The following is a 72089-nucleotide window of genomic DNA, read 5'->3' as shown; positions in this document are numbered from 1 at the left end:
ACTAAGTGTTGGAGAGTATTACATGCAGGGGATATATAAGACTGTAGAGGCCCTTTAAGACTTCCAAAGGGCAGCTGCCCCCCTAGGGAGTGTGGATGGGCACAGCTGACATGAATTGACTCATAGGGCTGGATGCCCAGCTCAGAGACTTCAAAGATTGTTTGCCTTGGTGATTCAAGTTTCTTATGATTGACTTGATGAAAGAAAATAAGCAAATACTGGAGTCTGTTGGTTTAGTTTTGCTGGGTTGCAGTGTTCTGATTTCCAAGCTTTAGGAGACAAATAATGTAAGTATTGCTCCTGATTTAATAGTGGTAGTAGTTCTTTTAGTAGGCTGGTAAGAGGTATGATGCGTGATCAACCTGGTAGTTCACAATACACAATTGTGGGGCTGGAGCTAGATATATGTAGATCACTGATGAAATATGTGTGTAAATATACACTTTGTCTGGTGTGGTGATGTGTCTGACATTGACAGAGGGGAGCTAGGGGTAACTTTTGATGTTGCTTCCATGAGAGGTGAGCTCTGGGTTCTCCATTCAGCCTTTCCTGTCTTAGCAGTGCAAAGCAGAAGGGTTCTCACAGGCTATTCTGGCAGCTCAGATTCCCTGGGGTGTCCAAACTCTATAGGTAGCCTTCTGCTGTCAGAAGCCCAGAGCTGGGGTGTGTAATGAAATCCTTTAGTGGCCTGTCTCCTAGACTAAGCTAGAGTCCAACTCCCTGAGTGAGGTGTCACCCATTATAAGGGGAGAGAAAGTAATCACTAGATACCGAGATCTGTCTCAGGTTTTGATGCTTCTGACCTTAAGGTGTGATATTGAGTCTGTGTGATGCATGTTCCACCTGGAATCAGGTTTCAGTAGCATATGTAAGGTCTTTTCTTTTTTCATAGCCTAAAGACTCCAGGCTATGCTCAGTCTGTTCAGATGCTGTTTTCTGTCAGAGGCCCACAGCCTGTGTTTCATCCAGAATGACTACAGAACACTTTAGGTACACAAAGGCTGTTCACCATCTTCTTGCTGAACTGTATCTTAACCAATCAGCAAATCACATGGCAAGATCTGGTGGGAAGTAAACTGTGCCCTGTGCCTCATTTAATCTGCAAAGGGAATAGACACAAACAGGATGTAATTATCTCAAGTGGAAGCTGGCCAGAGCATAGGGCTGTAACCCCTCCCTGTTACTCCATGTTACTTCTGAGAGAAGGGGAGAGTGTGCTGGCAACTGCAGTTCCTCAGTTCAGAAAGGAGACTGCAGTGTGTGTTGTTCACCTGCTGACTTCAAACAGAAGAGCACAGATACAAAGGCTACTGGGGAGACGGGTGCACATGTACTTCAAATGAAACACTTGGTTGCCATAACTCTTCATCCACACAGACTGGAAGAGTTGCTGAATTCTCATTGCAGGGGTCATAACTGTAGGTGTCGCCAGGAAATTTGGTGCAGCAGCCTTAAAGCATACAAAAATACAGTAAATTAGAAAAGCAGTACCTCCAACTGAGGTACAGTCCACAATGAGGCTGTCTGAACAGGAACTGATATTCCTAATGATTTGTGACAGAAGATGAAAATACTGAGTTTATATTGTTAAAGCTGCAGTACTGAGGACTTCTGCTTCAATTCACGGTAATGCTTCCTTGCCATCAAATTAAACCGGCTTCTTGGCACTGCTCAATGGTGTCCCCCAACCTCAGCCTTTCTTCTGAGGCTTCAGCTTTATTCTGAGCTGAGGCAGAGCTTGTGGCTGTGCTGATTTCCTTCTTTCACAAGAGAACTGATCTTCTGTTGTGCTTGCAGACAGCAAGAAGTTGGTTACTAGAGGGGAAGATCAACATCAGGGAGGAATCAAGTTGGAAGAAACATTTCTGTCTAGGAAAATAATGTTAGAGATTAATCCAATTGATAGTAGTCCTGTTCAGGAAACATTTGAACACTTTCTTTCCTGACCAGAACTTTGAAGAGTTGAGTATTGGTGCCCTTAGTCTATATTGAGGTCTGTAAATAAGAGGATGATTGTCAAATATAATTGCTTTATGGTTGCTTTAAAATTTCATCTAAAACACTTTTTTAGGAAAATGCAACTATAACCAAGTTACTTTTTTTCCTAGAAAAACAAAGTATTTGATCAGTGACTTGTACAGGATTTGGGTTAGGTGTCCAAGGTACCTATCTTGTTTGTTGTTGTTACTCTGAGAACACTTCTATTCCATTATTTGTGCCATCCATGTGAGTAAATTCACAGCTTTTGCAATCCTGTTTGCTTTAGGGAGGCAAAACAGGAGGCACCCTTCTGTTGATCCTGCTTTTTGAAAGGCTGGTGCTTGGTGGCCTGCTGTAAAGATGGTACTTCTGAGCCTTTCTAAGTGCACTTCATTATACCTTGATAGCTGGATCCTACTTCTGGTACAAGCTGAGGTAGGAAATTGAAAAATGGGGGAGTAGGGACAGCAGTCACTGGAAAAGAACACACAAAAGATAAGACAGTCTGTGCTCATCACAGAGCTGTGCTTACACTGAGTGGAGACATTTTTATCTCAAGCTGGCAATGATTTCTGCTTCTTTGATCTACCAATGTACAGTTGAAGGAACTGTAACAAGAGAGGCTTCAAAACTGGAGGAATATTAATGTGGTATTTTCTAAAGTACCTTAAAGTTATCTGAGAGATGTGATCAGACAGTCTGTAGCATGGAAGGGAAAAGGGCTAGAAAATAGTGGACAGCTAACAAGCACTTTGTGTGGAAAAAAAAAAGGACAGAGAGGAGGAACTTCCCAAGGAGGGGGGCAGGAAGGAGGGAAAGACAGTGAAATGTTTGGCTTGGTTGGCAACAAATGAGTGGGGTGGAGGCCAAGACTTTTTAAAGGTCTGGCTTATAAATCTGTAAAGCACTGCCACAAAGCACAGCACTGTAATAGACACATAAGTGTTTTGCCAAAAGTATCTTAAAATTTTCTTAAAAGAAATTTTTAAGCCTTTCTGTATTCCCTTAGCCATTGCCTATTACCTACACTGCTGTGCACTGCAGTTCATCCCTCTACCATGCTCATGTCTTCTCTTCTTGCTTCTCCCCTTTAAATGTCATAGAAGCCCACAGAAAGAGTCTGACAAGTTCAGCTCACCAGCCTTTTAAAAGTGGGATGGGGGAGGTTACTAGTGTCTGAAGTGTGGGCTGTTCGAAGGGGCTGGTGGCACGTGGATGTAATGTTAAGGAGTGTTGTTTCTGTAAAGGATAGAAGGCATCAACTCAGGCCTGGAAGGCAAGAAGCAAGCAAGTAAGATAAATGAAGGACAAGTTCTATCATTTTGCTTCTTTCAGTTCAGTGCCTAGCACACTAATTTCACCACACAAAATACAAGCAGTGGCAAGTACCCCAGGAACTAAGGAAAAAGAGGAACAGGGATGTTTTCTTTTAGAAGTGGTTTTCATGTGAAATTCCAAGGGTGAAGTGCATTTTTAGCTACTTATTGGCTTTACAAATATGCTATATGAAATCCACTTGAATTTTCTGTAAGATTTCATTTAAGTTTACATACAGATTTTTATACTGTTCTCCTATTTAATTAGTGGAATTGTTTGGGGAAATGTAACCTTTAAGTACTCCACAGTTTTGGGGAAAGACTGAAATAGAAAAGGAAATACACAGTTGTGTAGCTGTAGACCTGTGTAGGTCAGAGACTTTCAACACTTATAACATCAAGCACAGAAAGCCTTCCACTTAAGAGTGATGCAAAAGCAGTGACAGCTCATTTCAGAAACACTGCAGACTTCTTCAGGTCAAGCCAGGATGTCCCTCCTGTAAGGTAAGAAGTAGGATCAAGAGGCATTTCAAAGAGGCTTGTCCTCCTCCATACTGATCAGGAAAATGTAGAACCTTTGGAAGCCAATTTACAAAAGTGGAATGGCTGGAGTTGTTCAAGGATGACACTCACTGAAATGGTGCACACCTATAGCTGCTTCATGGGAGCTGGGAGTACACACACTGGCATCACTTTGAGTGAAAAACTGATTACTCAGTCACTTTGCTCTTCTCTTTGTGTCCTCACAGTAAGTTTGTACTTACGATCACTGCATTTAGGCACCCTGGTACCACTACAAATTGAATGCCTAAATCCCAAAGGCACCTTTGGAAATTTCCAACTCATAAACCAGAGGATTGTATGAATTCAGCATGTTACCTGCAGAAGTCTGGATCAGCACATCCTTATCCCACGCGCATCCAACTTTCTGCTGGAAATAGCTCTCCTCCTCTATTGTATGCATGTGTATAACCTTTTCCTTAACATCTGTGTTTCTCCTATGTTGAAAAGACATAAGGGAAAAAAAAGTATGTAGCAGGTGAGCTTGTTACCTGATTTTAAAGGCTTATCAACTTCATAACCCACTTGCTCTTCTACAGACTGTTATTTCAGGGTATAAGGGTACTGCTCTGATGAAGCTCCAAGTCAGCAAGGCACTCCAGTGAAAGTCTTTATGTCTTAAACTCCTCAGGTATATTCATACAGTGTAACAGGAGGAGAGAGGAGAAAAATCTCAGGGATTTTAAAGCAGAGCTGCTTGAGAAGTGAGGACTTACATTTGTTGTTTTGTTTTTAACAAAGGCAGTTTTCAGATACACATGGGTTCCCTTGTTCTGTTTCCAAGCTTAACTGGACTTCCCTTTTTTCAGGTGTGGCAACCTGTGAACCAGACAAAATAAAAGTGCTTAGAGTTACCTGCATAGGCAGCCTTCCTGCCTGAACAAACATTAACCAACCCAAAACATGGTCTTAACCCTGTGAAACTGTCACGACTTGCTTTCAGTCTTCACTGAGACAAGAACTCAGGATGAAGTACTGCCTGGCCTTTCCCCCATTCCCTACTCAGGCTATTTGGTAAAAGGACAGTACTAGGCAAAGACTCTACTTTCCTTTGGTCTTTTTTCCATTCCCTATTTCTTCCCTTATTATCACAAAGCCATATTCTCTAGCACTGAAGGAAGACATTCCTACAAAATTACTGTGGTAAGTGGAAATTTTGTAAGTAACCTAAATAGGTGACCACAGACATTATTTAGGGAGAACCCTGGAGGTTTGGGGAGGGAGGAGAGGGAAAGCTGGAATTTATTTTGTTGTTTTACTGCTGCTGTATCCCTAAGTTTAGTGGTTGGAAAGCTAAAGTAACATGCTGAAGGAAACAGGTTCCTGGTGTCTCTCTTCTTCAAATTCATGCCGGTCTCTCACAGACAAATGCTTAGCAGTAATGTCCTAGGCATAAACAAACCCAGGTGACACAACACTTACTGCCAGAGGTTACAGACTTCTGGTAGCAGAAAAAACCACAAATTTCATCCTGCTTCTTCCTCCATTTACCTTGTAGTTCATATTTCATATCCTGCAGGAAACATGCATTTTCCTGATGAAAAGAACCCTATTCAGATATATCTGGTGCAGCTGAAGTCTGCATTTTGCTACATAAATGCACTCTATAAAGAAACCACACAAGCACCTCCATGCACCCCATGTGTTCCACCAGCCTGAGATTGTGCAGAAGACCAGGACCATTATAGAGGAAAAGAGTAGGCCAGCTAAGCACTTAATGAAGCTGAGATTTGTGGCAATGCTTCATACTAGTTACCCGATTATAGAAACCTGAAACATCAACATTGTGAATTTATGGCCCTGAAACTTTATAAAAAGATTTGTGTTGTATCTCAAGCTCTCCTATTGCTTGCCCTAGCTGCTTCACCTCACTGCTCCTCAGCCTTGAAAATGGAGAACTGCCTTCTTCATAAATCATTCAGTTATGTCTGTACTAGCAACCTCAACAGGTTCAGTGCCTGTCCTCTGACTCCAAGCGCCAGTGATGCTGACCAGCTTTTATCCATGTGGCAGCACTCTCCTTCTCTCCTGAAACAAGTCTCCATGCTCTCTACTGGGAATGGTTTCTGGCTTCTGCCTGGGCATTGCCTGAAGAGCACCAGCTGCATGGACCAAAGCCATCCAAAGCAGCATGCTATCAGCATGAACAGTCACTCATCAGTCACCACTTGTGCCCTCTTTAGCTCATTATTTTCTATCATAGTTATTAAAAAAAAGGGAAGCGTTCTTCGTATTTTCTAATTAAAGAGAATAAAGTTATGAAAATTATTTCTTTGAATACACACATGGACAGCAGACTACGGAGTACTGAGGGGATGCAATTAACAAGTCCTTCCAAAAATGTGCAACGTCTCAATCTGCATTTTAGGAGGTTTTAGACCATGATTTTAGGAACAACTAAAAATCCCCAAAGTAGCCATGCCTGGCAGCCTAACTCTTACTTACTGGGGACTGCAAAATAAACTCTGGAGGCAATGTTATGTTCTGAAAGAGTCACTGTCAAATTAAAACCAATAGAAAACACACTTGCATTTCAAACCTATTTGTCTCCTGGTGTTGTATGTCACACAAACTGCAAAACAGATGCTATTAGAAATATTTTCTTCTTTTGCCTGGTGTGCTGGCAATCTTCAGGGCTATTCTGGTGGATCTTCCGCACAGCAACAGGAAGGAGAAAACATTTTTGAAAGTGTGATTGTAAAACCACAAAATACTGGCTTGGGAACTTGGTCACTTGTCCTTGAAGCTGTCCTTATTTCAAACCAAAAGTAACCCGACAAACATGTGCTAAACTGTCTAGATTCCCCACCCCTACCACTCACTGTTTCCTCAGCTACAGACAAGCTTAAAATTGTCTTTAAAAACTGTCACTGCTGAATGGGCTACGCTACTGTGGAAATAAAGAAGTTATTCCCTTCTCTATATCCAGAATCCTTAAACCTATTTCCTCATCTCTTTTTCCTGTAAGACAAACAGAACACAGGAAACTTCTGCCCTTCTAACTTCTGGGAGCAGCGCCTGCTCCCCAGTTTGCTTAAGTGTATTGATGTTTGGTGGGGCAGACCATCCTCTCACATAGCCCAGCTGACATGTTCTCTCTGCCCTCTGGCAAGAGTCTCCTCCAGCAAGCCAGTAACATACCCCAAAGCCTGCCTTTCCCTGAGGAACGCAGGCTGCCTTTCTCCACCCTCACAGCTCTTGGCTCACACGCTGCTTTCAGGGGGAGGAAACGAATGCAGCAGCCCCTGTCAGGGCAAGGACTACACTGGGCTCCCCTGGCAGCACACCCCTGTCAGTTCATTGCTGCTCCTTGGGCACCAGGATACTGCTCACCACCGGCAGCACCCTCGCAGGTGTCACAAGCAAGCTGAAATGGAGAAACAGCAGTACTGAACAGATCTAAATGGGAAGAGAGTGGTGTTTTTCTTTTGGTAAAGAGAGTATTTCAAAACAAATTAGTATTTTAGTCAAACACTGGGTTAAGAGTTGTGCCCTTTGCTTAGCCCTTTGCACAACTGTGCAAGGCTGCAGTCTTTAATCACATGTGATGTTCAGGGTGGGCTTTTTCCTGTGGGATTCTGGCATCATTTGGTGAGCAGAACAACCAGTGAGCATTTAGTGACAGTCTGATCAATATTTTGATTTCTTCCTTTTTCTGCCTGTGCTTGTGTGTCCATATACGCCAGATGATGTCCCAACTCTGCTCTGTGCAGAAAATTACTCACTGATGTTGCTCAGGGGCTCAGATGGCAAAGTTACTCCCTAGCATTAATTGCAGATGTTGTTATAAGCCATTTGAAGGTGAGGGGCAAGTTTCCACGCCATCATTACTACTCGAGCGATGCAGGACTCAGAGTGTAGTTATAGGAAAGTTTCCTCCCATAGCAAAGACAGTTGAAGACAATCCAGCAGGGCCATCTTTCGCTGCCCAGTCCCACTCTGGCAGCACAGCTCACTGCCTCCATAGCAGTGCAGATGCAATCATTTATGGGATTGGCCTGTATATCATCTGCACTGCAGGCCCACAAACAGTTTCATTAGTGCCTTTGGGGAGCCAGTAGCTGCCGCACAGAGGCAGGGAGCAGCATATGAGCAGATGTGGCATGAGGAAACAGAGTCTAGCTTTGATATCATAGAAAATGTTCATCTAAATAAACCTTAAGTCTGGTAAAGAATATGAACAAGAAATAGGGTACTTTGGATTCTCAGTCCCAGGCACCTCTAACTTTCATTTCACTTACTTTTACAGAGTATTTAGCATTTTGCTGCACTCACTTTATTGGGACTAGAAGTCTGGTGATCTCAGCTGTAGCTGTGACAGTGCAGATTGGACATATGAGCAACGGAGCACACACCTGCAGTGGCAAGCCTGCTGAAGTTTAAGTTAAGTTGCTGCCCAGCATTCTGTAGTAGCTCTGTTGTGCAGGCAGAGTCTGCTAAGTGGTGTTTAATTACCTTGCCCCCAAGGCCATCCCTTGGACCTCGCTCATGTTCCTCTCTGTATGTGTTCCAGTTTCTGCAAAACTGAAGCAGGAGCCAGCTGGGTAACATCCCCTTCAAGTGCCCAGCTACAATTCATCCCTAGAGCATCATCCACCTCATGCACTGGGGAAGAAAGGCATCCTGGGAAAAAAAACCCACACAATCATGCCATTTAAACCTACAGTGTGATGAATCTGATGAGAAACTTAACATGAGTGGGCAGCATGTGCTTGCAGCCCAGAAAGCCAACAGTATCCCGGGCTGCATCAAGAGGAGAGTGACCAGCAGGGCGAAGGAGGTGATCCTGCCCCTCTACTCTGCTCTCGGGAGACCTCACTTGGAGTATTGTGTACAGTTCTGGCGTCCCCAACATAAAAAGGACATGGAACTGTTGGAACAAGTCCAGAGGAGGGTCACGAGGATGATCAGGGGACTGGAGCACCTCCCATATGAAGATAGGCTGAGAAAGTTGGGGCTGTTGAGCCTGGAGAAGAGAAGGCTGCGTGGAGACCTCATAGCAGCCTTCCAGTATCTGAAGGGGGCCTACAAGGATGCTGGGGAGGGACTCTTCATTAGGGACTGTAGTGACAGGACAAGGGGTAATGGGTTCAAACTGAAACAGGGGAAGTTTAGATTGGATATAAGGAGGAAATTCTTTACTGTGAGAGTGGTGAGGCACTGGAATGGGTTTCCCCAAGGAAGCTGTGAATGCTCCATCCCTGGGGGTGTTCAAGGCCAGGTTGGACAGAGCCTTGGGTGGCATGGTTTAGAGTGAGGTGTCCCAGCCCATGGCAGCAGGGTTGGAACTAGATGATCTTAAGGTCCTTTCCAACCCTAACTATTCTATGATTCTATGAATATATGTAGGAAGAGGTTAATTTGAGCATCATAATTTTGCAGGTTGTATTAATAGCAAAGAGAGGACACTCATTCCATCATGTGAATTCATGTATGTTACTGCATGATCATTAGCAGCCTTGGTGAACACTGTAACTCCACAACGTGTCCTTCTGCCGTTTGAGCTGGAGGATTAAACCTCTGCCAGTGGCAAACTGCCATCTTGTGTATAGATGAGTGGTGCAGGGACTTGATGGTTTCCTGCTGTTATTTGTTGACAGCACAGGAACAGCAAATCGTGGTTGCAGCTCCACATTTCCAGCCCAGCTGGTCTATCAGCAGAGGACATCCTATTCCCCTCAACTCTGCCATAGTGACCAGCCCGTCCACCATTCTGCTTCCTTGCCGTGGTTTTTGGGCAGGATGAGCAGAGGGCAGCACAAGGAAGGAATGAGGCAATGGATCGAGGTGGAGGTGGAAGGCTGTGCAGCTGTGTCAGCCGGCACCCTGAGGGGCAACGGACTCTCCTCCACATTTGCGAGGGGCATGGCAGCTGATGAAGAGTAGTAGCCTTGCTGCTTTTGCCCTTCCCAGCAAAGCTCACATTCCTCAGCTTCAACCCAACGTGTTTCTTCCTCTTTGCCTTTGCTTGTTTTAGGCTCTGGCTTCTTTATCTGCCTCCCCATCCACACCGGATCTCCCCCCCCGACCTCTCCTTTTCTGTTCCACCGACTCCTCCATCCGCCTCAGCTCCTGCCCCGCCAGCCTTCCCTCAGCGCCTTCTCCCCCCTCAAGTACAATCCCTCCTCTTTCAGCCAGGAAGAACGCCCCACCAGCTCGGCCCGCTGCCGCTTTCCTAGGCTGTTAAAAATAAATAAATACAACAAGTGGTGCTCTGACTAAATTTGGACAAATTTCCGTCCACATACACACACAACCAGCGCAGGGCGGCGCGAAAGAGACCCCATGACGGTGCATTTTGGGCTGCCTTCCCTGCGGCCCTCAGAGGGACGGCACGAAGGGGGCGGTGGGCGCGGCGGCGGCTTTCGGCCGCTTTCGTACCCCGCCGCCGACCCCGCCGCGCCCACCGCCCTCCGGTTCCGCTGAGGGGAATGGCGTTCCCCTGGCGGCAGCGGCCGCCCTCCTTCCCGCTGTTGGGAGGCAGAAGTGGGGGGAATGCTGCCGGCCCGGCCTTTTCATCCCACCCGGGGCCCTTTCGGAGGAGCCAGGAGGGAAAAAGTGAGGGAAACGAAGGGCTGATAAGGGCAAATCTTTTGGTTTTCACCCCAGAGGATCCTCTGTTATCCCACACGCAAGATCTGGGGATGGGCTTTGAGAGGGGGGCAGCCGCGAGGGATACCTCAGTGCTTCTGTTTCCAAGCCAGCAGTTTTCTCCATTCCTCCCGGTGATAGCTTGTTTTTCCCAAAGGGAGGCTGGTTTTCCCCAGATTTCCATGTCCCTGAGGAAAATAAGCTGGTGGCTTCCCAGGACTGGCTGGAAAGCTAGGTGCTGGAACTGGAAAGTAGTAGCCAACTACTGCTGTGTCAGGGACAGGGTTTGTGCCCTGTGTCTTAGCCACTTTTGGGATTTAAGGTTTCCGGGACAGCTCTTTCCTGAGCACAGGCCAATACTCCACTCCCAACCACCCAGGTTTTTACTAAAATGCATGTATTTCATGGAACACTCAGTGATCATTATCTCTTCAAAGGTCCCACTGCTCATCATCAGGGGGATAACACAGTCAAATTGGTCTGAAGCAAAAATCACTATTCAAGGATATCTATTTTTTATACATAAGCAGCATTTCAGTCACAAGACCAGAAACTCCAGCAGCACTGTTGATTCTGCACATTGTGCTCACAACTTTGATACTAAAATCTTCCATGAAAATGGAGAACAAAATGTCCTCACAAACACCAGCATTGTTGAAATGATACATGACATCACTTAACGTAAAAAAGTCAAGACCATTTAAAATAGGCATCAACAGTGTCTTGCTAGTGTGTGTAACTGCATACATTATGTCATTTCTTATTCCAGGAAATGTAAAGGAGCCCACTTGTTCAAAAATGATTCATTTGTCCAACCTGGCACCCAGTTTCAAGTGAGTAGTGCAGAAGAGTAACACATCCTACACGTTCCCTGCAAACTTTGTTTAGAAATCAGCTTCAGGAATCTGGGGATGGGCAATGTTCTGCCGCAGCTGAACTATATACACATATTGCCTTGTGCTGGAGCCCACTTGGCTGTGTAATTGTACAAACTTGTTTGATATTTTGCTTATTATGTTGCTGCTAAGAACTCTCACCCAAATTAAATCGTTTCAGAAAGTTGTTTTCCAAGCATGTGTGAAGATTAGAAACCCCTTAAGGTTCCATTTATGGGCTATTAATTATTATTATTAATGTAATACCCTTCTGTGCTAAGTACTTGTGACTGTGTGCTTAAGGAGCTTACTGGATGGGTTCCAAAGCAAGGATGTTGCAAAGCAGGAGAGGAAAGAAAAAGCCTGCTGCTTCTTAAAGGAAGGCAGCTTGTTATGGTAGGGCTCATGGAAGAAGCTGCTGTCTTTAAGCATGGAGAAGGTGGAAAGCACAAGAAGGGACAGGAGGTAGGTTTTGGGTGTGTGCAAAGTCAGTAGGAACAAGAAGTTAAATTCACACTGGTGATTTAAAAGGTGCCAGCAGTTCCCCTGAAGCACCTTACCTTTTAACTGCCCTGATACCTAATAGCATCCACGGGTTTGAAATGAGAGACCAGTTCCCTCCTGAGATGCCTAGTGTCAGCAAACTGAACAGGGTTCTCTCTGAAATAGCTGTAGGAAATGCTAAGGGGGGAGCCACAAGTTAACCCCGAGGGACTTAGGCTCAGATTCTTAAAGGTAATTAGGTACCTTTAAATACAAGTTAGACATCTAAATCTTTGAGGCTCAGAATCTTACTTAACTAACTCTGAACTGGAGGAAGTCTCCTTAACTGATTCACAGCCATGAACCCTTTCCTGGATTTGAATCCTGTTTTGTCTTTCAGAAACTGAGCAGGGCATAGTTTTATTTCGTGGCAATTAGGCTGGCGTGGTGGGGACTCTGATAGTCTCCAGGAAAAAAGAGATAGAAATGTGGGGTGGATGGGAAATGTTATAATCATTTGTCTCTTGGGAAAAAAAAAAACCCAACCAAACCCACAACAATTTGCTTTTGGTCAGCAACAAGGTTTTCCTGATGTAAGAAAGCCAGTAAATGTGAGGAGAGAAAGGCCTGATTTATCATGTAGTGGAGAAGAATCTCAGAATTCTCACATGCCCTTTATTTTGATGAACATCACTCATTTCACAGCTCTATTCCTGTATTGTGGGAATAGAAGAAACTTGCTTTTATTCATCTCAAACGTAAAGAGCCTTGAACTTGCAATCAGAGTAATTTACACCACATGCAGGTATCCTATAGTATTTAAAATTAATTCCTTGAAAAATTTTATGTTCTTTGTTTTGGGCCCCCGGCACATATTGCATTCCACACACAAGTCTTGAGGGGTTCAGAAGGATTCATAGCATACGTTTTCCGAGAAAAAACAGCCATATATTTGCTTCTGTATAATGTTCTGCTTTTAATAAATGAGCTTCTCTCTTTATCTTTCTGTCTCTCTTCTGTCCCTGCTGCCTACTATCATAAAGCTACAGGTTTTAGGAATTTCGACAGTCATTGTTTTGACATTGTTTGGAGTATAATAGTATTTATGAACCCTTTCATGCTGTAATGTTAAGAGATAAATAAAGAAGAGCTAAATTTCAAAACATCAAAGCTCATTTTTGTACAAGTGGGAGAAATTCCTAGTAATAGAAATGTTTCTGTGTTTTAAGATCCAGTGGGGACAGTTTTCTTTCAAGTATCCTGAAGCATTTCCAGCCCACACATTGCAGTTTTGCAACATTGAATGACATACCTGCTAGAAATAAAATGTAACTATGTTTGATTCTTTTAAGTCACTGATGGAGCGAAATTCTGGAAAATTTATTTAATTTTTTGTGTATTTAATAACTTGGAAAGGAGCAAACAGAACAAGCCATCTCTTGAATAATGATGCATTGAACTAATTCACTCTTTTCCACAGAAAAGATGTCAGAGGGAGTCTGAAGCAGACTTCTCTTCCTTGCTGAGCTTCCTGTGGAACATCTGCCAAAAGAGCATGGATCTTTGCACCTCCTGTTCTTGATCTCCACACAGCTATACAGCTCTCACCTTCCTGCCCCTTCCCCCAACTTCCTTCTCTCTTACAAGCCTTTGCACACTTCCACACCTAGCTAGACTACAGCTGCATATTTATACTCACAGGAATGGCATAAGGACCCTAACAGTTACTGGGGATCACATCGAGGCCAGGTTATTACAGCTGAAGCGTTCATGAATGATCACAACTGTAGCAGGAGAACTGTCATATCTGGAGAGCTGTATGGGACAGTCATAAATACTCCCACACAGTAGTTACTGCACAGGGAGTGTTCACTGTGGTGACTGTGCTATAGGGCCTGCTGGAATGGATTCAAGGAATTCAAGGGCTGCTAAAATAGCTTTAGTTCTTGAAGTGTGCTGAACCCCTAGAATCTAAGCAGAAAAAAGAGCTGCCAAATGACCTTAAGTCACTTCTGCATCCTTTCCTCCATCTGTGCCTTTGAGAGGTGATACAGCTCAGCACTCAATGCCTTTTTATCCACATTAGCAGATGTGGTATAAATCTGAAGGGTTTTCATAGCAGGAAGCGGTAGGTGGAGACATCCTAAGAGCTGGAGCAAGGCTAAGACACAGCTGCCAGGGAAACTTGGGTGGGTGGAAGGAGGAGGCAAGAACATGCCTGGCAAGCCTTCTCAGGGATGAGCACTACTGAGTGACAGCAAAGAAGGTAACTGAGTAGCCGTGCCTGGGGTGGGGTTTGTCCAGCGCTCAAGGCCACATGTAGAACACCAGCTCCCTCCATTGTGTCGCAGAGAAGTGAAATGGAAGATGTGTGAATCCCCTCTCTTACTCCTCTCCACCTTTCCCCTGTTTCCAAATAGAAAAGGAAACTTTATGGAATGAGGGCATTTTTTCCTTGAAGCCAAACCAACCTTTTCACTCCTTGCAGTATTCCTTTCACAGTGTTTACTGACTGTACTGTTGTTACCAGCAAAAAAGTCTGAGGAACTCCAGTCTCTGCTGGAGCAGAAAAACATTGCTGTGAACTGAGCCTTCAGCTTAGAGATGGAAAGTGAGTGTCAGATGACATGCATGGAAATTTCAGCAGTGTTGCCTTCTTTATAGGGTCTAACGCTGCTGTAATTTGTTCTTGAAGCCAGTTCTGGGGGAGCATCACTAGAAGGCCTGCTGGCACCTTCCAAGGACTGAATTGGCTGGAGCAGCCAACAGCCCACAAGAGTATGAGGGAGATATGTAGGGTGTAGGCTGGTCAGAGGCCATGCCCTCACTAAATTTGATAGCTTACCAACATCTCAGAGGGAAAAAAATCACTAAAAATTAGGTACTGATTTTATTGGGAGATCTTGCAACAGTAATTGAGAGGTCTGCCTGTGGGCTAAAACAGCTCTCAGAAAGTTGCAAGTAAGAGCTTGATACAAAACACTAGTGTAGGAGAAAAATCTGAAATCCAGACAGGAACTATAGATCTGTGTGTAACTGACATTGTCAGATCTGTCCAAGAGCTCACAAGTAACAGGGAGGTAGAGGTGGCTTTGCTGGATCTGGAAGGCAAGAGCACATCAGCTACAAGCTCAGTGGTGGTGTTTTAAATCCATGTGAGCATAGCAATCTTTGACTTTGATTCCAAGAGGTTCCTACAGCCTGCCACTCAGCAAAAGGCTAGTGGAGGAAAAGCAGATTAGACAGTTGTTGAGACTTCTTTTATTTCCTCCTTTCCTAAATGAGTTACACACATCTGGGTTTGGTCCCTTTGTTCTGGGAGCAGTAACAAATATTTGTCATATGAACATATTCTCTACAGACTTCAGAAAGATAGTTTGTGTTTAAAAAAAATGCTTTTCATTTTGTCTCTACAGACAGGCAGGCTCTCCAAGTACAATTGGAGCAGAGAATATAAAGAAGCTAGGGAAACAAGTCTGCCTTCTGGAACTTGAGACATCATTCCTCTATCATTTTGCAAAAACAAAACTGAAAGCATAGGAACTTCCAAATGCTGAAGTGAATGTGTTCATCTAGGAAACTATACTTCAGTCTCTTCTAGGGGAAATTTATTCATTTAACTTACAGTAGGAAAAGAGGATGATTTCTTTTGTTTAAGGCTCCATGGAGAATTCCTTATTTGGAAACTGTGCACAGTTCCCCCTATTTGGGAGAATCTGTTTGCTGTTTCCTAAGGGTGTGTTCCTAACTGTGAGAACAGCCCAGATTTTAAAGGCAGAGGACTTTCCTCCCACTAGGAATGCAGTCTACCAAGCTGCTCCAGCTGCTTGTTTGTATAACTGAACATTTGTCTTTCATTTGAATATTGAGTTTAGTTATCAGTTTGGAGAATACAGATTGAATGACCATCTTGTTATTACATCGTCTTTGAATTATAAACTCAAACCAGGCAGATAGTAGGTTTAGCTGTTTATCTGAAACAACAGGTGGTTTGATTAGGAAAATACAGGATGTGGCAATAGAGCAGAAATTATGCAGCTGGAATAAATTAGGTGTCTCCATGTAAAAGTCTGTATTTACCATGGCTCCAAGAGTGTTTGCATTCATTCACTAAAGCGAGAGCATAGAGTTTGGTAGAATGGGGGTTTTATGCATGGCAGTAAACTAGAACATGTCAAAGTGACTGGGAAAATTCCTTAGGATTTATGTTTCAAGTTAATGCTTAATCAGACTTTGCAAAAGCCAGCCGCTCTGATAGAGTGCTGAGATAGGAGTCAGGTCAGACACAAAATCCCTATTACGACATCGGTAATAACATTATAGCATCATAACTAGTAGCTTTGTTTTCAAAGTAGGCTGTAAAATGTGCTCTGGGTTGAAATACAGTGTATGTAATTAGATTTCCCTGCAAAACTTGTTGATGGAGGGCTAATATTCCCAGCTGCCCTGTGTCAAAAAACTCAGAAAAGATTCAGAGAAAATCCATAGAAAACACATCAGAATTCCATGCGGAAGGAAAGACCCCTAAGTTTGCATTTTTCATGGTCTCATTAACCTGTAGGCACTTCAGATCTCTCCATTTCTGCAATATCAGAGTACAGCTGCAGCTCACTGCTCACCAAAAAGTTGTTGTCAAATACAAAACAACTGTTTGCCTTTTCCTGAATTGCATTTAATATTTGTGTGGTATTGTTTTGAGCATTTTATTTTCTCCTCGTGTGGCATTCCTTGGAGGGGACCTACACATCCAAAGAGTCAGGTGGTGGAAGCTGGGCAGATGCTATCGTTTGCAAGAGCAGAAGGAAGTCAAATAGATAAGTGGAGTATTTCGCTTGCTAGTCCAATGGTCACAGTCAGATGTCCCTTCCAGACCTAAAGAGTTTATGGGACAGAGGAAGAGAAAAGTTACAAAGTTTTCATCCTGTTCTGGTACTGTGTTACCTGCAAAAAAGAAGCTGTAGGCCTTATTTCCACATTGCACATGTGGTCAGTAGGTGCGTCTAAAAAGGACACAGCAGGGACACTGTGCATGGGCTGCACGTTCTGCGTCTGGGCAGATTTCTCCTGTCAAAAGGAAGAGCTGTTTCTGAAGCAGCTGGGGGCTGTGCTGTACTGCCTGTCCCCCCGAGGCCTGGAGGGGAAATTACTCAGCTGCAGGGGAGCTGTAGGAAGGAAAAGACAATAAAAGAAAAAGTCACATGTGGGGTTTTTTTTTTTGTCTTCTGAACATTCTTCTTATGAAAGGAATGCAGCAGGCAAGGATTTTGAAGGGAGAAGAGGTATTAAATCATTATTGTAGGTGATCTTAGCTCTTGCTTCCCTTCTTTTCTGTGGAGTACTGTAGCTTCTTTTTTTCCCCTGTCTGCACATCAGATGAAGTAGACCAGAGTGTCTGCACTGCTGCAGAGGAACCTGAGAAATAAGCTGCAGCCTCGTGTTACCTGGAGGCCTGTGCTATAGCCCACCCCAGCAGTTGGCAGCCAGGCAGAGCAGGGCTGCACCCACCCGTGCCAGGGGCACAGTTTTGCCATTATAACTCTGTAGTTAAAATATAAATATGTTTCCTAGATTCCTCCTTATGCTAGCATAGAAACCTCTGAACTTTGCAGTATCTAACTGATACTGGAGTTGCCTGCTGCTCTCACTAGGCAAGTCTCTTCATTACCAGTTCTTCCAATAGTTCTCGCTTTCTCCTAGGTTTGGCTCTTTAAATCCCTGTAGTATTTTTGGTGGGTTTGAATGACAGGTATTACTTTCCTTCCACAGAAATTGCATACATGACTTCAGTGCAGAAATCTCACAGTGTAAATCACTTTTTATGAGTTTGCAGTTTTGGCATTGTTAGTGATTTTCAAATAGAGACTCTCAAGTCTTTTAATATACAGCTGTTAATTAAAATCTGCTGCAATTAAATCTTAATAAAGCCTTCTAAGCTATTTAACTCTGTTAAGACTGTTCAGACATCAAATAAACCTGTTTTTGTTGTTATACCCGAACAGCCCATATAACAAAGATTCAATGAAGCCTCTAGGGCCATTGTTGCAGCTTTACACATTAAAAAGAAACTGAGTTCTGATAAAACCAATGTGAGTCTGAGCAGGAAGCAGGAGAGCTACAGGATGGCTTCTGTGAGCAGCTGCCAGAAGCTTCCTCCGTGTCCAATAGAGCCAATGCCAGCTGGTTCCAAGATGGACCTGCTGCTGGCCAAGGCTGAGCCCATCCATGATGGTGTTAGCACCTCAGGGACAACATATTTAAGAAGGAAAAAAACCCTGTGCAATTACAGCCAGAAAGAGGAGTGAGAATATGTGGTAGAAGACATATTCTGTAGACACCACGGCCAGTGAAGGAGGAGGGCAGGAGGTGCCCCAGGTGCCAGGGCAGGAGTTCCCCTACAGCCTATGGTGCAGCCCATGCTAAGGCAGGCTGTGCCCCTGCAGCCCATGGAGCAGGTTTGCTGGCAGGACTTGTGACCCCAGGGGGGACCCACACTGGAGCAGTTCATGAAGAACTGCAGCCTGTGGGAAGGATTCATACTAGAGAAGTTCATGGGGAACTGTCTCCTGTGGGAGGGACTGGAGCAGGGGAAGAGTGTGAGGAGTCCTACCCCTGAGGAGGAAGCAGCAGCAGAGACCACGTGTGAGGAACTGACCACAACCCCCATTCCCTGTCCCTTTGTGCCAGTTGAGGGGAAGGAGGTAGAGAATTTGGAAGTGAAGTGGAGTCCAGGAAGTCCAGGAAGGGGTGGGGCGAAGGTGGTTTAAGATTTGAGTTTATTTCTCATTACCCTGCTCTGATTTGATTTGTAATAAATTTAAATAATTTCCCCAAGTCAAGTCTGTTGTTCCCATGATGGTAGTTGGTGAGTGATCTCTTCTTGTCCTTATCTCAACCCACAAGCCTTTCATTACATTTTGTTTCCCCTGTCCAGCTGAGGAGGGGAGGGATAGAGTGGCTTTGGTGGACACCTGGTGTCTAACCAGAGGCAACCCATCACATTGTTTTCCAAATTTAAGAGCATTTCAGACAGAAATAACTTTTTAGACAGTTGTAATCTGAAGTGAGGAATATGAGATGATGATTAAGGCTGGATGAACTGCAAGAGCAAACATACTGCCATAATGCTACTCAAACACTCCAGAAACAGCTCCCATTCAGTTAATTTCAGAGCACATATTTGTGTGTGTCCTGTATTAGGTTTGCTCATTTGGGCAAAGTGAGGAGTGTTAATTATTTGTCCATTCGGGTCAGTAATTCTGACATGTACTTACCAATTTCCTCAGTGTTTGTCTGATCCTTAGCTTAACATTCCATCCTGAGACTTAAATGTCGCAAGCCAGAGCTAACCCAAGGAACAAATAGAAAGCAATAATATGGCATTTCCTGACAAGTTTTGGCAAAGTTGGCTTTAACAGTTGCTGTGAGTATGAAAGCCCTTAGAAGATGAGCACATTTACTTGTTACCAGCTGTTACTGTTTTATCCTTAGTCTTGCACCATAGGGTGTTTTTTTTTCCCCATAAAATCATAAACGCCATTGTTGGAGTTAAGATTATGCAGGAATTCCACCTTTTATTTTCTTCGCTGCTGATAATTCTAATGGTTGCAAAGAAAAAGAAGAAATTGTATTCCACAAAATATTGGAATTTAGAAAGGAAAAGCCATGCTTAAAGGTTTCATGACTTTTGATTTAAAGAGGCCTTACTTAGTGTGACTGCTGGGTGCTGCACATGGCCACACAGGCATTATGATGGCAGAGAAGCCAGGGAGGGAAGTTTACTTGTATGTTTTACAACAGTTTGCAGTGTTTATGTTTCTCTACAGGCATTCTTCATAGTAGCTGTCACTAATTCTTAGATTAAAATGAAGTGGTTGGATACACTTTCCCAGGGTTTTGGTGGAAGATTGGTTTGGCATTTCAAGTCACTCCTCTGAGAAGCGCTCACCTGTGACAGATTACTATGGCTACTCATTTATGTCTCAGCCTGTTTCACATTAGCTTGTCCTTTCCTGACTCCAATAACAGTCTGTTTATTTAGTTTGTGGCAGATGTGCCAAGCCTGAGGATTAACAAACATGAAGAACTTCTCCCCCACACCCCCCAGTCAGGTGCCCCCACTCTGTGGTTGATTTATTTTGGGCAACATTGTTAGCTGCTTTTATACGCTTTTGGGTTTCTGAGCTTGAGGATGGGCCTGACTCACATTTTCCAAGTGCTATCCAAGCTCTGGGGCTTATTTTATTTTCTCATTAGAAAAGTTCTGTTCTATTGCAATCACTCTATTCCTATAACTCAAATCTTGAGGAGGAAAATCTAGTATAAAATAAGCTACAACAAAGCTGACAGAAGCTGGCACAGCCCCATTGCTCATTACTGGAACAAGGCGGTAAGTTCAGGAGCGGTGTGGTGGTCTGTTTGCTGCAAGGTGAAAAGAGTAGGTATCTGTATTAATTGTTGTGCCAAAATACTATGTTCTAGCCTGAAGTAAGAAAATTGCAGCTATTATGTGATTCCAGTTATCATGTGACCTTTGGAAAAATGAAGCCTGCACTGCTGTGTGCCCAAGCCAACAACTCCTGCACAGTAATTCATGAGGTCAGGCCAACAAGGCTACCAGCACCCAACCAAACCCCACCGTTTATGCAGATCAGCTCTTGCAGAAGGTGAAGGGAGTTCTCTAATTCTCTGTACTTAGAGCTCCTCGTTGCCTGACATGTCCGAAGCTGACCCCACAGCTCCCTGATACATGAGGGCCTTTTTTCCCCTGGAGATGTGGAATCTCTTGTGGCTGCTCTTTTCTACGCTGCACCCTTCTGCCCCAGCCAGTTTGACAAGGCAGTACAATCGCCTCCAGTCCCTCCAGCCTGACTGGCCTCATTTATTCAGAACTATTACAGTTACTGCTCTTACAGTTCTGGCTACAAAGCTATTATTCTGTCAAGAATTTGAGAGTAAGAGCTGTCCTCCAGCATACACAGTGAATTTCCACTCCCTTGGATGCAATAGCCTAGTAGAATTCATTCCTTTCCTTTTTTGAGGTGCAGATGGGAAAAATATTGCAATCTATCACATTCAGGAAAATTGCTAGAGAAAACAGATTTTCCCTCAGCCTCATCCCAATTACATTTATTTTCTATTTCAAATATGCCCTAGTGTGCTCATAGCAGTTTCAATGCTTACAGTGCTCTGCCATGGTCCCAAATAGAGCTTTGTATCTCCCCACTCCATTTTGTGATACTGACAGTTTCATTTATTGGCTATATATTTTAATTTGGTGTCAGACACTGAGATTCTAAAGAAGGCAGAGCTCAAAACCAGGTGAAGGGAGTGATGCCTATATTATATTTGCCACCTGCACAGCTGAGCCAAAAAGAGGTTACAGAAAGCTCTGTGCCACACAGCTTGCAGACTACAGCTCCACTAAGAAACCTGATACGGATGAAACATTTGCAGGCGCAGAACCCAAAGCATTAAACCACTACAAACCCATTAGAAGTGAAAGTTGGTAGTTGTACCTGTCATTGCTACATCAGTTATTGTTTCCTATGTCCTACATTGATCTAATTCCACAGAATTTCAGGTATCATTTGTCCTCCTCTTGTATAAAGCCACCTTAAAAAAAACCCAAATTGTATGGAATTGTCTGCACTTAATATGCTGATGTTGTAGAGCCATGTCATTAGGCATATGAGCCCCTATGCTTCTTGGCATTTAAAGCAGGACTGTCATTCCCTGTGCTTGAGGAAAGTAAGTTGTGTCTATATGCAGGAACATAAAAACAAGAAGTAAAATACTGAGCATTGACTACAAAACTACTTAAAACTAGCCTGGATTTGGCCAACCTTCTTGAGCCTTTCAGCCACAATGCAAAAATCTTCATCCAAATCAATACCCACAAGCAACAAACCATACCTAACCTTGCAATCAGGTCAGAGCATGTGCTAGAAATGGCACATGGGGAAGAAGTGATGGTGCTCAGGAGTTCTGTAAATTCACCGCAGGAGTCAGGCTGGTGGTGCAGTTGGGGCTCAGTGCAATTCTGCAGCACTGGCTAAAACCAGGGTGGTTGATTCATAGAATCACAGAATGGTTTGGGTTGGAAGGGACCTTAAAGCTCACCTCATTCCAACCCTCTGCCACAGGCAGGGACACCTTCCACTAGATCAGGTTGCTCCAAGCCCCATCCAACCTGGCCTTGAACACTGCTAGGGATGGGGCAGTCACAGCTTCTCTGATTCACTCCTTACTGCAGGGTATCAATAGCCTTGATGATGCATAGGCCTGAACTGCAGCACGTGCATAAGACTGTGCATGTTTAAGCTTCTTTATTGAGCATTTTATGAGCAGGTATGACAGACTTGACAAGAAATTAATGGCTAAATATAATTTTATAGCTACATGTATTTTTAGTTTCCTGAAAGTTAAAGTTTGTCCAGACTTGCTTTAATTACTTAATTATAAAACAATTCATAATGCCAACCAGCTATCAGTTGACATTATCTGAGTATGTCAGCACCAGTTTGTTTTGCTGAGCTTTTGCTTAACTCCTGACTCCCTTTAATTATTATACTCCATAAATTTATCAAAAGTGGATAATACAGCTTCTCCTGCAATAGATAGTCTGATATTTTGCACACATTACAATGTTTCAAACTTAAGTGGGGGAGGTTTAGGTTAGCTATAAGGAGGAAATTCTTTAATGTGGGAGTGGTGAGACATTGGCACATGTTGCCCAAGGAATTTGTAGCTGCTCCATCCCTGGCAATGTTCAAGGCCAGGCTGGATGGGGCTTTCAGTAACTTGGTCTAGTGGAAGGCGTCCCTGCCCATGGGAGGGGGTTGGAATGAGATGAGCTTTAAGGTCCCTTCCAACCCAAACCATTCTATGATTCTATGAATATAATCATAAGCAGCAGCCACTTCTAAAGAAATTCTGATCTAAAGAATTAGATTCCAATCTGAGGATTTCCCTGGCAGACGTAACATTCCCTGACTTTCTGTGGCGCTGTTTGCCACAGCTGACTCATACACATTTGAAAGTTGCTGTACTACATTGTTTTGTGAAATGAAGAATAAAGGATAGATAAGTCTTGCTCTTAGGCCCAAGTAGCTAACAAAAACCTGGAGTCCTCTGCTGCCCTGTGTACTTAACAGAGCCTGTTTCCCTCAGCAGAGAACAGCATTTAGCTGGCAACAAGCCTTTTCCAGGTCTTTCTCAAGGTCACATACCCAGTATTGCTCTGGCTTTTCATTAGGGCTCTCTTTTAGCTTTCATCTCCTCTAGTTTTTTTGCCTCATGAAGCTTCAGAAAGGAATAGATGCATCAACTGAAGTTCTTATCTGACCAAATATAAGGTGAGGTTTAGCTCTAGGTCAAGGCACCTAAATTCAGATGCCCACCTGTCTAAGTAGGCTCAATGGAGTCTGTAAGAGTGATTCTGTTTACCCCTAGAGAGACTCTTGATAGCTTGTCCAGTAAATGGCTTTTAACCTGCACCTGAGCTGAGCTTCCAGTGCAGTCAAGTGTAGCGACTAGCTCCCCACTGTCTCTAATGGACCTCAGAAGCAGACACCTGCGTTGGTGTCTTGGCATCAAACCAAACTCCATCCTACAGAATTGATTCAGTACTTCAGTTCTTCAAAACATCCACATGGGACTGGCAGCATCTATAAAGTCACCCCCACACTTTTTGACCAGCAGCTGGAGAACAAGTGAGATACCCTGAAGCATCTGAACTTGGGCAGCTCAATCCAGCCCTAGTTCCCTTCATGGGAAAGGGGTTTCTTTTATGATCATTAAAAAAAGCTGCTGAATTCACACAGCTTTAGCTCCGTGCCTACAATTTATTTTGCAACCTTCCCCAACCTGGTCTGTGGTAAACAACAAAGCAGGCACCCAAGTCACAACAAACAGCTCGTGTGTGTGTGTGTGTGTGTGAGAGCATGTGAGCGTGTGTCTCCCCGGGCTTCTGCTTGCACTGCTGGCAGAAGATAAAACCAAAGCTGCGCTCTTTACCAAAGTTAAGATAGCGGGGAAGTAGAATGACTTGGTCCCATGTTCAGTCAATGCAATTTCAAGGATTGCACATACAGCAATGGAAAAGCAAAGTAAATGTTTCCATCATGGTGACAGCCATTGCCTAGATAGCTTTCTAGCAAGATGCTCAGCAGAGCATCCACAAGCAGCTTTATCCCTAATGTTTTTAAGAGGAATATTAAACTGCCTTTGCCTCATCAGCCCTTTGGGTTTGGGTGTTATTAACAGGCAGATAGGGCCCAAAATATTAAAGAATATCAGCAAAAATGCTCAATCTGGGGCAGTGGTGGCAGGGTTTTGTTTGGTTGCAACTGGTTGGTTGGTTTGGTTTTTTTGAACCGAGCAATGAATTACATTTCCCTTTTGCAAGGTGAAAAAAATTGTATCCAATTGTGAGGAGTTTTTTATGTTTGGAAATTTGAAGTTTAATGAGTGTGATTTATGCAATATTTCAGAACAATACATTATAATTAAGTTTATACATATAGCAAGGAAGCAAAAAACCCTAGAAAGCAGCTCAAAGAACTAAGAACCTCCCAACAATGAAAAATGTCCATACAACAAAAATGGCAAAAAGATGGTGGACACCTAACAACAGAGAGGCAGAATTCAAAGTGTCCTTTATTAAAGCAAATTCATTCAGCCTAAATGGAGGGAAGAAAAGATGGGAGAAGAGTACTAGGAAAATGTGGGTTTATTTTATAGTTTGCTGGAAAAAAAACACCACCACCAACAAAGTCACAAGTATGAGAGAAACTTGGTGTGGATAAACTTTCAGAAAAGTAATTTTTATTACTCTGAATAGAGATGTCCAAGTCCAGTAAATTCTAACCAAGCTAGACCAAAGTAACAGCAGAGTTGTCCCTTTTATCCTTTTTATAGCATCTGTTCCAATTCCCTCATTATTTCTTGTAAATTGTAATGATGTGCTAAGGCTGATTTGTACCATACTCAGATTTAACAACAGTAGTAGCAAACTGATAAAGCTTACGAGTAAAATAGCTTACTGGCACTGGCAGCTCAACCAGCAAACATCATAAAAAGGGTTTAAATCACAAACTGAATCCCTGCCCCTTGCTTTTCAGCTGGTTAACAGCAGAAGATAGAGGATACCAAAGAATCGATTGCATCAGTCATCAACTCTGTTAAAACTGACAGGAAGCAGGGGTAGTACAGACTTGACATAAAATCTGTCAGTATTGAGCCTGTCATCCCCATCACCTACATAACATGTGATCTCTATTAAAAGGTAAGAGACAGCTCAGCATCAAACTTGAAGAACTAAAGATATACCACCTCTCATGGCAGTTCACTAAGCACCTGAAGCCTCAACAACTGTCATGCTCTTCCCACACTATTTAAAAGAAGGTGTAAACTAAGTTACAGCAAGCTCAAAAGAATAACCCTCTCCCTGGAGAGGAAGTAGGCACCTGATGTACTTGCATTTTGTTCCTCAGAGAGGATTCTAAGGAGAAAAACCACACGCTACAGAGGACAAACATCGCTTCATGGCAGAAAGCAAGCAAGGAGGACATGACCAAGGTTTCAGAAAAGCTTTCCCTGACATAAAGCTGCTGGCAATGTTTGTACCCTAGTACCTCAAGCTTCAGCAATACCTTGATTTCTTCCACTTCACTTGCCCAAAAGATCTACTGCATTTCTTTAATACAGACGTATTCTGTACCATGTTTTATTCACAAGTAGTTGTGCCTGAAGGCACACACTTCAACATGGAACCACCAGACACTGCTTTGAGGCAAAGTTGGTATTACATTAATATTAAATGCATTAATAAGATATTGCTTGGGCCATCCTGAACATAGGCCAAATGTTCAGGAACAACCTTTATTTTAGCACCTGAAAAAAAAAACTTTGCAGGGTTTTTTCTTAGAACTCACGTAGAGTGTGAAAAAATAGCAAGTTTCAAATGATGTGCTTACCAAATAAGCTAAACACAGTATGAGGACTTTGATGTTTCATTTGGTACAGGAAAAGCAGCTGAGAGGCGGGGAGCAGCTGCATTTCAAAGCAAAATTCAGAGCTAGTCTCCCTATAGAAACAAAGGAAGGCAGCCTGAGCTCAGGCTTGCTTATCTGAAGCAACAACTGCAAGACGAAACAAAAAGCATGCAACCTTGCTGCATGCAAGAAGGTACCGTATGTTCTTTTATGTATCAGTTGCATTAAATACTGACTACACACAGGGTGTCAAATACTGGATTCTCAAATGCTCACATAGAAGCAGCTTTAAAAAAATAAATGTTAAGTTGCATATCAGTTTAAAAACAGAATCTGATCTTCACATGGCAACAACAGGTTGCAGGCTTCATGCTACATTATACTAAGAAAACTCATGTACTGTTAAAAGGGTTGCGGTGTAAGCTCAGACTTGAAATATCTGAGCGCCCTAGCACAAAAGTTCAAATTCCAACAGGGCTGACTCAGTCCTTCTGCCTTCCAAAGTACATAAATCTAATTCCATGCAGTTTTACTGTGAAAGGAATTCTTAAAAGCAGGAGTCCTCTTCCCTGCTGTGCTGAAGCGGAAGATTCCCTGTCCGAGATGTTTTCAAGTTGTTCCCTGCCATTCTTCATGAGAACTGACTTGCAGGCTCTGTGTCTGCTCTAGCAATCAGGTTGTTACTTGTTGATATCAAACATGTTACTTTGAAAGCCTGGAATCAAGTTATAGAAAGACAAATAACTTGCAGTAATGTAATTAGTGTGATGTAGTTCAAAATACTGTTACATGAAACCCCCCCCACTACATTTCAAGATACTTCACCTAAAATGTTTTAAGAGTGGCATCAAATCCACTATTAAAAGCTACTGTTTGCTTCCTTACCAATAATTCCTTAGGTATGCTAGCAATCTTCAGGATATACCAGATTTGCAGGCAATTGTTTTGCCAGTGTCCATGATGCATTCACATTATTTATAACTATTTTACCTTCAATAGGTGTGGGGGAAGCCAATCACCTTCTTCAAGAGTGGTAAAAACAAAGCAGCATCATGAAAACCCCCACCTAGCCCAGTAGAAGATCCTTGTGCTAAATAATTGTTATTCTTTTTTCATTGTTTACTTCTTATAATCGCACTGAGGAGCGGCAAGTGTGCAACTATCAGCCCATGTCAGGCAGACCCAGTTCTACTCCACTGGCTTTCTTCCTACACAGCTCCTTTCCAGAGTTTTTGTATCTCCAGCAAGGAAGGAAGGTCCATGGATCTAGAGGAACGATCACTTCAGAGCCAGCTAACAGGAGTAGAGAAAAGATAACTCTAAGCAAAATTGAAGCATTCCAGCCTGTGAAGAGAAAATAAATAAGACAAGTATGCGGTGCGAGACAAGCAGGTAGAAGTGTTTCTTGGAGAACAGCTGTTTGAGATTTTAGCCTGTGGCAATAAAGAAATGAGTCATCATCCATCACAATGAATATACTCTAAAGTTAAATCATTTGATGTGGTAACTTAAAACCACATTCAGCTTTAGATTCTTTTCTAAACCTACATCAAAGAGGAGGAACTTCCAATAATTCTCATTAACCACCATAGACTTACACAGGTACTCCAGTACTTAAGCCCTTGAATGGCGTTTTTCTCAGTACTCAAGCCTTATGAAGTATCTCATCAGCAGAAGGAAAAAAGAGACAATGATACAACTGGGGAAAGATGCGTATGGGGCAAAATACCCCCCCCCACCTCCCCCCCACCGAGATCATCTGAGAGGCCACTGCACAAATGGACAACAAAAGGGCTGTCATCAGACCACACCACTTTGATAGCCACTGTTATTAAAGCAGTGCAAAGAGTTAACAGCTGCAGTTAAGACCTGTGCAGCACAAGATTGTACAAATGTAACAAGACTACATTTTTAACAACATAAATGGTGTTTAAGCATCAGAATTACCACAGCAGTTCAGACTGACTAATGGTCTCTTTATACTAGTCAGGCTTCAAAATTAAAATGCTTCAGAGGAAAGTGCAAGAAATTCCATGGGAAAATTCTGCTTCCCCTATGGACAAATATATGCCCTTTTTTGTAGATTAACATTCTGCCCCTTCCCCCTCCGAGCATACAGTGGGCACTGTGCCCCTTTCCACATCTTCCAGACAGTAAAAACCATCATTCAAAGAGGAACCCAGAGCAGAATAACACCTTTCAACAGAAAGAACCGCTGATAACTTCGTTGTGAACATTGTATTTTCGTATCTTGTTGTTCTACACAGTGAGCAAATCCTCTAAAGCTGTAAATTATGTTACAGGTATAACAATAAAAGTAACTTTGAGATTACAACTCCAATAGTTTCAAAAAAAAAAACCCCACAAAAACCAAAAAACCACCCCCCAGTAATTAAACATGGCAATGGTCGTTTTTGCCAACTTAGCCACAGGAATGTTATCCATCCCATGCAGTTTATGAACACCTTGGCATATCAAGTCTCAGCAAGGTTTAAAAGCAAAGCTTTTTCTAAACTGCAGTTACTCAGAAGTTAAAGATAAACCTTCCCACTCCCCCCTCTTCTCCAATTACCTCGATCTCTGAGAAAGATGACAAAAATGCATAGAGAATATTATACTCTATGACCTCCCTCAGTAATCTGATTTTGCAAGTGGATGTAGAGAATAACTTTCAGAAAGATGGTATGATAACACTTGAAGAGCACATGCAGGTCACTCACCAAACCTTAAGAAAAAGAGTTCCTTAAGAAAAAGAGTTAGTCGAAGTCAAAGGATCCTTCAGTTAAAGAACCCTTCAGAAAGGTACTTCCTACATTTTAGCAGTGAGAAACACAAGAAAAAAAATCCCAGGTAGATTTATTTCATGACTATTCTTCACAGAGATTTCACAATCTATATCCAGGAGGAGGAACTTGTTTGAACAAGATGTAACCTAGGCAGGCTCCATCTTCGGAGAATGCGGCACACACCGACTGATAAAAGCAGCCCTTCCAAGTCAGAGGCATTTTAGGAGTTAATCACAGCAGGATGCAGTTACCATTTCCTATCGAGTTGACAGTTTTGGCATTCAGTATCAATAAAATCTTTGAACTGAACCAGTGATGTGTCTTCACTGGACAAGTTTGGGAAATAAATGCACTGAGGTGGTATAATTGCTCATATACTAAAAACCCCCTCTTCATTTGTTTTTAAAATAATTTGGGCTGTTTCTCAGCATAAGTTTGTCATCTCTTAGCAGTTAACCCTACAGTCATTTTCAAGTTAAAGGGCTAGAAAGAGGTTGACTGCTTAAAAGTGATGTTGAGTTTATCCTTTAAAGGCCAGCATTTCAAGAGTTAAGGGTTTACAGCAACATCAACTCCAGTCTGCCACAGAGATAAGCGTCTTTTCCTGTCCCAGATGTAGGCAGCTAGACTTCAGGTCCATTAAGAAAGCTGCTAAAGACCATTTCAGTTCTGCACTGGCTTTTTTCATGACCCTCCTACAAACTTTGCAGCTCATCTTCTACATGTGCTTACTGTCCCACTGTCAATTCTTACCTAATTAAACTAATTTTGCTGAATTTTGACAAACTAACATGTCAACAAACGTTTCTTTTTCTGCTGCTCTTTCTAGCTACAAAGTTAACCCTATTGTATGGAATCTGAAACTTGTTTCTTAACATACTTAGACACAGCAGAATAGTTCACATGAATTTAACACAAACACATCACATTACTATATAGCACTTTAACAAACTAAAACATATTCAGGTCTTGAAACAATCCTCTGAGAAACACCATGCAGATCATTTTAGAAGAAATGCAGAAGTCTGTTCAATAGACAAGTTACCTTCCAGCTATTGTCCCCACAAGACCATGTTCTTACGCACTTTACCTATATAGGAGTTGTACAGAGCCAACTAACAGGGAAAGCTGACAAGACAGAAACCTTACTGTTCAGAACCCCCTAGTATCAAGTCAAGACAAGCAGACCTGCCTGTTCAGGTCACAGAACTGAAATTTATCTCTTCAGGGCAAACAGAAAAGTTTTGGATATGAAAGAACTAACCCAAAAAGTTGATCGTTTTCTAACTGAAGGAACCCAGTTGTGTGTAACCTACCAAAACCCCCACTTATTTAGGAAGATAACAGGAGCCAAAGGATCAGTTCACACACACATCCAGCCTTATTCAGTCAAGCAGCCTTGAGAAACACAGGTGAAAGCACTTTTCCCCAACATCTCAGGTTGGCAGGATTGGAGGAAGAGAACTAAAACACCAAAGCGAAGGTTTTGGGCACACATGGTACAACTCCATTTCTGAGGGGATGCAATCCTTCTGGTATGCACTAGACTCTGTCTGAAGTATCCCTCCAGTTGATATGCCTTATGAGAGAAGTTTAAAATACAACCTTGAAATAGATTCTGTTTTCTATAAATTCTGTTTTATGTCAGATGCAGAAATTAGTTATTTGCAGAAAATGATTTTACATCAACACTTACCCATCCACAAAAATCTCTCTGCACCTACTTATGGAGGGTGAGGAGGCAGGGCACAGATAAAAATAGATAGAATGAAATAGTGTTAAAATTTATTTGTAGCATGATAACTTAAAGACTGGTGCACAGACTATTAGAACTCTTCAAATTGTGTTTACATATAAATATGTTAATGAGAAATGACTGATGTCTGTATTGTGAAGTGGCTAATCCAAAGCAATTCAGGTAAAGAAAACATTACATATGTAGCTTGTTTTAAACATTTGCCCTAAATTGCAATAATATTAAATACAATATACTTGTTAAAGCCAATTTTATTTTCGAGCCTAAGCCATAGGATCCTTCTGAGATACTTTTTACCTTTTTTTCACATAAGTATTTTAAAAACCCATGGTAAATTAACGATACGTGGAATTTTCAACACCTCAAAGGGTTCAGCTCAACAACGCCCCAGCCCCTGGATTTCAAATATGTATTTTATCACAGGTTTGCTGAAGGATATTAAACCCAACTTACTTTTTCTCAATCATAATCAATATTTAACCTTTACCATACTGTTTAGTGAAACACAGTAATGTGCTGTTAAAACATATAAAAGACAAATCTCAGTTCTAAGGAGCAAACATTTATCAAATAGAAAACGGGTAACACATTACATGGTGAAGAGGGATATGGTAAAATAACTACAGAGAACTACTCAGTGGTACTACCTCTGCAGAGTGTGAAACACATTTTCGGGACACTGAATAAACTCAAGCAGGCTTCTTGCATAGCTTCTTCATCAGAAGGTTGTCACAAAATTATGCTAGAGAGAAATACAGTGAATTGTCGAAAACATTCAAGTAGCAAACCAAAGGAATTGTAACAACTCTTAATTCAAAGCCTTTTTCTTATCGCATTGCATTCAACATTTGTCTCCTTTGTCACTTTCTTTTGCCGCAACAAGTTTTGGGGACTTTTCCCAGGCTGGCTGTGGTGTCAATTATCTTGCATTAATTCCTCTTATTACTTTGCAAAGTCATTTAAATACAAGTACAAAGGAACAGACAATAAGGTACAGTTCTTGCAAAGTAAATTCTGCATCTGTGTGGAGTCAGCAGAGCACAGAAATATTCTAGTATAGGTGACTTGTGTTACTGAGTGGCGAGAACAGGAAAAGTCAAGTGAAACAAAATTTAAAGCAACAAACCACAGAGATTGGCCTCATTAGAGAAAATCCTATTAAAAGCCTTATCAACTTAAAGCTAGGCAAAGAAAGCACCTTCTGCTAACAGCATTACTGCTGTGACCCACAACTAGAAGCCTACCACATGCCAGTATCCTGGCCTCAAACTTTTCTTCACCTGATAATGCTTACTCTTTTCAGAAGGAAGAGGGGCATGTACTAATACCCAAAGACTGCAACCGCAGAAGTACACGCATCTCAGGAAGTTGACAGTGTACTATGGGGACCAGTAATTTCAACTCTTACTTCTGTGGGTGCATTATTGTGTTGACAACCAAGTACCATCTCTGGTTTTCAAAATTGGTCTCACTTCAGAAAATACAAGATACATTTAACATGCCAATTGAAAAGTGCTTGCTATTGATTGTAGTAACACCGGCAAATGCATTTTACATTGTCTGTCTTCCTTACATGACATGTACCTTGACATGGACTAATTCATCCACTTCTAATCAAAGTGAACTAACTGATTTGATTTCATCCTGTATCACAGTTTTGTCCTGCCAGAAAGTGCTAAGTTTATTTGTAAAAGGTAACCACCACTCCTTGAAGAAACCGAAAAGCAAACCAACCCACAGAAAGGGGGAACCCAACATTAGAACTGTATGTGTTTTTATAACTTCCATGATTCTCTGCATAAAACTACTCTCGTGTGGCATTGCCCAATATGCAAATCTCAGACATTTGGTGTGAGCAGTAGTTCATCAAAAGACAAATGAAAGCCTGGGTACCTTAATTTGATAAGGAAGACAGTTTAAAGGCATTAGTCTTCCTTTTAAAAAGGGAAAAAAACGTCCAAAAAAACCCCAAACTAGCTGAACTAAAATTCACTGTCATGTTACTACAGCATAGCTCCAGCGTATCTTAAGGGGAAGACAATTTCTAGTGCAAGCAGAAATGTCTTCCTACTTCTTACAACAGCAAACAAACTCGAGCTGTCCTTTTTAAGGTAATTCTTCAGAAATTTACTTTTATTGATTTAGAGCTCCCCAATCAAAGTAACTTATTTTAAATAACTTCTGAATAAGCAGCTCAGAAAATCCAGACTGCAGATAGCATCCAAACAAATTCTTTTGGTTCTCCAGCACAACAGCAATGGATGTCTGTTAAACTGTTTCACACCATTTGCTAAGAGCTAGTATAACATTTCCACAGCCATCCCTTGCCCTCCAATCCCAAGGGCAATTACATGCGACTTCTAAAAGCAAGAAGTATTACCAAGGAAACTATGATTGTCACAATGCAAATGCTAAAGAATATTAAGGCCAGTGAATAATAACTGAATATTTATAAATAACACTATTTTCTATTAAAGCTTGCTTTTCCAAATATAACCAGAACAAAACCACAACAATTCTGTAGTGTATCAAGTGTATATTTCAATTTACTGTATGCAGTCTAACAACAAATTTGGTCATAATTTACCAGATATACATAAATGATTTAAGTAATAAAAGAAGACTCAGTTCCAAGAGAATAAGATCATACCTTGAGGGGAGGAAAAAAAAAACCAAACAACCAACCAATCAAAAAAACCCACCCAAAAACAAAACCAAAAAACCAAAGGGGGGGCGGGAGGAGGGAGAAAAGGAAAAATACATGAAGAATGTAGAGCCAGGTCCAGTTTCTAAGCACTAAGTGAGCAGTATTTTAATAAAGCAGATTTAGGTGAATTTCAGATATATATATATTTTTATATATAGACAGATCTACCAATTGTAAACTATGGTTTTAAAGGGGATAAATGGGATGGAAAAAATCTTTATGCTATACTTACATATTCACAAAGCAGAACATTACTTTAACGTTTAAAATACTTTTTCATTCATATCATCTTTGCCCAACTAATTTCTACTTTGGACCCCACCAGAATTACACATTACTCATTTCAGTGTAGAACAGAGAGAATAAAATGTATACTTCAGTGTAAAAAAAGGCACCCCACCCTCCCACCCTCCCCAAGAAATGAATCATCTCCCAGGTTTACAGTGATGTGGAAACTACCAATGAAACAAGTGGATGGTAAAAAAAAAAGAAGCATTTTAATTCCCATTTAACTGTAGTTCAAACTCATCTCAGCTTCAAGCAGCAAAACCAATGTCTTAACATTATGCTACTGTTCTACTGATGTAAAGGACAACAGTAAAGCTTGTCTCTTTAAATACATACTAACTGTGTTCAGATGGAACACCGTTAAGATTCTGTCCGTCAAAGCATAGTTCAAAGTCATCCACACAACTAACATAATTTAGTTACTTGATATAAAATAGGAAAAAATATACTCATTTTAAAATTAAACAAAGCTGAAAATGTGGTGACCCTCAATTGGTTTTTATACAGTACTGTCACACTGGCCTAGCTATGTGTCATGATAAATGCTCTGCATATTTACTGTTGTGACATAGTAAATCAGATGCATTGCTCCAATGATAGCCTGGTTTCATTTGCTTTAGACTAGACAACACAGACGAGTTGATGAAGCTGTAATGCCCTCCCCTCCCTTTGAAAGAGGCCAAAATCATTGGTACAATATTAGAAGATTGGGGGGGGGGGAGGGGAAGGGGAATCCAAGTGGCTACAGAAATTCAAGTTCCAATGCCTCCGAGAAAATCTGAAATAAAGAATGTAGGGAAAGGCCATCCTGAAAGGTAGAGACTCAAAGAGCATTATTTTGCTTTGGACTTTCCATTTTTTCTTAACAAAAAAAATAATTGCAGCAAATTGAGTTGACAAGTTAAATGTAACTGGTTTACATTAAACACTAGCAACAACCCCATTAAGTACAAAAGAATAAAAAAGTCTGTGTTCATTTTCATGACGAACAATGGGCACAATAGCCTAGTGTCCAATTCACATCACAAACTAGCCAAAAACCGGACAAGTTAGAAATTATCAACCGAAAAGTTGTTTAATATGACACTTTCTCCATTTCTTGTATTTTTATTCTATGGGACTGAGGTATACACCAGGGAAGTCAAAAAGTCTGAGAGAAGGGGGGCCTTAGAGGAGGAAGGAAACATTATTACATCAGATACCTTTTTAGCATGATTATCTCTTTTGACTAACTGCCAGAAGAGCTACCCATGCTGTGATCAGTTTATTATTTCCATTATTGGTCATTTCTTCTGCAAAACCATTTTGGAACTGACACATCAGTAACAACCTTCTTGAAAACTCAAAACTGTGAAGAAACAGATGCTAAATTAATGCCATTATTAACTTTTCCAGTGCTTATCACCTATACCACCTGCCAACATAGAGCCACAAGTTTCAAACCCCAATTTCAATATGGTGTTGGCATTATCTGTGCTGCATATTTAAATGATTGGCTTTCATCTACCAGCATATGGGAGAGGTAAGGTTTGTATGGCAAAGACATGCTTGTGGAAACAAGAGCCACTAGCCCAAATTAGATTCTCTGGTTCATTGACAAAGTGGGAGTAGATTTGGGAAATCTGTCTTTGTATTTCCATACCAAGTTGCAATTTTCTTCATTCATGTTAACAGATACATGAATGTGTAATATACGTACAGTTACTACTATGTCTGAATAGGACCCAAGTAGCTATATCCTATAAATAATAAAAAATACATTTTTCTTTTGATAGCTGACTGTAGATGTGAGGACTCTGTATAATTCAACCAAATGGTTGTATGCTGTACAGTCCTGTGCAAATATCATAAAAAAATTAATAATCCTTTTTTGCTATAAGGCTTTGACCCTACATTTTTCACAGCAACGTAACTACCATCCAGCCTGTACCATATTCCGCAAGCCTTCAGTCCAAAAAATTCAAATAGTCAATCCATACAGTGTCCATCTGTGGCACCCTGAAGTCATATGCTCTGTCAGTCATCTAAAGGCATACAAACTTCTGCAGATTCATCCCATCGAGACTGGTCATTCTGTTCTTCTACATCATCACCAAGCTCCTCATCACCTTCTCCCACTTCATTTTCTTCGTATTCTTCATCCCTAGGGAAATCTGTGTCCTGCACCTGGTCTGCTCCCTCCTGCCCTCCAGGTTGAGATTTGTCTGCACAGTCTACACAAACACCATAACGTCGTGATCCGTGTCTTATCCCAACACTGGCTGCCAGCATGAAAATCTTCTTACACACCATACATTTATACTTTTTATCCTTTTTATGCACCTATGGAAGAGAAATATTAACAGCTGAAAATATGCATATTGGGTTACACTGGTATACAGGACTAGAAAACAATTAATAATTGCTAATTAAAAAAATTATTTTTTTTAACTCTTCCAAAAGATATCCAGCACTGTTCAGAGAAAGAGAAGTACTACTAGAGATCCTTTTTGACTCCATAAGCTATTGCCCACAACCAGGCTAACTGCTTATATTCAGTTATTATATTCAGTTATATATTCAGCAAGAAGCTGAATAACTGCCTGGTTCATAAGCAACTGAGTGCTCATTTAATGACTATTCAGTGTCCAGAACAAAACTCAAAGCCAGCACTTGTGTTGTGCACAGGGTCATCCCTCATCTAGAAAATTGCCTTTCCAATTTTAAGTCCTAGGAACTTCAAGAAAAAGCAGGAGTTAAATTGTGTGTGAATTCAAAGAGCTGAAGAAGCCTCTCCTCCCAACATAAGCAGACCCAACACCACCTTTCCAGGTTCCTCTGATGAATTTTATGTCCTGTATTTAGAGTGAGGTTGTGTGTAAAATTAGAAGGCTGCTGTTGACTAACTTGACTAAACTTGAATTTCAATTGAACTTGGGTATATGTTACTTGTACAATTCATGGACAACAGTTATCTTGGAAAAAAAATTGAGTTGAAAACTTCTTTCTTCTATCTGGTGTTCCCACAACAGACTATGATTATGTGCTCAAGCATCTTATTTGAGGTCACACTGAAAAAGTTGCCATTTTAGATAAAACAGAAATTCCCACCCAGATGAGGGGGAAAAAAAAACCCAACAAACCCAAACCCCAAGGTCAAGATACAAATAGTTACTTTAGTCCCGCTGTGTAATCTGTACAGATGATACAACATGTTTTTTCCTCAGCCTCTAGACTTGTTATGATAATGTTTCACATAAAGCAGAATGTTTAACGTGTTTCTTGGAGGGGGGTGAGGAGGAAGGTGTTTCAGCTCCATTCAGGGAGAGTACACTTCAGTGAAAGCACAGGGCTGTACAGAACTTACTCTATAGCTACTTTCACCCTGTATGACTCCATCTCCTTTCCTGGAGAGAAAAGTCTTCAGCTACAAGACCTGCTCATAAAGTGCAGGACAGAAACCTGAAGTCCCACTCTACACCTCCTCGTAAACTGACTACTATCCACTGTTGCCATTATCTGTGGTGAGCCACAAAGGAAGAAGTAAAGTAGCTGCTGCACCACTAGTAAGGTGATAATTATCTACCCTCCCCATACCATTGCTACCTCCATCACTGCAGTCATCTATGCATGCTACACAACAGAATGTCTTTCAGACATCATAGATATTCTTGCTCCTTCAGGCATCTAAGCCTTTCTCCTCCCATATCACCCGGTGAAGAAAGGCAGCAGTAGCAGGATGGAAAGATGTGTATCTATGATGAGAGAAGTCCCATGGAACGTAAGAAAGATGCTGGTTCCAAAATTTACATAGGAGCTATTAATATATGCCTTTCCTACCTGTACAGCAGCTTAAGGAATACTCAAAACTACTACAGTAGTCTTAGAAATATCTGCTAGAATTATATCCAGGTATGACTCAGGTTATTGTTTACTTTTAATAATATTGCTGGCTAACAGAAAGTCCATTTCATGATAGCAAAAGCTAAAAAATAAAGTTAGGAAGACTTGCACAAAAAGTCTTTCTGCATCTGCATTAAAATTTGGAAGCTTACCACCACTCTTCCCACTTGCTGAGGAACAAAAAGCCAGTTATGAGGATATTATGGAAATTTATGGAACACCTTCATGAGAGACCAAGGTGATCCATTGATTCTCAACGGACTGAGGAAACCTACTAAAATGGAGAAGTACAGTTTACCTCATTCCATGTACTGAGTATCTGCAAAATGAGAGTTTATTTTAAAATCACAGTTTAGAGAAATATAATTTCCCTCTCATCACCAATATGATCTTGCTTTTATTACTCCCCTAAAATATACCTTGGATTTTATACGTTAAATATCATAATGAAGTCATTTCCTACAAAGACACAAAGTACCTGCACAATAGCCAAGGCAGATAATACTCTCTCTGGATCCTCAGATAAACAGTGCTCAAGTCAAATCCTGAGTTATGCAACATGCACACGACAGTGTAAGCTCAACTGCTGATTATGGTATTGGCAGAATGCAAGTCAGGAGGACATGTACTTTCTGCATTTTTCATTCTTTCTTAAATCTTAAAGCAGACACTATATTATAGCTTTGTCCAGCTGTGAAGTAAGTATTTCAGAACTTCACCAAGATATGTTGCGATTGCAGATTAACAGTGTCCTCACAGAAAATGGTGATGCATTATAGAACAAGATGTGCTATTCTACTGCAGTAACACTAAGCCAAAACTCCCTTTCATTATCCATAGAATACTTGAGATATAATGCATCTCTTTATCACATCTTTATCAGACTTCCAACTGTCTTAATTGATGCTGCATTTTCCATTTAGATAGAATACTAGAGATGTAGTTAACATAAAGAGATGTTTATCTTCACCCATTTTAGATTAAGATAAAACAACTTACATTATGGCAGATCAGAGAACAGTGTTTCTTCCAACACATTTGTAACAAATGCAAAACCCACTTGTACATGTGCACACATACATACAGACACTTGAGGTTACCTACCAAGGAATGTCTCTTTACGTGCTCTCTTCGAGTAAACAGCTTCCCACAAATGTCACAACTGAAAGATCTCACGCCTGTGTGAATGAGCAAGTGTCTCTTTAGTGTTCTTCTGTATTTGGCTACATAATTACAATGTGGACACTTCAACTTGTTCATGATTAAAGCAGAGGAATCGCCTACAAGATAATAAGCCATCAGGAGAAAAGATGAAGAAACACTAAAAAAACTTAAATAAATAAATTCAGTATGTACTGTCTGGTGCACATAACCAAACAGGTGCCAAAACAATAAAGCACCCACATGACTTTTCATCAGCGAAATCACAGCAATGTCCACCTCCAGAAACCACAAATACTGGTAGGTCCTGCATGTATGATCTTGCTAGAAAAATACCTACTTGTAACCAGGTATTTTTTACTACACAAGTACAGATCAATTCTTTGAAAAATAGTCTTATGTAAGTTAGCTACAAGTTAGCAGTATTCTGTTTTCTGGAAGTCACTTATACCAGAAAACACTGTATTCTGGATTAGAATGCCTATATCCAAGATGCTGCCTCCCAGTTTCAAAACTCATCATAACATGGAAATTAAGTTTTGCTAATATTAAAAAGTTTGCTTTGGTGTATCAGACCACTCATGCAATCTGCATGGCAACATAATATTACATGCCTCCGTGAAGAAATGTAAGTTTATCAAGGTAAACTGCACTCTTATGCACATCAACACGGATATGACAGACAGGCTGACATCAGCGCTGCAAGATGTATGGAAATTTAATGGTTTAAGACCAAGCAGAACTCCTAAAACCCAAGGTCTAATCCCTCTATAAAAATCAAAATATTTACAGTAAACCATAAACTACATCCCAGTAATAGCTCAAAGTTACAGAGAAGATGTAGGCATTACTATTACCCAGTCCCTAAGATCCTCTTTTCACTGAAGATTACGTAATTTAAGGATCTAGCAATAATTATTTTAGATCTGATTGTGGTTTTGGTATGTTTTCAGACAAAAAAATAATTCCAAATAATTGCTTGCTTGAACTATTAATAAAGGCACACAAATGGTGAAAGAGTAGAAGATGTAACTAGGTTTCGCTGAAGAAGGCTTTAGTTATGGCTCCACTGAATTCAAAACCTTTGCTGCAATGAAGTATTCTTAATAGCAGGAAGTATGCTCAGAGATCTACCTTTAAAATTATATTTAACTTTGTATCTTTAAAGTGTTTAGTTTCAAAGCCCATTTATCTATAGCTAGCTTACTAAGGGGAAGGGAGGGGGGAAGCCATCAGATCATTAGAGACCTCACCTATCTTCCTATTCAGGCACAAAAGCTGATCTAAATCATGTTCTGTTTTTACTTCTCCATATGTCTGAATTCTTCCACCTCCAAGGAAGTATTCCTACTTACATTATCCAGAAAGGCAAATTAAGTGGAAGATAATGATGTAAGCACTTGATCTTATAAATCTCTAACCAAATTAACCAAATATTACCAGCAGTGACACAGAAGATAATGAACCCCTATCAGAGGCAAAAAAACCACCTCCTCTCCACCAGATATACTTGCCATTTTCCCAAGCTTCTTTTGGCCAAGATTCTGGCAGCAGTCCATACTTGAAGTCACTTGAAGTACCCGGCAGCAGTCCGTACTTGAAGTCACTTGAAGTACCCGGCATCAGTCCGTACTTGAAGTCACTTGAAGTACCCGGCATCAGTCCATACTTGAAGTCACTTGAAGTACCTATTACAGACACAGTCTTACTTTAGCTTCCCAGGTTCTAATCAGTCATGTTGTTTAGTGAAATACATATACTTTTTAAACTGTGACAAAAAAGTTTCAAAGCTAAAAATAATAATTGTAATCTTTTTTTGCACACAATCTTCAATACTGAAATGAAGAAATAACTGCATTCTTAATTTCAAGTAAATGAGACCTTTGAACTACTCTGAACAGCATCATTTTTTCCCCCCATCCTGAGAAAAATTCAAAGCCTTTTTCATACTACAGGAACTTCTATGGTAAGTATATTTATTCCTTCACTATCATCATGACAGCGCTAAAAAGTTTTCCATTGCATGCTCTTTACAACTACTTTGTGCAGTGACTTCATCTGGTCTACCACAGGCAGTCTAGCTGATACAAAAGTAAACATTTTCAAATGGAGGTGTAATTTTCTTTATTGCCTTAAAATATCTCAGTGGTATATTAAGTGCTTTAAAGTACCTTTATTTGTATGAAGTATCCTACAGCTATGTCTAAACCCTTTTTTGAATAATCATCTCCATTACTCTGTAACCACATCAATTCAAGAGACCACAATTACTCATAATATACCAGCTTAAAAGACTAGTTTGCATATTTACATTTGGTCTTTAGACAAGCTCTTCATGCAGTCTGCATGGTCTTCGTAGCTTTTTCCCCCACTTTAAAAGAACAAAATAATTCAGAAGTGAACAATGCCTTAAATAGATCCTTGCTTGTTTAATCCTATACTTTTGTAACAAGAAGGAACTGCATGTGCGAACACGGCATCACTACTACACATCACAGAGAACTATAAATAGTACATAAGAAAGCTACACTAGGCATTTGACAAAAATGTATTTGAGGGGCAAAGACTATTCTGGCAAGAGTGCAAATCGTTCTTCCCCTCTCCCCCAGACAGGAGTTTGCTGGAAAACATGAACTCATAAATCCATTACTTTCCTCACAGGCACACAGTTGTTAAATAAACAGACTGCAGTGGAAACCGGCAGATTTCCTTTCATTTGTCTGCATGGTGCTCAGGTCCTCACACTGGGTTCCCAATGTCACCCATGTGGGAAGTCTTGAGAAGAGCTTCATAGCAAATAGATACATTTTTACCTTAAAGTCTGAGACTGTACATTTTGATATTCCAAAGACTTTATCCTTTGTCCCTATATTGCTCAAGGATTTTCCTGGGAAAGGAAATTCTCTTAATGTAAATTACATGCAGCTCATGGTAAACCACATACTGAAACACTCCCTCCCAACTTACAGTTTTACTGGAAAAAAGTAGAGATTACAAATCCTCATAGCATTAGACATATACAGGAGTTTCATTTACTGCTCAGGCAGCGTTACATTTGGCAGCAGCGGGCTCATTTGCAATATAAGATGGCAGTTCAAAAGAATACCAATCAACAAATAGGACGTTTATAATTCTATCCTATCCGTTAAACAATGGCAAACTATAATCAAAGCTGGATGATGACTTCCAAAATAAGCATTCCACTAGAGCTTTTAAAAAGCAGAGCTTGAGTGGACGAAGGAAGAGAAATCCCACTGTTTCAGCTCACGCACCTAGCTGTTTTGGTATAGAAAGGAAGAAGGGCAAGGAGAAGGGAACGAATCTCCCTCTCTTTTAAGAAACACAGTAGTGAGGATATATTTTTTTTTTTTAATTATTGACTCTAATAGCTGTTATGTCCAAAGGAGGCAAGAACTCTTTGCACTAACTTGGAGCTATGGACTCCAGCAAAGGCATCTCAGAGCAGCTCAAGGAATAGAACACAGATACCCTATAGACATGCCAACTACACATTCCTTTGAGGTGAGCAGTCAAACTTCCTTCTGCAACACACAAGAAAGGATTAGTGAGAAAGCAGTGATGTACAGTCTGGGCAAGAGCAAAGATGACTTCAAGACTAAAAGCCTCCAAATTAAAGTGGGCTTCAGGAATTAGCAGGAAAAAACAAAACAAAGCAAAAAGAAAGCAAACCGATTCTATAATCTGTTTTAAATATTAGACATTTTCTTTAAAGGTTCTTCCCCTCTAAGAGAGCTGTTCCATCTTTAGTTGACCAGTGGAAGATGAATGATCAAAATATTTTAATCACACACACCTCTCTTATGGAAGGAATTATCTGTATGATAAACAGATGTCATGTACATGCTGTGCGTAGCAAATATCACGTAGATTCCTTCAAAATAAGCATACATCAAAGACTGACCATAAGTAGGAGTTGGACCAAGCTGAGCACATTTGTAACACTGTCACTTTGACAGTTCTTCTGGATCTAAGGGAACACAAATTAAATTTCATTAGGAACATTCATACTCACAGCTGGTACTGAAATTTGAGGGAAGTTAGGAGCTCAAATCCCTGCACAGATCTAGATCTTAATGTAAGACTCGGCATAGAGCCAAACAATTAAGAGCTGTAGTGTACATAATAGCTTCTAAATCTTTCTACCTCCAATTTGAAAAGAAAACCTGCTATAACATGAAAGAATATCAGCAGTGATACCACAAAAGATAAGAGGTTGTTACAGTCACTTCAGTCTCTGCACAATACAGGACTCAGTAGATAACTAAACCTAATGCTTATTCTTAGAATAATTCGTTGACCTAGAAAACCTGCTTTCTAGATTAAGTGCACATACAATGTGTACAAAACAACAAGAAAAAGGCATTTTTTTAATGCCTTATGGCTCATCCATATAGGAAAGACAGGATTTGCTTATAGACTGGGAACTGGAAGTGCAATACCCAGCCCCTGCTAGTTTTTCCCAAGTGGGCACAGAGCCTATAGTGAGACAAGCTTCTGGCTGTAGCTGAGCCAACCATAAGATGTTATGGACCCCTCTGGCTTGTAACATCTGCTCCCATTCCTCCTCCCACCTAAGCTACTGCCCCTGAAATCTGCTTGCAAAACTGTTCCTGTCAGATGATTTTGATAGGAGACTGAAAACAAGTACATATGTACTTGTACTGGTAGACTGAGGGTGGGGAGCAAAGGAGGAAATACAGACAGCAATGGGCAAGATCTTTAAAAAACAAAAAAAAATCTCCAACAAAACCAAAACGAAGCCAAAAAAATAACAGAGGGTACTTCAGAGCACTGATGTTCTGTATCTCCAGACCAGGTCATCTGAGTACAATTTTTCTCTGATCAAAGGATAACTTTTTACAGTTTTTACGGTAGCCTGATCTTAACAAACAAACAAACAAAAAAGCTAAGCACCTCCCCCAACCAACCAACCAACAACCCCATAACAAAATAATAATAAAACCAAATAATAAATAAATAAAAAATAAACCAAATAATAAATAAATAAAAATAAATATAAATAAATAAAATTAAAAAAACAACAAAATAATAATAAAACCAAATCAGGACACAAATAAGCTGATTAACTACCAGCACTAAAATTCTCAAGATGTCCATCTGAGAAGAGATAAGGACAGTCTGCCATACAATGAAGTGGTTGTGTAGGCTTTTACATAACTAACAAAACTTTTGCAGACAGATTTTATGTTCCATCGTGCTTGTTCTCAGGAAGAAGAATAACCAGAAGTGGGACACATGGATTTTTGGTTTTGAAGGCAACAAGTAGGGGAGTATCACCAGAAAGAACGCATCTAAGCAGAAACATATTTAGCTTGACGGGTTTTTTTTGTCTTTCTGTAACCAGAAATATACAGATATTTGGGGAAGAAAAGGAGACATTACTGAATAGGGAATGATCCAGGAGATTGACAAGAAGATCAATGACAAAAGCCATTGAACAGGTCATTACAGAAAGGGACATGGAGGTAGGGTGCACTGAGAGAATATACAAAAACTCACATGGGTTACAGTTGCTCGAAGAACTTAACCTTTGCTTTCTTTATACACCTTAACACTAAAAACAGCAACAACAGAAAAGAAGTGGATACTACTATTTCCCACCAGGTTTTCTGGCACTGACTGCTCATCCACATCAATTAAAAACAGGCAGAAAACAGACAGGATAAGCAATTAGGCCATAGCTTCCAAGGATTGTGAAGAGAGCAGTGGTAATCTACTGATACAACCCGGATTGCTACTAGAGAGCTGGATTTGTTGCTTGTGTTAAGTAACATGACATAAAAAGCAGCACTGTACAGACAGACATACTGGGGAGGTGGGGGAAAGAAAACATGTTGTACTCTATTTGTTTCCAGAGTACTACTCACAGCTTTAACCTTGCTTCTGAAAAGGGGTCAAAGCGTATTACTTCTCAACTGCCTCCTGCAACAGAAGGCTCATACAAATTTAAGACATTCTGCCAATGCAATCTTATGTACTGATCCAAACTGCTCTTTATTTTCACTATTTCTCATTCATTAAAACAAAAAAAAAAAGTTTTATTGCCTTGACTATGGAGGCAGATCTATCACTATTTAACCCTGCCAGATGACCATCAAATTGATGCCAAATATACCATCCACTTAGTTATCGTTTATTCCCTGAAAAACTCCTTCCTGAGAAAGAGGTGCCATTCACATCAGAAAACTATTTTGTTGCTTTTTTCCCCACAAAGGCTAAATCAGTGAAACACAAGATAGTAAGAGTTTTCCTCATGCAGGCCATTTATCTGTGGGCCAGTTATTGTTCCCCAGGGACTATCACAGACTCAAATAAAAACTTAAGTCCGAAGGGGCCTCTGAAGGTCACTGAGTTTCAACCTCCTGTTCACAGCAGGGCTAACTTCGAAGCTGGACTGTATGTTGCTTTGGACCTTGCCAAGCTCTAAAAATCTACAAGGATGGGTGATTCCACAAACCCTCTGAACAATCTGCTCCAACACAACTGTTCTCATGGCCAACAGTTTTCTTAATAGACAACTGAAATTTCCTTAGCTTCAACTTGTGACAACTGACTCTTGCCCTTTCCCTGTGCACTCCTGAAAGGCAGCTAGGTTCATTCTCTCTTTAATCCCCTTAAGATGGTAGAAGATAGCAGGTAGATGTCTTGACCTCCTCCATACTAAATAAATCTAGTTCCTCATTTTCTCCATCCCCCTAACCACATTAGTACCCCTTCACTGGAATACCTCCAGTTTGCCAGCATGCTTTGGGCTGCGCTAACCTGGGCACAGAATTTCAAATGTGGTCTTGCCAGTCCTGAGTACAGAAGTATTCCCTCAGCCTGTGGGCTATGTTCTTGCTAATACCACCACCATGAGGCTGGCCTTCATTGCTCCTAGGATGCAGTACTGACTCATGTTCAGCTTGCTGTCCACAAATACTCCATCATTCTTTTTGACAGTTATTAAACAGCACTCACGCTTGTACTGATGCACTAGGCTGTTACTTCCAGATGCAGGACTTCATATTCACCTTTGCACAGCATCTTGGGGGCTCTTGCTCACCAATTCCTGCAGACTGTTGAGGTCCATCTGAACAGCCACCCAGCCATGCCCTCCAGCATATCAACATTGCCCACCAATCTGATGTCATCTGCAAAACTTGCAGACAACATCTTCTGTACTACTATCCCCATCATTGATGAAGATATTAAACAGTATGAGACTCTGCTAGCTATTTTCAGGAAGAGAGCCCTTCTTGACTTTACTGTCAAGAAAATAAATTCATCAATAAAATTCGGGACTAAATTGTGAGCTCAAGGGCTAGATCACGAACACTGCCATCAAGTCAATTTAAGGATGCACCTCAAGTTAAGTGTTAATATAAGTAGGACTTTCAAAAAGTCCTGAAAAAAGTCCTAAAAAAGTCCTGAAAAAGTCCTGAAAGGCTGCATGAAACCCCTAGAAACTGACTGGCATTTAGAATTAAGATCCTTCAATACAGTAAAAACCACCAACCACTCTAGATACTCTGATAACCAAATTAAATGTTTTGGCATCATGTTCTGCTCCTATTTCCTTGCTAATTCTTTGGCAGAGTGACTGCAGAACAAACCCAAAGAAATAAGTTTGATTTTCCTCAAAGCTGTCAGTTTCTTCCTAATGAGGGGGTAAAAAAGCATCCAATTAAGAAAATAGGAAAATTAAGTTTATTTTCATCTTAGCCTTAATATAAGGGGTTTCTACACAGTAAAGCCATTACTTCCTTTCTGCATCAGCATTAGAGAACTGCTATTGCTACCATTCTATCAGCTATCTGTTGTAGCTTACAAGCATATTTTCTTGAAGAATTAAATGTCAGCTTGAATGACAAGAAATGGAAGAGCATCACAATTGAAGACCACTGATGTCACTGTAGTTGACTCAAGTACACTGAGAACAGATAAAGGTTTTCATTTGTACTTATTCTTATGTAAGTACATAAGGACAGTACCACTGCTCCGTAGAGACTGCTTCAATCCAAACAACTTTTTATGCTAAAACAGTGAAAGGAAATGCTAAGGAGATCTTCATCTTAGCTTCTTTAATCATAGACAGTCTTAGAAGCAGTATCATAACTGACCAAACCCCTTGTGCTGAACTGGTATCTCAGCAGCATTTATTCCAGACTTGCTTTGCCAAAGCCTAACTGTGTCCAGGAATACCAAGGAATTTTGTCTTTACACAGGGCTTTGAAGAAAAGTCAGGTACAAGACAGTGGCACAAATCTGTAAAAATACCAAAATAAAGAAAAAATCCCAAACCTTCCAAAAACAAACCAACGAACCCCCCCAAAAAAACCCCAACCAAACTAATTAAAAACAATCACAAATACTTCCTCAAGAACTCTGCATAATAAAATCTGGGAGTATCTGAGGAAATAAGCTATTCAGTCTGGTACCATGCTCTCCTCACAAAGTAACATGCAACATTACATCCTGAAGAAAGGGGATCAACTCAAGTCACAAGCAAGCAACTGTGTAAGAGATTGGCTTTTTTTTATGTAGCTCATACTTTGCATACACATGACTTGACCATGAAAGACAACTGCTGCTTAACAAAGGGCTGGGTTTTTTTTTTCAGCTTTAAAGATCACATCCCCTCAATACCACCCTATTCCCCACCCCCAGCAGTAGTACTACCAGAAATGACTGAAGTTCAGCAATTGTGCCTACATTTTTACAGTAAAAATGGCAACTCTGATCTTGCTACGTCCCCTCTTTGCTATTCCCAATATGACAGAATAAAGCTTGTAACTTAAAAAGCTGCAGCAACGAAGGCTAGTATGGTTTAAGTGAAATTGGCTGCTAAAGCTGTACTACCAGCACACATGCACTGCAAGTATTACAGTGAGCTTTAGCATAAACACACAAGTGTAAGCTTGCTGTGCTACAGTATTCTAAAATTTCACATAACCTTTCTACTTTGAGTACATTTCTGGTTGGATACATTTACTGATACCGGTCAAAAACCAGCACAAGTAAGGAATGCTGCCTACCTCTCTCCTCCACCCCAAAAATAACTACAAGTTATGCACACAGTAATTCCAGAATGTGCACAAAGAATAAATGGTTGGGCAGTGAGCAAAACAACTCAGCAAGGGAAGACAACCTGAAAAAGAGAAGCTGAAGAGAAGTCTTCTAGGCAAGTTACATGCCACTTAAAACCTATTCTACTCAGCTACCAACACTGAGGATGACCTACCCCTTCCCTCAAATTTAGAACAAGCACAAAACAACCAACCCAAAACTTAAAAACACACTAAGCCTTACAAGCCCAGAGTAACTGAATTGATGAATTTATACTTGTATTACTCTTTCATGACAACATGACTCTACCTTAGGACTGCTCTCAGAAGAGTTATGGTAGTGTAACTGAATCGGTCTCAAATGCAGAAAACCGACAGGTTAAATAAGACATCTAACATTGGTTTTCTGTACTCTACCAGTGAAGCATACAGCGTATTTTAAAAATACACTTTAGTGGACATTTAGCTTCATAAATATCATATGGGAATGAACAGGTATGTGAAGACAAGCACGTAGGAGATAAAGGGGCTGTGGATAAATACACTATTTTCTAGGGTAATGACTACCTGGAAAAAAGCTTTTAAAGGAAGTTGTATTCTAATTTTCACGATATTTCTTTTAAAAAAGCTCCACACTACTCTGAAAAGCAGCTACAATCCAAAAGGATTTGAAACATCTCATTGCTCAACCTGCAATAAAATTAATTAGATCTGACTTATGAGCTACACCTCTAAGATGCAGAAGGGAAGCTAGCTGAAGAAATAGCACAGCTAACTTCTGTGACTGGAGTTATGTTCTCAAATCAACCAAGAAGATACGCAGGCCTTTTTATTTTATTTTTTTTTTTTATTTTTTTTAAATGGAGTTCCTGTCATCATCTCATAAATCAGTTAGCAGGAAAACCAAATCAGCACTTCAGATTGACAAAGCAAATGTATTCCCTGCACTTCACTAGCGCAGAGACAAGAAGAGGTTTGTCAGGTAGGAAACACCTGTAGACACCATATAACATTCCCCAACCCATCCACCTTGCTTGCCTAGATGTGTTATGCTGCTCCCTCATGTAGTTCTGGTCACAGTTTTGGTCACAGAATCATAGAATCGTTAGGGTTGGAAAGAACCTTAAGATCATCTAGTTCCAACCCCCCTGCCAGGGGCAGGGACACCCCACACTAAACCATGTCACCCAAGGCCTCATCCAACCTGGCCTTGAACACCGCCAAGGATGGAGCATTCACAACCTCCCTGGGCAACCCATTCCAGTGCCTCACCACACAAACAGTAAAGAATTTCTTCCTTACATCCAATCTAAACTTCCCCTGTTTAAGTTTTAACTCATTACCCCTTGTCCTGTCACTACAGTCCCTGATGAAGAGTCCCTCCCCAGCATCCTTACAGGCCCCCTTCAGATACTGGAAGGCTGCTATGAGGTCTCCACGCAGCCTTCTCTTCTCCAGGCTGAACAGCCCCAACTTTCTCAGCCTGTCTTCATACGCGAGGTGCTCCAGTCCCCTGATCATCCTCGTGGCTCTCCTCTGGACTTGTTCCAACAGTTCCATGTCCTTTTTATGTTGAGGACACCAGAACTGCACACAATACTCCAAGTGAGGTCTCCCGAGAGCAGAGTAGAGGGGCAGGATCACCTCCTTCAACCTGCTGGTCACGCTCCTTTTGACGCAGCCCAGGATACGGTTGGCTTTCTGGGCTGCGAGCGCACACTGAAGCCGGCTCATGTTCATTTTCTCATCGATCAACACCCCCAAGTCCTTCTCTGCAGGGCTGCTCTGAATCTCTTCTCTGCCCAACCTGTAGCTGTGCCTGGGATTGCTCTGACCCAGGTGTAGGACCTTGCACTTGGCATGGTTAAACTTCATGAGGTTGGCATCAGCCCACCTCACAAGCGTGTCGAGGTCCCTCTGCATGGCATTCCTTCCCTCTGGCATATCAACCGAACCACACAGCTTGGTGTCATCGGCAAACTTGCTGAGGGCGCACTCAATCCCACTGTCCATGTCACCAACAAAGATGTTGAACAAGACCGGTCCCAACACCCATCCCTGAGGGACACCACTCGTTACTGGTCTCCAGCTGGACATCGAGCCATTGACCACAATTCTTTGCGTGCGGCCATCCAGCCAGTTCTTTATCCACCGAGTGGTCCACCCATCAAATTGATGTCTCTCCAATTTAGAGACGGGTGTCATGTGGGACAGTGTCAAACGTCTTGCACAAGTCCAGATAGATGACCTCAGCTGCTCTGCCCCTGTCCATCAGTTTTGTAGCCCCATCCTAGAAGGCCACCAAATTGGTCAGGCAGGATTTCCCCTTAGTGAAGCCATGCTGGCTGTCACCAACCACCTCCTTGTTTTTCATGTGCCTTAGCATTTCTTCCAGGAGAATTTGCTCCAAGATTTTGCCAGGCACAGAGGTGAGACTGACTGGTCTGTAATTCCCTGGGTCATCCATTTTCCCCTTCTTGAAAATGGGGGTTATATTTCCCTTCTTCCAGGCATCGGGAACTTCACCTGACTGCCATAATTTTTCAAATATGATGGCCAGTGGCTTAGCAACTTCATTCGCCAGCTCCTTCAGGACCCGTGGATGGATTTCGTCAGGTTCCATGGACTTGTGTATGTTTAGGTTTTTAAGATGGTCTCGAACTAGATCCTCTCCTACAGTGGGCCTGGGGTCTTCATTCTTACAGTCCCTGCGTCCGCCTTCCAAGACTTGGGTGGTGCAATCAGAGCCTTTGCCAGTGAAGACTGAGGCAAAGAAGTCATTAAGAACCTCAGCCTTCTCTAAAAGTGACATTCATGACATTATTTGTAAGCAGTTTAGCTGATGCTTGTATCCTTCTGAAAAATAGCGGCTTCTATAACAAGCCAAATTAAAATCTTTAAGAACGCTCATAAACTCATTCAGGAATCCTGTTGTTCCACAAAAGGACGGTTTTCATCCTGCCCTTGGTATCCTTTCCCTCACCACCACCACCCCTCCACACACTCTACCCACCTCCTCCAGTATATGATATAGCATCATCTAGCCTGAAAATCATGGTAACAATCCAGTGGTAGCTTTGTAAAGATGCTGGGATATTACATACAAGCCTCCTTTGTCAGCTCTGGAAAGCATAAGCAACACTTCTCAACTGTGTTCTGAAGCCTGGGGATAGGACACTTGCACTCCAAAAACCAGACCCAAATGAAAAACAAATTCAAGAAGTGATAGAAATTTACAAAAAACCAACTTTGACTGGACATTAATAATGTGATGAATTAGAATCACTGAGATTTTGTGAACTGGAAGCCAAGAGACACTGGCTGTCTGCACTGTTATTTTCACCACAGTAAATGGTCAATTGCAGGATGTACCACAGCTCTAAACAACAAAGACATTTTTTAGCAGATTATCAACTGCTAGGGAAGGGAAAATAGCAAGATAGACTGTACCATTCAGCGTGAAGAAACACGGCTGTTGTAATCAGTACAGCTAAAACTGAAGGAAGGCTTGAAAGCTTCAGTAACAGTAGGTAACTGAAGTAAGACAGTACATGCAATTTAAAATCCATCTCAACTTCATGGAGTTTTTTCAAGCTCACCAAAGTGCTACTTTTACAGAGCAGGCGGTAAATATAAACTCATTGGGCAGCAAAAGGTAAGGAGAACGAGCAGCTGACATTTCCTTATGGATACCTGTAGGAAAATGCACATTCGGCAAGAAGCAGTAAACCATGTTTGTTTTACTGGGACAACAGCAGTAGCAGACAGTTCAGAACACTGTTATTGTTGATTATCTAATACTTACCTAGCAGCACCCAACTGGAAAGTCCATTTACTACAGAATATACAGTAGAGACTTCTGGGGTAAAATTTCACAGTGAGAAGAGTGTCCTTAGATAGGCTTCCCTACTACCATACCTATAGTATTTCTCACAAAACCACCAAACAATCCAAAACTGTAATCAAGGACACAGCAACTCACTTTGCATGGAACAGGACATATCATAACCACAGCTGGTGTTGGTTTCCCCCATCAGCCCATGACAAAGCATAACAGAATCAGCTCATTCTCTCTCTTTTAGCAACAAAAGAATGCACTCCTTAGCTTTCATCATAAGAATTTGCTATGCTTTTTTTTTTTTTTCTTCTCACACCATTGTCTTTTATCTCTTCCAGAAGACATTTTCTTATGCAGATCCTATTACTTTTGGTAGCTTTTCATCTCCACCAGAAACTTAATCCACAACTAAAAAGTTACCATATAACCTGCAGGTTACTCTACAACTCATTCTTGTCACTCTTCCAGTTCTTTACTCCTCCCTCTTCCACCTTTTCTTGGGCATAGACAGAACAATTGAAACCAGAGTGTTTAAGGGTAGAATCTATCCGCAGAGCAAAGAAAAATTTGCCAGAATATAGGAGAAAGAAAACTGACTGCTAAAGCACAAACTATGAGTGAACGTCAAGCTATGCCAAGGCCTACTTCCAGTATCTCTTCTTGTCTGAAACAATGTGCAGGTACATAAGAACTTCATAAAAGTAAAGGTCTTACAAAAATACCAAAAATAGCTCTAACACTGACAGGAGATGTAATTTTTAACTTGGGACCAATTATGTTGCGCTCTAAGAGTACCAAAGAGATTAGTTGACACAATAAAATGAACTTCCCCTGCCATCAGAACTTTAAATGGTTTTGGACAGACTACACAGCACAAATTCAGTGTGTTCCTGGCCTCTAATACAGCTCTTTTCATTAAGATGTTGCATGGATGTATTTTGTAATTTAATTTTTTTAGCACAGTGACTTAATGGAAACCTTGGTGCTTCTGTCCAAAAGAACTGAACAAGGGCTAAACTTGTTTAACTGCATTCTCTATTATTTCTTCAAGGAAGCTCTACAGCACATATTCAAATTATGCAGAATGCAAACATATTTATTTCTGTTACTGACGTCATTTAGTAGACATATTCTCCATGGAGTTTCCAACACAGAAAGAGGCTGAATACCTACCACATAACTACACATGCTAAATTATGTCAGAAATTGATGTTTCTGCAGCTAATATACAGGTCCTCAGCTTCTACTCCAGTCCTTCTGCTGCCCTTTTTCATGCCGCAGCAACTAAGCTTGTATTAGCAACTAGTACAGTGCAGCATGGGCAGATGTGTTGTGTGGGTGCTGTGGACTTAACATCTAAAGGTGCTTTAGTTAAGGCTAGATCTAACCTGGCTATGGACCCTAGGCCTATTGAACAGTTGGCACACAACAAGCATGTTTCTGAAAGGCAGCTCCTATTTTCACTTTGGCCAGAAGAAACCTTAAAAAAAGCCTAGATGGTATAAGAAAATCAGGAAACTCACTCTACAAGTGCATTCTCCCAAGCTGAACTGCAAAGCTAAAGTAGATCTACCCACTGCATTCGGAGATGAAGACCAGAGATAAGCAAACCCCTGAAGCAATTACAGAATGAATGTTAGCTCCTCAGCACAGCTGCTTCTCCAGAGCTGCTCCGTGGTGTGCCACACTGCTTGCCAACTATACAGATGCATCTTGTACTGGCTTTTCCTGCTCACATGCTAGATGAATACATCTATAGCTCCAGTCTTCATTACTCTATGTTGTCACAAGTCACTGGTGCTCATGCACACACACTGTAGGGTACAGCACAGAGTGGAACAATCACATGCCCTCTGCTGAGCTGCTCTTTGGCTATTGCCTGCTTGCACCTGGGTACTGCTGGCCACATCGATGGGCATCTGCACTACCATGAGCAGAGGCACTGCAAGGCCCCAGGAGAAACAGCTTGCCCCTGCCATTACTGAAAGCATTTATTTCAGCCTTGTTTTTGAACAATTATGGGGGTACAGGAAGAAACTACGGCCACCCTTCCTTCCACCAAAATAAATAGAGGTTCCTGAACCCTCCCAGAACTCAGGCTGCTTTCAAATGTCTGTTTTGCCACTGGAACACAAAAACATCCAGAAATACTCTGTACCCACAGGTGTGAGTGCTTTTTTGTTTGTTTTTTTTTTATTTCCCCTCTCAATTCTACCCCTTGACCCTGAGAAACAGAGGATATCTACAGTGCCTTGATGTTTGAAGGGGACATATGTTTTAAAAAGCTTTTCCAACAGACATCTAAAGAACCTGGTTCCACCTATGTCTCAAACCCACCTTTGACTCCTGAACTGCAGTATGTTTTCAAAACTGAAAATTCATCTAAAAGCGATACAGGTAAATGACAGCACTTCAAACAAGTACCTCAACTATTCATACCAGTATAATAATTCAAAAATTAAAAACCTGAACTTAATTATATTGCCTCAAATCCTAATCATACTGTGAACAGTCTGCTTACAATTCTTTGTGTAATAGTATCTGTTTAGAAAACAGGTATTTAATCTTATTGTAGCATTTAGATTAACCATAGATCTTTAAGGGAAAAAATATCCTGTGAATTTACTCTCTGGATTTGACTAAACAATAGTTCAATAAGAAGATATTTCCTCTACTATATGTCATTGTGGCATCTCTTTCCAATCAGTTTCACATGTTTGCTTTAAGAGTTTCTAGCCAGGATTGCTCCATTTTGTAGCTTCCCACATACCCTACCATAAACAGCAATAAAAACTTGACTTCTGTTTGTGAGTGACACTCAGATGAGGGAAATCACCAGAAGGATCAAAGAATAACAGAATACCAGGTCAGAATGGACCTCAAGGATCATCTGGTCCAACCTGTACACATTTCTAGCAGTGGAGCATTTTTTAAAAGCCATAAAAGTTACACAATCCTGTCCAATGTAGCCATTTTAAAGCACAAATTGATGGAGGTAGAAGTCTCTTTGTACAGAATCTTCTGATAATGTAGGAAAGGATATTATAACAGCCCTTTCTCCCTGTGCAACCAGCTAACATCATCAGTCACCAGTTCTCACTCCTCGATTTTGTGCCTAATAGTGGCTACGGATTAAATGTAAATGTAAGAATTTTAGTTTCTACTGCTGGTAACAATCCCAAACCCAAGCATGAAAACACCATGTTACATACTGTGTGGCATAGGAGTGCCATTTCTTTCTCTAGCCAAAGATAAACTGCTGTGCCCTAAGGCACAGAATCAGGTTTAAAGCAGATTACTGCTTTAGTAACTTGGTTGGTGTACTGCCAACTAAAAGATCCTATCCAACACACCCTTATTAAAGTTACATTGCCATGTACTTCACTCAAATGACACAATTGACATTAAGCAATATTTACCTGCTTCTTCTTTAATAAATGACAAATCTTCTTCTGGATATGGGACTGATGGTTGCAACACTGAGCAATCTTCTGAGTTCTCTTCAGTATTAGGTGGTATATTATAAATAAATCTCTTTGCAGTTTGGTTTTTCCTTCTTGCTTTTCCAGGCTCTTGAACTGATTGTCCCTGTGCACCCATGTCATTCCATACAAAAACTTTTCCTTCACCTTGTGATTCATTCTCAGCCATTTCAGGTGAGCTGTCCTGGACCCAACTGCAGTCATTCATTTGGTAGCTTTCCATTTGGCCCTCATCAATCGAGTAACCATCATTCTCAGTTTTTATGCTACTTGCCAGGTTGGTAAGGTTTCGTGTTGCCCAGAAGCTGGCAACTTTCTGATCCCTTGGAGACAAACCATCCCTACTAACAGATCTTCTGTTGTAATCCACTACAACGGTCTCTGGAGCTTCTGATTTTATGCTTATGTTTAAGGCATCTTTAATGAAGTTGCGGCAGGACTGGACAACCTCTGTCATCTGAAGGTAGCTGGCCACTGACATCACTTCAATGGCATTTTGGCTCGTAAGCACGAGGTTACCAGAATATAAGAAGTCCAAGATGACAGAAAAACCTTGAACAGCAACAACGTCTAAATAGGTAACAGTGGTTTGGTTCCGGCTTTCTTTGTTTGTAAAGCAATACAGAGTCTTAAAGAAGCGGCTGCCTGCAACCAGGATGTTCTTGTGAGCTCTGAAGACCCTCCCACTCACCACAATATTAACATCACAAAGAATGCCTTTCTTCCTCTGCTCGTTGAGCTCTTGCAGGAGCTGATAGCAGTAAGAGTTCTCATTTGGCCTGCTGTTAAAATCACAGTATCCTTCATTATTCAGTTCTGCCGGTAACTCTGACTCCTGCAATTAAAAAAACCACAACCATAATTACCTCTTAATGAATGCTCTTCTTAGTCCTCCAACACTATAATATGGATATGAAGATAAACTCAAAATAATTTTACTTAAACAATTTTTTGTTACTTATGTTCTTGGTCACAAAGGCAGGTAGAAATAAATAATTAAGAAAAATACTCTTCTGAAAACTAAGTATCACGAGCTTATTCTGCACCTTCTGCCCCCAATTTGACACAAAACCGGAACCAGCAGAATTCCTTGAGGGCAAAGGAAATGACATTTTAGCCAAAAGTAAGAAGATTTAGTTGAGTGTAAAGTACTTGTTTTTCTTAACCCACATATATTAAAGATTCAGGAGTGTCTAGTTTTAAATAGATGGTTCTCACATATCTAACCTCCTGCTCTTCCCTAGAAATCTCCACTTAAATAGGCAAGTAGAACCCTGATAAATGATTTAACATTTTCTCATGATTAAAGATGAATACATAAAGGTTAGGTCAGTATCTCCCAATCTGGTTTGTATGTTTTGTATGTCACTGAAGCAGTTATAATAGCAGATATATTTCTTATACAATCCTACACATCAGGTATTTATTTTTTATTTTCTAATTGTGGCATGGTTAGGATTAAACAGCTATATTATATGACAAGTGACAGAATATTACAGTGACCAAACAAAACTTAATCTTCCCTCACATTATTTGTGATTTTCCTGAATCAAGCACCACTGAAACTTTCTTGTAGCAACATCTTTAACTAGCACATACTTGTTACACAGACCATATGTACTTTGTCTCTCTACAACCTTTTCAAGATGTGATCTCAAATATGGTTTGAAGATTTTGCTCAAAGCAGTATCAGACAAACCAACACCAGGAAATAACTTGTTATGAAAGATTAGTTCAGACAGTGAGAGGCTGATAAGTAACAAAAAACCTGAACTGGATTTTAGAGCACTTAGAAAACTTTAAACTGATGTTTAGACAATGATAATTCAGAGCTGCTACAAAGGAACAGCTAGGAGAAAGCAGAAGACAACACAGACTGGCAGGTTTGACACCACACTTACATTCATTGACACATGCTGCCATCAAGTGCAGCAACTATGAGTGTTTTATGCTGGATCTCCAAGATTCTCTCTCCTTCTCTAACAAATAAGGACAGAACTGGCTGACTCAAATAGTTTTGGATGAGAGATGAGCTTTTGCAGAATCCATCATTATTTTTACCTCTCATTGCCTAAAACACAGGAAATCACAGATTTGGGGGCTAGAGGTATCCTTAAAACTCAACTGCCTCAACATTTCAGGTTGAAATCAGCATTAATAAGGAAATGCTAATGCTGTCATGAGTCCATCATCTATATTGGAGCTAAAACATATGCTGCAGATAAGCACTACCCTTAATTTTGGACTATGGCAGAAACCAGCTATGTTAAAAACTAAAACGTCACTTTCCATCACACAGGAATTAGTGCATTAAATTAATACTCACCTCAATTTCTAATTCCAATGTGGATCCCTGAGATGACAACAGAAGCTGAAACTACATCTTCTAAAATGATACTTACATCTATAGGCAGCAAATAATGCCCAGCATTAAACACAACAGACACTACCATTTCAGCATCTCCTGCAGAGAAATTTCAGATTGCTATCACACTGAACTTGTGTCTAAATCTCTACCCTTCTCAGAAAAACACTTCAGTGACAAGACAAGGTAGAAATAAAAGCAATTAGTTTCTGCGAAAAAAAGGCAACAGATCTTTGTCCAACCTTGGCCTAATTTTTTTTCTGTGTACTTCCTGACACACCCAAGTACTCCATCAGATCAGAGCTCTGAAACAGAGAGTGTATCCCAAATGTGTGACAGCTATGTCTATCACTCTAAGTTCTCAACAGATTTCAGATCTGGACTAGCTTCTTGTCACTCCAGCAGCAGAGTACTGAGTAGTTTCAAAACACCAATTACACTGACTTTGGATCCCATTAAGATAAAATTATCGTATGCTGAAGTGTTGTCACTCTAGTCAAAGTCAATCATCATTGACTTGCACCTCACATAATAAATGTTAGGTAGATGCTGTGATAGCTGACAATTTCATTCTCTGAGAACATGTTAAACACCACATAAAATTTAAAAATTATCTGCAGCCGTTTTCTTTTTACAAATGTCTGATTCAAAAATCCAAGAGAGATATGTAACATTTTAACTGAGCATGTGTATGTATCCAGTCAAGCTGACAGGAAGAGAAACAGAGCTTTACAACAGGGGTGTTTTGTTGTTCTTTTCCTAAGAAGAAAACAAGCCATCATGGAAAAAGGAGCTGCGGATCACAGAAGTGCCACAGAAACACAAGACTGATATTTTCATTATGAGAGGACCAGAAGACCAAGTGAAAAATAAGAGACATTATTCAACTAATGTCCAACCTATAGGGATGTGTGGTGGTGAAAAGAGACTGATAGTACAGCTTCACAGAAATGGGTACATAAAGATTTTTAAAATGAACTGTAATACTGGAAACAACTGTTTGCCCACTGGTATGGAAGTAGCTAACCCTAATGCCACACCTCAAATGAAATGAAACTGTTATCAAGTCTCTGTACAGCAAGCCTGACAAATAGAACTGACATTTACTATGAGAAAAACGAAATAAACAATGTCCCTTGGAGAGTTTTAAGCGTCTCCCTTTTGTGCAGAAAAAGTACAATACAGTTCAACAGGAGGTAAGGTGCAAAAAATAATTACAGAAAATCAAAAGTGTATTTTCAAGCTTCTGTTACTTTCGCTGTGTTCATGGCACATCATAAGGGTACTGTTTTTCCTCATGAAAATCACAAACTAACGACATTCGCTTAGACTGTATTTTCAGAATACAGACTGAATACTAGCATCACCCAATATTCCTCTTCCAACACCAAACTACCTTACCCTTTAATAAAAATAGTAAGAAATCTAGACTAAAAATCAGGAGTACTTCAGTTTTGTTTGTAGAATCTACAGCATAAGTTGAAAAACTTCTCTCTGTAGGTGAGATCAAGAAGCCATCTAACAGAACAGAGACCACTCAAGGAAACTAATGTCCTCATTTTCAATTAAGTTGGACTCATCTGAACTAAATTACTTTCATATGTATAATTCACTAATTAAACTTGCCTAACAGTTAATAGGAGCAGAAACAGATGACAAATCTGTGCTACCAGAAACTTGCTTTTCTTTCTCTGCCTGTGCCATCAGCATACTCTGTCCCTGAGAGCAAGAACAGTGAAGGGCAAAAGGAGAGATAAAAAGAGAAGCAAAACCAATCTAACCACAGGTTCCATCTCAGATGGAATGAAGAGTAGTTACGCCACATTTTCGTAATCCCTTCCCCACTACCACACCTCACTCTACAGCAGTTCCCTATGCCTCCAAATTAATTCTCATCCTGAAAAATGGATCCTCTAACAAAAGTGAGCTATCAGGAGCACGTGCTGCTACAGAGGAAAATTATCTCAAAATATGGTCCTATCAGCTGCACACATAATGCTCTGCTACTGTTTTACCTGCCTTAGCATTGCCCACAGAAATGCTAAGGCATGTAAGCAATTTCAAACTGTCCCATTAATTACTTAACATCCAAACCAGTAGTTCGAGGTCTGGTAAAAAAAGCTATGTAAAAAACCAAACAAACAGTAAATGACAGTCCTTACTCTGATGGCCTGCCTCCTCAACTTCTTTGCTCTGCTAAGAGTAATTCAAGAACCTAGAATACTACAGCATAACTCTTATAACTGAAGCATGACTCCTATTCATCACAGCTCACAAAAAACAAACAATTACAGTTCACATGATAAAAATAACACATCAAAAGCCTTCTCCTTTTGGAGAGCTTCTGCTTTAAGCCAACATGCCTGCTAGGCTGGAGAAAGCTTTTCTGGCAGTATTTCCAAAGCTCAGCTTCAAATTATGTCCAGAGAGAAAACGTTTCAAGAAGCTTCTTTGAGAGGAACAACCCACATCAGCCAATAAATCTGCATCTGCGGATCTAAATTCACCACAGAATTAAAATTTTTTACAGTGATTTCCTAGTAAATGTCTATTTAAGATTTTTGCAACACAATAGTCTATATATTTAAAAAAAAAAAAAAAACAAACAACCACCACAAAACAGGTAGTTTCAAGCAGATAGTATCATTTGCTAAGCTTAAAAATGAAGACATTATTTTTAAAAATAGAATAGAAAAAATAAGTCAAGATTTGTGTCTTAGAAAGAGGCACCAACTGACAGCTCAATACCCTTGAATTACAGCAGCTGCAACCACTTGTGATGTATTTTGGCATTCCAAATTAAATGTATCCCAAAAATAAACCAAAATCATCACTCATTTCTTCATGAGTGTAATATTCAACAGACCTATAGAAATTCCCACTGTTTTACTGTCTCAACACCTACAATTTCCTTTTCACACTCGAACAGTGGCATTATGCCATATGTTTATTAGCAGCTGCTAAACATGCCCTGCAGTTGAAGCTTGTCAAGTCAAGAATACATGTGTGTTGTCTCTAACACAAATGCTGAAAGATCTCTCCCAAGTTTCATTTAATCTAAACGGCTTTTCTGCCTCATTATGTACATTGGAAATACGGTCAGGGTACAAATTACCTACTTTTGTTCCAAGTATCTGGTATCATGGCATTAAGGAAAAAATGTGTCTATTGTTTTGGTATTAATCTAAACACATGTATCAAGAAATTCAAGTGCTATTAAAAGTGTGAAAGGATATGGAAATTAAACAGAAAAGCCAAAAGAAACAGAGATTCTTGATCAGATTTTTGATTAAGCAAGTGTAACCTCAAACTGTACCACAAAGAAAACTACACTGACTCTCAAAAAACTGCAATTCTTTCCCTTGCAAGAATTTTTTAACTGAAATGTAATTGCACAGGGATGCATCCAGCAGTTTTCCCACTTGAAAACACCAATCTCTGTACAGCTACCTCATAGAAGCTTATCTTTAATACAGCACAAAAGAACCACTGATGCATCTCACCTGCCCTACTGTTTCATTTATTACAGTTACTACAAATACTTTTTCTTAAACTCTCAGTGGTATAAAAGCAGAGGCTCATTGCTTATAAAGATACCCATGACAATGAAAGGCTAATCTTCAAATAAATACTTACATGAACTTTAAAGCTACTGTGGCACACAAGCCAATAATACTTTGTCCCCCTTCCGACCACCCAGTATTTAGCAGTCTTACAACAGACTAGGCATAGTAACACAAAGAAAAAGCTACAAAGTTCAATAGGAAAAACTGTTTGGAATAGGTTTCAAATTTGTTTGTTTGTAGCTTACTGTGAGTGAGATAAACTTCTGAAGTGTGGCATTAAGTAGCCACATCTAGTAAGGCTACACTATGATGGGACATACCTTCACGACTCAAAGTTAGAAACTAGGCAACAAGGTGGTAAGGAATATACTGCAAAAATATTTAAAAAAGAAAAAAAAAAACAAAGCTTATTTTCAACTATACAAAGAGGCAAAAGAAACTAATTATGAAAGTTTCAAAATTAGAAACAAGTTTTTTAAAGCAAGTTCGGATAAAAAACAAATCCCAGATTGGAGGAAACTGATAAAATGACCTACTGCCACGAAATATCTGTAACAATAGCTGCCTTAGAGATACACTTACTAAAAAGGTAGTAATTGCTCATCTTGAACATGAATGTTTCATTTGTAAATCCAAAAATATTTTTGATAACTGATATTTATGATCTGTAAGGTTTTCCTTGCAGTCCTGCAGCAGTTTCACATAAAACTTGCATATCTTTTTCAACTAGCTCTAAGAAAATGCATGTCCACTTAACATTTTACCTGCCATCCTGATATCCTAACTAAACATGAGAATAGCAGCTCTTGTCCAAGGTACCCCGAGCTCCTTAAAGCACTCAAGCAATAAGCTCCATTTAACGACTGCACTACAATTTGGACTCCAGATACAGCAGTACAACCAAGGCGAGTTGTTTGAATTATAACTTAGTAATAGTGAAAAACGGAGCGATCAGGGGTTAATTCCAGCTAACAAATCCAGATCAGCTCAACAGCTCTCGTATTAGCCTAACCTGAAGCACATCGGTTTGTGTCAGCTGAAAAGTTTAACGCCAGCTAGGCGATCCGATGGAACTTTTGCGGTGCAGCCTTCCCTTTCCTTAGGAGGAAAGGCTGCAGGAGGCTGGCGATTCAGCTCAAGTATTCTATAGGAGCTTTCCATCCACGTATGTTCTGGAGTTAACCCTGCCTTATTCGTAAGAGCAACCAGGAAAAGTAGTAAATTTAAGTTTAGCAGGGAACATGAAGAGCTTCACTAGTCCTAAAGCATTAAGGAAAGCTGGCATATTAACATGGCTTTCAGGAAACCACATGTTTATCTCTAGCACACACCAAGCAATTGCAGACTTCTTGCTCAGTAACTCAATCTAAAGCAATATAGTCGAGAATAAAAAAAAAAAAAAAAAAAATAGAAGATTGACTACTCAGAGTTATCCGATCGGTGCGCGGGGACCACACCGTTAAGAACAGCAAAGTAATTCTGCCTTCACGCTGGCAGGTACGAGTTTCACACGCAGTCGGTAGCCGGACACTACCCCCTCCTCCCCGGTACCGCAGGAGGAAGTTGTAACGAGTGTTTTTAAATCAGTGCTGCGACACTATTCGCACGCAACTTTTTTTCCCACGTTACTGGTTTATCTTCACAACATAAACTAATGAAAACAACACTCGCTCCCTTCGAACGGGTAACGTTAAGCAGGCACAGCCATAAACAATAGCTCGCACTCCGGGGCCGCAAAACGACAACGCTGACAGCGCCGTGACCGCCCAAACCCCACGGGAGCGTCACCCCAAACCGAGAGCGGACTCGACCCCCGCGCCGGGGACAGCTGCGCACCGTGCCGAGCCCTCCGGGCAACACCACACGCAGGAAGCTATTTAAGTAAGTTAACACACGTGGGCATAAAAAAACCAGCCACCTAAGCGAAAGGGGAGCCCGGCCTTCCCCCCCGAGCTTAACCCGCCCCAACCCTACCTGCTCGGGGCTGACGGGCTCGTTGAGGCGATGCTCAGCGGAGAGGTGGTGCCGCAGGAGCAGAGTACGCTTGTAGTTGCGGGTGCCCTTGCAGAGCTCGTCGTGTCCCCCAGGCAGGGGCCCCCCGGCTATGATGAGCTCGGGAGGCGCGGCGGCGGCCAAGGCGGCCGTGCACCAGGCGCAGGACATAAGGCCGGTCTCCTGGCAGTAGTAGAGCCATGGGAACTCCTTGAGCCAGGAGCCCTGGAAGGAGATGTGCAGCTTCTGCAGAAGGGACTTGGGCCTGGCTAGCGGAAAGTGTTTGATGCTCTCCCCCTCGCCCGCGCCCACGCTGCTGCCCTCCGCCTCGTCCCCTCCATCGCCGCCCGACCGCCTGCTGCTGCTGCAGCTGCCGCCCTCGGCGCCGCTGCCGTCGCCCAGGCTGCCCCCTTCACCGTCCTCCTCCTCGTCGCTGCTGTCGCTCAGGGAGCCCCCGTCCTGGACCAGCTCCTTCCCCTCCAGCAGGCCCTCCGGCTCCAAGCCCTCCGCGCCCTCCAGCTCCATCTCCTCGTCCGCCCCCCGCCCATTGAAGTGCTTCCGCGGCCAAGCCGAGGCCTCGCAGCCATTGTTAGAGCCAGACGAGGCGGCGAGGAGCCCCCCGCCGCCCCGAAAGGCCAGTGTCCGGCGATTTCTCTCGGTGAACGTGGGGCCGGCGGCGGGGGGCAACACGGCGTCCTGAGGCAGCAGCAGCTCCTTCTCGTCGGCGGCGCCCTCCAGATCCTCGGCCTCCAGCCCCTCCAGCTCCACTTCCTCGTCCGCCCCGCGTCCGTTCAGCGGCTCAGGGTCCTGCCGGTCCCAGGCCTCGGCCGCACCGCCGGCAGCCGCCGCCGCGGTGACGAGGCCTCCGCCGCGAAACGCCAGCGTCCGCCGGTTCATCTCCGCGAACATGGCGCGCGCCCGCCCCCCGCCTCACGCCCCTGCCCCGCCGCTCCCCGCCTGGCCAAGGGCTCTGCCCGCGGGAACGGGGGAAGGAGGCGCCGGTTGCCGTGCGGGAAGGGCGGGGGTGGCGGCCGCGAGAAAGACAGAGTCCGGCCGCGTCCCCCCCCCCGCCCCGGCTCCGGCCTAGATCACTGCCGCAGGCTGCCCACAATGGATCCCGCTCGGCAGCGCTTCCGTCCCTACAGGCCCCGGATCGGGTCGAATGGCAAATGAACAACGGGCTGTTCCCACAATGCACCGGGAGAGCCGCCGCAGGGGAGGGGGAGCGCGAGCGGGGGGCGGGCAGGCAGGGGGCCGGCGGGGCGGGAGCCACACATGGGGCGCGTCACGCGACCCTGCGCCGCCCGCGCCCCGCGCCGCTCCCCGCTCCGCCCACCTCACGGCGGAGGGGGAAACAGGGGGTAAACATCGAGCATCTCCCTCCCACAGCGGGGCCATAGCCCCCGCTCTTGTCCCCTGCGCAAGCGCAGCGTGAGACCGGCCGCGGGTTCCCGGGGGTGAGCGGCGGCGGCAGCAGCGTCCCGGTTCTGCCCGGCGGGAGCGCGGCTCAGCGGTACCGTTAGGCGCGCCGCGCGCAGCCCGCACGTGCCTGCTGGGCGTGTCTCTCCACTGGGCGAAGGCTCGAGGTGCGGCCGGTAACGGGGCGGTTGAGAGCAGTGGTGATTCTGTGCTGGTTCCCCGCGGCCGGGGGCCTCACTCGGGGGAGGGCGAAAGGAGAAGCGGGGAAACCCCTACATCATTGCTTGATGAGTGAGGAACGGGGAGGAGAATGAAGGAAAACTGGATGAGCAGTGCTGGTGCAGTCACTCCGCGCCGTACACGGGCAGATTGATGCCCAGCCGGTTCCTGAGGAAAAGATGATTGACTTCCCTAAATCCACTTCTCCCAGTGCTGCTGCAGATGTTACACGCTCTTTTGGTTCAGGTCATCTGCACAGTTGCATCACCTCTCAACCTCTTCGGCACCCCCAATCTGTTCACTGTAAGAAACAGCAAAGGCCTCCATGCTGTGCGAGCACTCTTAGCAATCACAGCCCATTCAACCCTCTCTGAGGAAAACTGACTCCATCCCCGCCAGAGTCAGGACAACAGGCAACAAATAATGCCAGATAGGGTCATGGAGTCCTCCAGATAAAGTGAGGTGGTGTCACTGTCCTATAATGCTGGTATATACTACATTCGTCAGTAATAAAAGGCACACCTCTTTGTCTTGGCCTGGAAATACATGCAGCGGTCTGGGAGAACTGACTTTGGCTTAAACTTTGGAGAGGAATTTGCAAAAATACTATAAATGCTGCAAATCTGCTGTAAAGGAGAATGCTTTCCTCCTTCCAAAAATTACTTGGGAATAGAAGACCTCTGATAGAAAATGAACTGATATTCTGGAAAGATTAAGGAAATCTTTTCTAAAATTCTGGGGGAGAGAGGAGGGAAGAATCTATCATAGAATCATAGAATCGTTAGGGTTGGAAAGGACCTTAAGATCATCTAGTTCCAACCCTGCTGCCATGGGCAGGGACACCCCACACTAAACCATGCCACCCAAGGCCTCATCCAACCTGGCCTTGAACACCGCCAGGGATGGAAGCATTCACAACCTCCCTGGGCAACCCATTCCCGTGCCTCACCACCCTCACAGTAAAGAATTTCTTCCTTATACCCAATCTGAACTTCCCCTGTTTAAGTTTTAACCCGTTACCCCTTGTCCCTTGTCATGGAGAAATACAAACTCTAAAGGCAGTTTCAGATCTCCAGGAGAGGAGTGACGATGGTTTAAATTTAGGCAAGGGAGCAGAGGAGTGATGGGAGATGAATAGTTTTGAAATTTGCTGTGCCTCACTGGGGCACAGGATGGAGATAGTGATTCAGATCTGGGTCCATCAAAGCAAAGGGTTCCCACAATGCAGCCTCCCTAAAACACAAAACAGACCCATATTTCATAAACCTTTGAGCTTTGTGAGGTATCTATGTTTTTACATTGCTGAGGCACTTGCTCCTTGTTTGACAGCTGACTCAGCACTTAACCTACATCAAAATTTCTTACCCATTTTGTATTGCTTTTAAGAAATGTTTGTAGGTTGTTTGTCACCATATGTTTAAACTAGCACAGATTGCAGCAAGTGTATACAGGAAGGTTACATTAAGAATCCCTACTGGGATATACATTTACAGAACAGATTACTTGTGATCTCCAGGAACATACCCTGCACCCAAAACTACTGTGTTTCACACCTACCCAGCGGACATCCAGGAATGAGGTGGGATAAGATACTTAAGAGGAATGGTAGGCTAAGGAGCTGTAGGTCCCTATCTTGGAGTGCAGAGAAATGTTATTTCATTGCAGCAGGTAATCCGGAGTGCTAACAGATCAATGCAGAATCATAAAGTAATTTAGATTGGAGGAAGCCTCCAGAGTTCACTCAGGGCCAACTTCAAAGTGACAGTAGGTTGCTCAGGGACAACGTCTCAGACTCTCCTGGGCTGTTGGCTGAGAAGATCTTTGGTAATAGCTCCTCCCAAATCATCTCCTCAGAGTTTTGCTTTGTCAGTTTGCTAGCAGGGATTCCACTGCTGTGCATTGCACTCAGGAAAGGGAACTCAACTGAATCACTGTGCTTCATTTGACTGGTCTATAATCAGCATAGCTCTGTCACATCAGAACTGAGGTTGTATTGGTCTGTTTAAAAATTCCATTTTACTGAGTGTCTTAACTTTTGTGTAACAGAACTTTTCAAACCACTTGATCTTCACTGCAGAAATTCTTGTTTTCAGACTGATTTGTTGCAAGTGAGGTTTTATATTGTATTCATGATGGGACTAAATATTTAAAAAAGCCTCTTGAGATGCTGTAATAAAAATGCAGTTATTTTGCAGAAACATTAATTTGCTGTTTCTTCATCAACTGGTCTTCAGCCCCCCTGTCAAACCCACATGCTACATTTCACATAACTGAAAAATAATCATTGATGTACACCTCATGGCAATTTTTTATCATACCTTTTTCACCCATAGTGGTTAGCCATCCTCGTCCTGTAGGTAGCAAATGCTGTTTTATTCAGTCTGAATAGATTTTCCAGATACAACATGCAGATTCATTTCTCTGATACTATTTTCGCTATTTCTGCTTCTTTCTGCTATGTTACAGAAAGACACAAAAATCTCCCACTGTTCGCTGGGGAAGAATCATAAACTGATTTGGCTGCCTTCAAATGAAAAATCAGTGCCTCACACGAGATAGCGGAATTAATAATTGATGCACCATGATACGTACACTGCTCCTGTGTGGTATTTTGCTCCAAATCTAGACTAACCCAAATCTAAACTGCAGTTGCCAGTACTGGTAGTACTTTGTGCAGGGCACGCACCCTAGGAAGGCATCACTTGTCATTTAGTTTTGTTTTCCAGGATCAAAAATTATATTTAAACACAAGTGAATGGATATAATGCTGTTAAAGGGAGCAAACATGGCATAAAATCCTCTTTATCATTCCACCTGCATATGTATCTGGGGAGAATGGCTTTTAAAACTCCCGTGAGGGTGAATATCATCACTGATAAATTCCATATTTAATACTATTTAAAGTCCATTCTAACAAAACATGTAAATGTGAATTTATATATTCTGCTGAATTAGGATTTCAATGAACAAATTGCAAGCTCCTACACAAAGAGTAGGATCTTTTGCTTTTAGATAATCAAACCCTTTGTGCAAGACGCTGATGATTGAATTCTCATACTGATATGATGCCTGATGTAGAGTACCTTGCTGATTAGGGACAGTGTGTTACCCGTAGGGGTAAGGAGCTTGTTATGCACATCCAGTGTCTCCTTTTCTTGCAGCTGAGGAGAGTATTTAGATTCTGATCTAACCGTTACAGGAATGAGTGAGAAGTAGATCATGCCATGAGAGACGTCTTGTGTAGTTCCAGTGTATACCAGTCATAGCATTTTTAGAAAAATGCTCCTGATACTAACAGCACGTTATACCTAGAAAGATTTATGTCTTGAAATTCCTGCTGTGTCCTAAGAAACACGTTCATGATGAAGCTGACTCTTTCAAGGCAGCTTCTGAAACCAATGGGTTGTGGTCCTATACTCTGGAGCACATCTCTGCAATAGATGTTTGAACAGTAAGGAAGAGTCAAGATTTGTTTCAAAGATAATTCAAGTTTCACTTACATGGAGTTTGTGTTACTGGAGATCTGTATTCCTGGGCATATGAAGGTTTCAGTTCAAATGCTGTGTATATTGAGGGATTTTGGAAGTTAGAAGTTGACTGTTGGGAGAGGAGGCTCTTCTCTGAGGCAAAAGTATTATTCTGGAGAAGAGGCTGATCTGCTGTGTGGACCACACAGCAAAGTGTCTGTGTCAGAATCAGAGCCTTGTTACTGGGGCAGGAACAAGCACATATTTGTTCTGATATTCCAAAAGTGGAAAAATAGATCATAACAGAAAATAAATAGTATAAGCTGTCACTTTGTGCTGTGCTGCTCCACAGAGCAAGTACCAGGAAGAGAATACAGTGATTGAAGCTCACCAGGAAGGACTTGGAAACCTCAATGCCATCCCTAGCCTGCGGTTATACTTACGCTGCATGCTCAGGTGCTGCTAAAGTAGGCATACCGAAGTAGAATTTGGTGGCACAGGTTCAGCTGCCTAGGGAGCACTGAGTGCCCTGGGAAAGCTTGTGTGCTGAGATTTCATTGATGTCCAACCTGGCACAGGCATATCTATTCATGTCACAAGCCTTCCTTCCAGATTACAATTAGAGAAGGGTTTTGAAAGTGTAATTCTTGATAATTTGTATCTCACACATTTGTAAAGTGTCAGCAGAATGTTTAGACTACAGTCAGCAACTGTTTCTGTAGTAAACTGAATTCAAATTGAGTTCATGCAGTTACTCCTCTTAGAATGCCTTTTAAGTGATATTTGGAAAGGCAAATCACAACATTTTTCAGGTCAAATACTTAATTTTGCACAATCCCACCTTGTGACCTTTGACAGGATAGGAAGGTATCATGAATTAAAACTTAACCATCCATTGTCTGATAACTGTGCACTCTCTTAACACACAGCGAATATGAGATAACGTGCCTTAACCTAGCCCACACTGAAGGGATTTTCAGTGTAATTGCATTAACTTTGTATTTGCTGCAGAATAAAACATACACGTGGACAAGTGTTCTGCACGTAAGATGCTTGTGCATGCTTGTAAAGCTATGGACAGACAGCCTGTTCTAGATCTAACTCTGCCATTTGAAGATTTTGCCAGTTTGCACCCACACCACCTTTGCTGTAGCTCTGCTGGTAAAAGGCTTTCTTTAAAAGCACTTTGGTTTGCTTCAGGCAAAGCGAGCAGGTTGGTTTAAGCCTGATCCATCTGCCTTGTTGGAAGCACACACTCATTGAATTCCTTCTGTCAGCAGAACTGCAGGGGTGGAAGCTCTCAGCAGAGGAGTGGTAAGAAACAACTGGAGGAGCAATGATGTCACTGGCCAGCTCACCTGTCTGCCAGCTGGGTGCCAGTGCATGGCTTAGTCCTGCACACGCTGTGGGTGTTACACCTCTCCCAGACATGCCCGTGCCTTGTCTGTAAACACATGCCTGGCTTAATTCTCTTTCATACTAAATACTTTTTTATCACTCTGGCAATGCAAAACAATTTCAAAGCATCCAGAGGTGTTGAAGACTTCTTATTGAGGAAAACAATGTGAACAGGTCCAACAGATGAATATCAGTGACTAGTCTTGCAGAATTAAATCCGTTGTTTTCTCATCCAGAACCTGAGCTATTTATTCCTTTAAAGGGTGCCAGATGCACAGGGAGCCCTGGATGTGGGGTGGCAAGGGATGGGCTGTTCTGGGGATGTGTCACACCGATTTTACATTACTGTGAGAAATTCACATTGCAGAATGGGGTTCAGCCTTCATTCCCAGTTTGCACATTTTCTCATGACTGGGGTGTGTGTGACTTCTGTTACTCTTAAAGCTAGATACGAAACAAGAGTTTTGTCTGCCTGGCTGTGCACAGGTGTCCTTGTCCCCCTCTTTCCATATATCTATTCACATTGTAGAGCATTCTCTGGATGCATCATCACATTGCCTGAAATACCCGTGGGATGTGCAGTGGCCTCCTTCGTGTCACAGATCCCCCAGATGACTTTGGCAAACTGTTGCGCTCTGCCACATTAATTGCAGAGTCTATCTCCTGCTTTCTGTTTTCTTCTCCTTTTCAGCATTTTCCTAATCTTTTTAGTTTGCATTTTCTTGTGTTTTGAAGTTGGTGCTTCTAGACATCCTTGCCCAGAGATTGTGCTTTATCCACTGCTGTTGTTGCTATTATGACTTCTACCTGTATGGCTTCTTTTGGAAAGTTCTGCTTAGTCTGATCTTAATGTTGTAGCTTCACACTGTTGTTTTTGGTTATTTATGTTTTTCCTCCCTGTTTTTACCCTGCACACAGCCAGCGCTGCTATTGGCTTCCTCAGTCACCTGCAGCCTACATGAAAAATAATTATTTTTCCCAGCAAAGCACTTGAGCATGTGTTTACCTCTAGATAAGTGTGTTTTCATGTGCTTCCAGGAAGAAAGGACATAGGGCTTTGCTAAAGAGTTGTATTTTTTTCAGAAGTAGGACTGGAAGAGCTGATGTGAATCATGCTGCAAGAGGTGGAAATCTGCTCACTCTTTAGGCCCAAGTGCTCAGAAGAGGTAGGGATATTTTTCTGTATTCCTATGGCTACAGCCGTGGCCAGTTTAGCCCGAACAAATGCAAGGTGTTTCCTCTTAGTCCCAGCCTCTTTTAAAGTAACATAGCTTGTTTCCACCGAAGACTTGTTAGTATTTTCTTATTCACATCTTGCTGATCATTTTGTCTGCTTTTGGGTTGGGCATCTACTCTGAATGGAGGTCAGCTGTGAAAGCAAGCTGGATTTCAACCTTTACCTGACTGAAATAAGTAGTCCATTCTTGGTATTTCATGTCTTTTGTTTCTTTGATGGTCCTCCACAGTAGCCCTGTGGTTTTCAGTCTGCAGCTAGAACAGATGTGCTTTATCAGGGAGTGAACGAGCTGTGAAAGATACACTCTAATCAATCAGGAGGGGAATGTAGCTTCTCTGCTGGGTATTTAAACAACTGCATGTTTCCCATGGCTTTGATCAGTGTTTGTGAGGTTACAGCCTCCCCCTAATGCTCTGACTACTGACTTCAGGGACTATCATTTAGCCCCCTCTTTTTACCCTACTTTCCATCTTTTGTTTTCCTAGATGTTCTTTTACACTTTTTTATTTCTAGATCTGTCAATGTGCTGAGGGTATTCTCTTTGTCTTAAGTTACCAAAGTTCATAGAAAGCATCTATCACCATTAAACCTTCCTGATACTAATTACTGAGCACTTACCATAGTTAGCATGGGCTGCAGAGTCTCAGCTGAGGAGAGTTAGTCCACGCAGTGGTGAACAAGAGTAAAACTTGAAAATTTTGCTTATTAAAATGTCCTCCTCCCTGTCTTGGGAGGAGATAAGGAAACAGCACAAACTGATTTATTGTGGCACACTTTGCTAATCTTTCAATTCTATACAGCATTCATAATTACATTTGCTGGAGGGAATTCAAGGGATTCCTAAAAATACTTTTGCAAGATATCTTTAATCACTCAGAAAATAAAATTTAAACAGAAATTCCTTAAATTGTGTGACGTCTGTCAGCAAAGATGCAGATGCCAGGTCAGTAAGGAAGAGTAACTAACTCTCAAATGTTATTACTGACGTACACATTATAGGATGCGACAGTTTCTGCTGTTGCCAATGCCAGACATGGTGACACAAATCTTTTCTTCTGTCAGTCTGGCATGCCTGCAGTGCGGCTGCAGTGTAGCTCAAGCAGGGACCAAGGGGAAGATCTTGACTCGACTTCAAAGCAGGTCCCAAGGGAAGAACAGGCAGCCTTGGCCAAAGCCTCCCTGCATTTCTTTCAGGAAGAGCTTTCCCCAAGGTCACCAGCTGCACTATCTCTGAATTGGCCCTGAGCCTGGGAGGATGGGAAGGGGCTCAGGGCCCTGACATGTCCAGTTAGCCCAGTTTTGTCCTTACTGAAGTCCCCTGACTGCTTCACCACACATCTTCTGACCTAATGCTCTCGTTATAGTTTTCCTGAAGCAGGATAGTGCAAGCAAGGGAAGGAGTCCACAACTGACTACCTTTGTACTGCCTTCGTGCCATCCTTAATGTACATTTTCCCAAACCATCAAAGCCCTCAGCCGTGCCAACATGCTCCTCTCCATGCAGAGTGCTGCATGGGTTCTTAACATCCAGTGTCGATGACCTTATGACTATTGCATTCCAAATCATAATAATATCCATGGTCATCTCGGATACCTTGTTGAGTAGGGCCTGGGAAAGTGTTGCCTAGACATGGGTG

The 72089-nt window shown here is 41.8% G+C and overlaps 1 protein-coding gene across 1 annotated transcript; it reads right to left on the bottom strand.

Annotated features, from left to right (window-relative positions):
- Positions 1-35353: 35353 nt before the first annotated feature.
- On the bottom strand, positions 35354-63621 carry ZBTB10 (zinc finger and BTB domain containing 10; the record flags this gene model as incomplete). The annotated part of the gene is made up of 5 exons (XM_080610308.1): positions 35354-35659; positions 38324-38499; positions 39895-40068; positions 54727-55624; positions 62695-63621. 5 exons carry the CDS (start codon positions 63619-63621, stop codon positions 35354-35356), a joined length of 2481 nt encoding a protein of 826 aa, XP_080466434.1.
- Between the last annotated feature and the right edge of the window lie 8468 nt (positions 63622-72089).

This window comes from Psittacula echo, assembly GCF_963264785.1.
Source record: "Psittacula echo genome assembly, chromosome: 2".
Classification (NCBI taxonomy): domain Eukaryota; kingdom Metazoa; phylum Chordata; class Aves; order Psittaciformes; family Psittacidae; genus Psittacula; species Psittacula echo.
The sequence above is the reverse complement of the archived record's forward strand: the minus strand, read 5'-3'. Positions and strand labels throughout refer to the sequence as shown.